At 30.9% G+C, this 72,089-nt stretch overlaps 6 protein-coding genes and 1 long non-coding RNA gene across 9 annotated transcripts; 3 read left to right on the top strand and 4 right to left on the bottom strand.

The window, feature by feature from the left end:
- Positions 1-2,239: 2,239 nt before the first annotated feature.
- On the bottom strand, positions 2,240-3,298 carry LOC130963424 (uncharacterized). Its single transcript, XM_057889544.1, has one exon. It carries the CDS (start codon positions 3,296-3,298, stop codon positions 2,240-2,242), a length of 1,059 nt encoding a protein of 352 aa, XP_057745527.1.
- A 16,682-nt stretch (positions 3,299-19,980) lies between these two features.
- Positions 19,981-23,291, top strand: LOC130962203 (protein GRAVITROPIC IN THE LIGHT 1-like). 3 transcript variants are annotated; one of them, XM_057888344.1, is made up of 3 exons: positions 19,981-20,192; positions 20,493-20,557; positions 21,752-23,291. In XM_057888344.1, the coding sequence occupies exon 3, from the start codon at positions 21,754-21,756 to the stop codon at positions 23,011-23,013; it is 1,260 nt and encodes a 419-aa protein (XP_057744327.1). In that variant the 5' UTR covers positions 19,981-20,192; positions 20,493-20,557; positions 21,752-21,753; the 3' UTR covers positions 23,014-23,291. The 3 variants fall into 3 exon arrangements, with proteins under 3 accessions (XP_057744327.1, XP_057744326.1, XP_057744325.1); XM_057888343.1 differs by having other exon boundaries at positions 21,687-23,291; XM_057888342.1 differs by having other exon boundaries at positions 21,680-23,291.
- A 4,192-nt stretch (positions 23,292-27,483) lies between these two features.
- Positions 27,484-28,421, top strand: LOC130962205 (pectinesterase inhibitor 9-like). The gene has a single exon (XM_057888346.1). The coding sequence runs from the start codon at positions 27,567-27,569 to the stop codon at positions 28,245-28,247; it is 681 nt and encodes a 226-aa protein (XP_057744329.1). The 5' UTR covers positions 27,484-27,566; the 3' UTR covers positions 28,248-28,421.
- Positions 28,422-29,294: 873 nt separating this feature from the next.
- Positions 29,295-35,670, bottom strand: LOC130962204 (methionine aminopeptidase 1A-like). Its single transcript, XM_057888345.1, has 16 exons — positions 35,473-35,670; positions 34,909-34,959; positions 34,150-34,335; positions 33,765-33,840; positions 33,581-33,628; positions 33,430-33,474; positions 33,219-33,318; positions 32,983-33,034; positions 32,856-32,897; positions 32,422-32,483; positions 32,233-32,331; positions 31,853-31,926; positions 31,686-31,755; positions 31,447-31,512; positions 31,284-31,372; positions 29,295-29,670 (listed from the first exon to the last, which is right to left on the bottom strand). Exons 1-16 carry the CDS (start codon positions 35,541-35,543, stop codon positions 29,593-29,595), a joined length of 1,209 nt encoding a protein of 402 aa, XP_057744328.1. The 5' UTR covers positions 35,544-35,670; the 3' UTR covers positions 29,295-29,592.
- A 4,721-nt stretch (positions 35,671-40,391) lies between these two features.
- LOC130960581 (uncharacterized) lies at positions 40,392-43,278 on the top strand. Its single transcript, XR_009079164.1, has 3 exons — positions 40,392-41,069; positions 41,175-41,366; positions 43,069-43,278. It is a non-coding gene; the product is annotated as an uncharacterized LOC130960581 (long non-coding RNA).
- A 5,655-nt stretch (positions 43,279-48,933) lies between these two features.
- LOC130962302 (pectinesterase-like) lies at positions 48,934-54,100 on the bottom strand. Its single transcript, XM_057888513.1, has 3 exons — positions 53,431-54,100; positions 50,148-50,486; positions 48,934-49,625 (listed from the first exon to the last, which is right to left on the bottom strand). The coding sequence occupies exons 1-3, from the start codon at positions 53,909-53,911 to the stop codon at positions 48,934-48,936; spliced, it is 1,512 nt and encodes a 503-aa protein (XP_057744496.1). The 5' UTR covers positions 53,912-54,100.
- Positions 54,101-60,619: 6,519 nt separating this feature from the next.
- On the bottom strand, positions 60,620-62,647 carry LOC130961762 (pectinesterase 2-like). Its single transcript, XM_057887762.1, has 2 exons — positions 61,685-62,647; positions 60,620-61,397 (listed from the first exon to the last, which is right to left on the bottom strand). The coding sequence occupies exons 1-2, from the start codon at positions 62,553-62,555 to the stop codon at positions 60,709-60,711; spliced, it is 1,560 nt and encodes a 519-aa protein (XP_057743745.1). The 5' UTR covers positions 62,556-62,647; the 3' UTR covers positions 60,620-60,708.
- Positions 62,648-72,089: the final 9,442 nt, after the last annotated feature.

The following is a 72,089-nucleotide window of genomic DNA, read 5'->3' as shown; positions in this document are numbered from 1 at the left end:
TTACCCTTAATCGTTAACTTGGCTCTGATACCAATTTTCTTTATTTTTTGAAATATCTTTCTTGAGTTGGGTTTGCATTATTAAAATCTTCTATTTCTTTTAATAACTTTTCTATTTCTTTTGTTATGCATTCTATACAATTTTTACAGAATTATTCTACTTCTTCTCTATTTCTTGTGTAAATGTTACTATTCTGTAATCTTACTTCATAATATCTTTTTTGACTTTTTTGAAGATCTAGATCATTTTTTAAATCTTGTATCGTTTGATTTGCTAAATCAGGCATTTTATATGCTTTTTAGATTATAGAATTTTGTAAAGGTACTTGTAATTCTTGTTCAGATTCAATTTGTTCTTGTTCTAGATGTTCAACCTGTAGAGGTTGCATTACTTGAATATTTTGAACATGTATTCTTGATTCAAAAGCTTGTAATGCAATCATATTTTGTATGTGGAGATAATGCAATCTACGAGCACGATAAATCTGTTTATTTTTAATATTTTCTTTTAAACTTTTGACTGATTTTTTAGTTTTAAAACATTGTATTAATTTTCTTGTTCTGATTATTTTCTTATTTACCTTTTTGATTTCTGCTTCTAAATCCGAAGATTCAGTTGCCAAATTTCTTATTTTTATAGCTATAGCCATTATTCTTGTTTTCATATTTCTTTTAATTGTTTTTAAAGAGATAAGACTTTTTTGAAAATATTTCATATTAAAATTTTCGCATCTTCTGCTATAGCTTCATTGTTATTTTCTAAAGATTCTATTATTTTTTCTAATTCTTCGACTTCTTTTTTCAGATTGTTATAAGATAATACTAAAGCTTTGAAAGCTCTTTGATTTATTTTAGAAAACCTTAAATATTTCAAATGATTTTCTCTTTCAAAGAGTTCTTGTTTCTTATTTTGATAGGACACATATATTTCTTCTTTATTTATTGTCATAGCTTGTTTTTTAAGGTTTCATTTAGTGTTTCAATCTTTTTTGTCAAAACTCTTATTTCAGAATCTTTTTCATCTTCTTTTAAATGGGATAAACTTAAAGGACTATTGATTTTAGATTCTCTTATTCGAAAACTAGAGGAACACGATTTTCTTGATGGTTCCCTTAATAATAAAACTGGTTTTTCAATAGGTTTGCGACTTGGTGTTTCAGTTTTAACAACCTTCTGGAATAAATCATCAATATAAATTCCTTCTTTGTTTTTAAATTCTATGCTATGATGACTATTGGTTAATGCATAGTTTATTGCATATGTAATTGAAAAAGGTTCGTCATTTTGTTCCATTAAACTTTGTCTATGAAACTTATAAGCTAAGCTTATGGATCTATCAAAATTCTTTGTAGATAATGGGATAGCATATCCAATATGGGTATTAAATTTAACATTTACATTTGCTAAATTTCCATGAATAATTCCAATTATTTGATCTGTGGGATCAATAATTCTTTTATCACAGATTGCTAAACTTATTGGTGAATTAATTCCTTTCATATATGTTGATTTTACTAAAACTTGGATAGCACTAATATGAATCCATCCGATCTTAGATCTTTTTTGTTGATCTTTAATTTTCTTTATTTGTTCGTTTATTTGTTCTTCATCTATTAGAGCTATTTCAAGTTCTCCATTAGCAGATTCTATTTTTACAGGTGCTTCAAACTGCATTTTTCCATAATATATTATGTTCTTTCTATTAAAAATTTCTTTTAAAAAGCTTTGTTTAAAATTCTCATTTGCTTTGAGATCTAGTTCTGATTTTAAAATAGCTTGTTTTTCATTATCAAGTAAAGCAGTTATTTTATAATAATCAGATTCTTCAGTTATTTCCAAATTTTCTAAGTAATTCATAATATAAAAAGATTAAGATGAAGATGTACCTTTCTGGAGATGAACTTTTATTTAATGTTATTTTACACTAGGTGGTTTTCTCCAGAGGGGAGATTTTACAAATTAACTCCAGAGGGGAGTTTCTTAGAATTATTTTTCTAATGGATCAGACTCCAGAATCGCCTCAGCTACTTCCTCTTTGCCCTCCCGGCCTGTGAGTACTCTAAGCTTCCTGCTTTCTGATTTCTGATGCCCTTTCAAATGACTTAGCACTCTATTTATAATGGTTGGGCCTGATGGACAAATCCCATCCTTACCCTTCTTGTGACGTCATTGCATGCGTCACTGAGCACTAAGTTCGCACCAACTACATTATTGGTGCTTTTGTGATGTAAGCTCTTACGTCATTCCACAATAATGTTGATAGATGACTCAGATGTCTCATCCACTTCTTTTCCCATGTGGGTGGGGTCTTTGGCATTATTACTTTCTTCGGACATTTCTGAGGCGCACAGCTGGCACCTATGGTCTTCTTTGTCCTTTAGTAAACGGCATAGATTCCTCCTTATCCCGTCAGGAAGCTTTTCCAATAATCCAGAAAAGTTGTAAAATGCTGATTCAAAATCTACTAGGAGTCTCATTTCTCTTGATTCAATTTGGTTTTTCTTACTAGAAACAATTAGAGTGTTCCTGCTTTTGTAGTTTATTCTTGTTCTGGATTCTTTGTTTATTTTTTGGGCTCTTTCGAAAACCCTTGCTAATGTGCTGGCCAATCTTCCTTCGTTGCTATAAATTGATAGATCTTGAACTTGTTCTATTGGTTGAAAGTCTCCTGGGAAGACTGACATAAAAACTACTTGAAATGCTGGGATCAGACATTCTCCTTCTTCATTGAAAATTGGCTGACTACTTGTAAATTTTAGGGATATATCCCTGGGTTCTCTTGTATCGATCATATTTTTAAACTTTTTCACTGCATCTATAAAACCTGCAGGAAATTCTTTAATAATATTTAAATTGTCAAAAATTAAGATTGTATCGATTAATCCGTATTGGAAAAACTGATATGTATCAGAGGGTGAAGCCTCTGGGAAGATTACCAGCTTTGTTAGCTGTTCTTTGTTAATGGGATAATATCCCAATATTGCTCTTTTGTCTAGAGACCAGTTTAGAATCAGGTTAAGGGTTTCTCTACAGTTTGATCTGCAGACCTTTTTCTTGTCATTTATTTCGGCCTTTGTGGGAATATTTTTTAGTATTCCTGTTCGAACTTGGACTGGAGTCCTTTGGGCTTGGGCTGGAGCTTTGTCAGCTCTTTTTAGAATTTGCTCTGGGTGGAGCACTTCATATTCTCTGAGGGATTCTTTTGCTTCTTCTATTGTCAAGAATCCTCCTTTGTGAATAGTTCTGGGTTGGTGAGTAAATGGGGCTGCTTTGGCCCAATCATCATAGACTCCTTTCATTGGGCCATTATAAATGACATAATATTTTTTGTCCTGAGTCGATTTTTTAATTATTTCTGCCAAAGTTTTATTTTCAGAAATTTTTTCAATTTGTGGTTGGTCCACCACGCTTAGCTGGCTGAACTCTGATGGTGTTGCCAACATTGGTATTGAAGCAGGTAATGTTGCCTGCTGGGTTACTTTCATGGCTTCCATGGCCTTCTTGATGGATTGAATTTGAGCTCTTAGCTGCTGACAGTGATTGCACCTTTCAAGCTCTTGTTCAAGCTTCTGGATTTCTTGATTCATTGTGTTGACAATGAACTCCATTCTCTTGTCAATGTATCTGCAATAGTATTTTTATTTCCTTTAATGTACTCGATTTTTATCGGATATTGTAATAAAAACATTTGCCATCTTACCAGACGACCCTGATTATAATCAGATTGTAAATTATATCTAATAAAACCTGTTAAGTAACTTGAGTCTGTTCGTAATGTAAATTCCTTTGGAAGTAGATCAATTCTCCATTTCTTAATAGTTTTTATTGCTGCTAGAGTTTCTTTTTCATGGGTAGTATACCTCTGTTCTGTTGGTGTAAATGTTCCAGAAATATATCTGCATAGTAATTCCTTTGAAGAATGTTTAGAATCTAGTGATTCTTTTTCTTTGTTCAAGCTTTTTTCAGCTTTTTTAGCTTTTAGACAACCTGACCAGGTTTTGTCTGAAGCATCTGTTTCTACTATTAAATAGTCATCTTCTTCTGGAATATAAAGTTCTGGAAGACTTTTACAAAGTTCTTTAATTTTTTGAATCTGCAGGCTATCCTTTTCTTCCCATTTCCAACTCTTTTTTATACTTATTTTTGAAAATAAGTTTTTAGTATAATCTGTTATATTCTTTAAAAATCATTGATCAGAAATATAATTTATGCATCCTAAAAATCTTTGTAATTGTTTTCTATCTTCCATTTTATCAGGAAATAAATCTACTTTTTCTAATACATTTGGTTGAAGCTTTAACTTCCCTTCAGTGGATAGAATTAATCCAAGAAATTCTATTTCTTGTTTTGCTAGCTTAGCTTTCTTTTTACTAAGGACTAACCCTTTTTCCTTGCATCTTTCTAAGACAATTAGTAATTTTTGAAGATGATCATCTTTATCTTGTTTTGTAAAAATTAGTATATCATCAATGTAAACTAGAACAAATTCATTTAAATCTTTTAAATTTTCCTCCATAAATCTCTGATAAATACCTGGAGCTTGTTTTAGTCCAAATGGTAGGACATTCCATTCGTAGAGTAATACTCCTGTTGATTCTTTTGTTGGACAAGTAAAGGCAGTTAATTTCTTTGTTTCTTCGTCTAAACGAAGTTGCCAATATCCTGATTTTGCATCAAGCGATGAAAACCAAGTTACTCCTTTGATTTTTTCTAGAATGGAATCCTTTCTTGGGAGCTTATGAGCATCACCTATGGTTGCTTCATTCATTTTTTTATAATTAATAACCATTCTTCGTTTTCCTCTTTTAATTTCGTTATTGTTTTCAACATAGAAGGCTGGGGCCGCATGAGGGCTTTTACTTAGTCTTATAATTCCTTTATCCAAAAGATCCTTACATTCAGATGAAAATTCTTCCTTATCTCGAGCTGAATAGGGAATTCTATTTGGAATATTTATTTCCCTTGTAGGGACTTTTAGCTTAATACTTATTAATTCTTTGTTTGTATTTTTAATATCTAAAGGATTTTCAGCACAAACTTCATTTAAAAGTTCTTCTATTTTAATTTCAAGGTCATTTTTTGGAGTTTTTATCTGAAAATATATGTTCAAATAACATTCTTCTAGAATTGAAAATATTTTGAATTTTAGAATTTCGTTTATAGTAGTAGTTGGGATTTTTATTAATTTTGCCCTTTGATTTAGAGAGGAATCATATGGGGCTTTTAGAACTATATATGTTAATTCTTGGATAAAAGGGTGATATAGTTTAAGGAAATTATTTCCTATAATTAAATCTATTCCAGATTCTAATTTATATATAGATGGAACGATGAATCTGTAATTTTGAATGAAGACTTCAATCATTTCTGCTTTAAAATTAATTTTGTGTATAGATTTATCGGCTATTCTAATTCTTAGTGGATTTTTTAACTTTTTCCAGTTAAGTCTTATATTTGAACTTGCAAAACATTTTGTTGCCCCTGTGTCTATGAAGGCATTAATAAATTTTTCTGTAATTTTTACAGTAATAAACGTAGCGCTATTACTCAGTTCCTGAGTTTCTCTCTGAGTCCGTTTCTGAGACATATTCAAAAATATATTTTAGTTCATTATCAGATTCTTCTAGAGGTTCCATAAAACAAGTTTTTGCGACTTCCAGTTGTTTAGTTAGGTCTTTTTTATCCTTCTTCTTTGGACATTCATTTGCATAATGTCCTTCTTCTTGACAATACCAACATTTACAGTTTTCTTTTTTATTTGGGCAATAGTTCTTTTGTTTTTTATTGATACTTCTTTCCCTAAAATATCTCTTTTTCTCCAATTTGGATAATATTTTCTTTTTTAAAGTGATATTTTCTTTTCTTTGGATATTTTTATAAGGATGGTATTTTCGAATATTTTTATTAGAACCATATTTTTGAGGAATTTCTTCGTTATCTTGACAACAAATTCTAATTATATTATTAAATCTTTTTTGAGTAGCTTCTTGCATACAGCGTTCTTTTATTTCCTCTCTTATAGCAAATGTTGCTCCTCCGAAATTATTTTCAATTGTTTTATTATTTATTTCTCTTATAAACCTTCCCATAATAATTTCATTAGCAGGATATGGAAGTTTTGTAATATACATGCTAAGATAATGATTTTTATCTTCTTCTTTTAATTTATAATAATATATTCTATATTCACAGATATAGGATTCTATATAGCAAAGATCGAATATCTGAATATTTGCCAAATGATTTTTTGCTTCTAAATACTCTTTTTCAGAAATTTCTTTTCTATGATTTATGACATTTTTTCCAAAAAATTCTTTGTATAGAACCCTCATTATGTGTGCTATTCTATCATAAGCTGTTGTTTTTTCAGCTAATTCTTCTATTATTTTATTATCTATTGATAACATATAATTTCTTATGGTTCCTTTAGTGTGGAAACCTATGAAGTTCCAGATATCCATTTCAGATAATTCATTTAATTTTGGGTTTGTATAAGCTTCTAATAGAAAAGAGTTCATCCAATCTTCGAAAATTTCTTTTTCGTTCTTTTTGCAATCTAGATCAAGCATTTTTTCTCCTTCTAGTTCTTGAATTTTAGGAATGTATTTAGATGGTATTTTAGTATATTTCGAATTTTTGCTTATAAAACCTTTTTTGAAAGCATAATTTTCAAAACCTGTTTCCCATTTAAATTGGGTTTGATTACTATTCCCAGATGTTCCAGCTTCATCCTTTACTTGTACTGGATGTACTGGTTCTTCATCACTTGAATAGTCTAAAACATATTCTTCTCTTTCAGAATTTTCTGGTTCTTCTTTAATCTGAAAACCTTGTTCCATAAGATTGTCTTCTTGAGCCATTTTTAATTGTTTAAAAAGCATTGTAACTTCTTCTAATTTTTCATCAATATTCATAATTTTAGAGGTGGTCTAATCTTTAGATTTGTTGTATCAATTTTATTTTGGACATCTTCTTTCTTAGGAATTTCTTTTTGGAAATGTTTATCAAGAATCTGTTCAATTTTATTTATCATATTAGGCTCTTCCTTTTCTTTATTTTTCTGAAATTTTAGAGAAACTAATATTTCTTCAAGCATATCTATTATAGAATTTAATTGTGGATTAAAAGTATGATGAAGATGGGGATAATTGTCTCCCTGATAACATTTTTTAGGAACTCCATGTGAAATATAAGTTTTTTCGGGCTTTTGAAGTCCTTCAATAAAACTTATAGTAAAATAAAGATTTTGAGAAAAATCATTTTGTATTGATTTTAAGAATTCGGTGTCATTACAATTGACATTAGTTAAAATCATTAATTTTTGGTCTATTAATTTTGATAGATTAATTATTTCTTCTCTTAAATCCTCTAATTTACTTTTTTCCATTAGGTGACGCTTTTTTTTGTGAAAGGTTACGCTTTTAAGTGTAACCTTAGCCACTACTAGCCACTATAGCCATAGTCACCAGAGACTTGGCCTTATATGTTTTCTTTAGAATATACTCTTATTTTATAAATTTAATTTTCACGGAATGTCATCTAAAAGAATTCTTTTATACAGATAATTAATCATAATATTATCATAAAATAATTATTTTTTAAAATTTATTATTTAAAAATTATCTAAACTGATGAATCTAATTTAATATTATATAAAATTATTTATATTATTATTGTATCAAAAATAAATTTTTAAATTCATTGTTAAAAAAGATCATTTTAATATAAAATTATTAAAGTTTGAAGATGAAATAATTTATTTTTTAAATATATTTGTAAAAAAATGGTGTCGAAATCTAACTTTTAAAAAAATTTGTGAATAAATATCTTTATCTTTGAAGTTAGAGACCAATGAGATTTTTTTATACTAGTTTAAATATATTTTATTTATCAGATAACAAAAAAAACATATTTTATTTCTTATAAAATATAAATAAACAAAGATTTTTTTAATAAATACAGCTATATAAATAAGTACAGATATATTTTTTTATATCATAAAAAATTTAATAAATATATAATATATAATTTTAAATTTTAAGTATATAATAAATATATTAGTTTTGAACATAAATTAAAATAACAAAGAAGAATTAAACTTTAAAGTTTGTGCCTTTGGATTTGTAAAAAATACACTTATTTAGTTTTTCATTTTATTTCTGACTAATTTATTGTTATTCTTCTTCTCTTTCTTCACCAACATCCTTCTTCTTGTTTGATTTTATTTAAAACTGAAAGTAGAATTATGATTAGATATGCAAGTCAGATCATGAAAACTCTATGCAATCAACAACAAGAATTCTAAATAGCCATCGCATTCTTATATATAACAATAGACCATGGCACTCACACATGAGATAAGCCTCAATATAATCCCTGAATTTGCATTCCGAGATTCAGAGTTGTCCTTCTGACACATTCTGTCCATCTGGCGCTACCGAAAAGCTAAGTTGGCATCCTTCGTGACACGTGGGCATTACAACGGCTAGCTAATGTGGCAGAGTAAACTGTTCCGAATCAATTTGGTCCCTCAATTCAAGTTAAAAACCTAATCCCAATTTTGAAGCCCACAGTGCTCTCTTTTCTCTTCTCTTCGGTTCTCTGTTCTTGTCTTCTCCATCATTGAAGCCCGACGGTTATGGCAAACGCGAGCAACGCAGCTGGGAGCTTGAACAACCTATGATCATTTGGAAGGATCATGAGGAGGATGAATAGAAATAAAGAATCGCGTTTGCTAGAATGGTGTGGCTGCGGGTCGAGACCAGTGTTGCGGTGGTCAGGGACGGATTCTAATCCAGGGAGACCATTCCTGGGTTGTCCAAACTATAACGTAAGTATTATTGTTGTTGATTGCTATATTTATGAATATAAAATTTGCTAATTGAATTTTCTTGGCTGTGCAGACTGTGGGTAAGAAATAGTATGAATTGTTTTTATGAGTTGATAAAGTTTTGGAAGATGTCATAGCATGTGATGATAGAACAAGGCATTCAGTTGATAATGAAGAATGGAAGATGAAGATTGCTTGAAAATTTGGTAGATTAGAGGGCTGAAATTAGGATTCTAAAAATGGGAGAATTTTGATGTTTGTGTTCATGCTGCTGATTGTAGTTGGTGTTCTTGTATTAAAGTTGGATAGACAACAAGGTCAATTGTATCTAGCCAAAAAAAATGACATGCATATTATATGCCTATGTTGTTCATGTACTTGTTCCTGTCCTTTTGTTTGAAAGAAATGCAAATTAAAGTGTTTGATTATATGCATACTTCTTTTCTTGCACTTCTATTCAACGAAATGGAAATGGACAGGGTCTAAATTACTCGTAATTCTGTAACAGAGGACAAAATATAACAAAAAAGTTGACAAAACTCAATTCAAGAAAGTTATAATTCATATTGGTAATGTTTCGTCTAAAAAAGGCATTATAGAGCCAAAACACCAAGTATATCAAAGTTGTTAACATGTTGACCTCATAAGTTTCAAATACTAAAATCCCCAACACTAGGACAACGTTTAAGAAAGCATACATTGTGGAAGATGTCATAGCATGTGTCCCTAAACATAATCATTCTAATCTTCATTTTTTGTTTCTGGGTGCCTTGAATCCAGAGGTGGGCACAAACTTCTTGAAGTTTGCAAGCCTTGTAGCATTCCCCTGTGTTGCACCTTGCATAGGGTTAGTTAGGGAATTCCTTGCTGGTTGACTGCTTCCTGGTGGATTGCTACTCCCTGAAGCTATTTTTTCATGATGCTTGGAAAACTTTCTTTTTAGAGGGAGCTTTGGTGGCCTAACTGGTGAGAGTAAAACCTATTAGCGAAAACATGTAAAATAGTTAGTAAACTAGGTAAGGATATGAATATAATAAATTCAAAGTCATCTAAGTTTGTGAACCTGTTCAGAGTCATCAGTTGTTGACAAGGGTGGTTCACTTAGGTCAAGATTGATTTCAGTTGAGGCTTGTGGGACAGGGGCAGCAGAGTTAGCCTGACCTTCACCACCATTAGCACCAGTAGGTTGTGCAGCAGTAGCCTCTGCAGCTGCAGCAGCCTCTTCATCAGCATCTCTCTTTGAACAGTTTCTTTTGGTGTGTCCTGTTTCGCCACAATAACGACATCGACCTTTTTTATAAATTATTTTCATCGTGGTCTTCTACTTCTTACTCCCATTTTGCTCCTCATCTGCATCATTTCTTCTTTTTTTCTTAAGTGGTCCTGGCTTTTTTCTAAATTTTGGTGCTTGTAGTCTGTTATATGGTGAATTTTCCTATAGTGCTTGACCTGGAATTGGATTGATATAGAAGGCATATGTGTTATTATATGCTTCCATGGTCAACCACTCATGACAAAACTCCTCCGGTCTCTTACCAGCCCTTGCCAGTGTAGCACACACATGCACACATGGCATCCTTAAACAGCATTCACACAACAACAAAGACAATTACAGTAAGCCAACAACAAAGGCTGATAATGATAATAAGATTAAAATAAAGAATTTAAAAAGCATTACCACTCAATTTCCAAAAACCACATGTGCAGAGTTTCTTTCCCAAGTCTACAACCATGTTGGTTGGCCAGCCATAAACTTCGAACTTCTGAAAAAACCTCCTTAACTGCATTTATAAGGCCCTGTTTGAGGTAAAAAAAAAGTTGTCAAACACTTGTTTTCGAGCACCAAAATAGTCCCTACACTTTTATAAGTGACATCAAACTAGTCCCTAAACTTATGTAAGTGACATCAAACTAGTTCCTAAACAGCATTATTACATACAAACAGGACATTATGCAGCATGTATAAACATCAGCCCAGGACATTATTCGGCATGTATAAACAGCAGCCCAGATTATAAACAACATGTTCAAGCACAACCAATAGGTAACAACTAATAAGCAATAATAGATTCACACTTAATAAGTAACAACCAATAAAGACAACAAATATTGCATACCTTCTCCGTATCAGAGATAAAACACAGCTTGTTCTTCTTATAATGCCTCAAGTCTTGATGAAGTAATTCCAAGAACCACCTTCAATTCTCAGTGTTCTCAATAGGGACAGTGGAGCCTGGATTGCTCTTCAACAGTGTCAGCCCATAATCCCTCACCATGCCATATTGGGTAGCAGCATCACCGTACATAATAGATCTAGCATCTCCTAAGGCCTTAGTCAGTGAAGACTTGTTTAGATCCAAATCATATTTTGTTTTAAAATATTGTGCAGTCTCGGAGTGTATCAGATTCGGATATTTTCTTAGCTTCTTCACTAATTTGCAGGCTAGCCACTTCCTATTAGCTAGTCTGTTTTTTGTCTCTCTTGCACAGGTGTGGTCATCCACAAATGTCTTGATCTGCCAGCAATTGTTCTCAGTATTATTAGAAGCATACACAAGTCAGCCACAGCTCTTATCCTTACACACAGCTCTCATCCTCACGTTATCATTCTTCTTAAACCAAATCCTTCTACCCTCTAGTATACAGTACTCACGCACAGCCTCTTTGAACTCCATCTTTGTAGTGAATGTCATTTCAACCTCAAGCCTAAGCTCTCCAAACCTCCCTCCTTCTCTGAATGTAGGGAAGACGTCATCTAAATAAACTTCCTCCAACTCATCCTCAGAGTTCGGAGGAGTCTTCATTTCTTCCGAGTGCCATGAGTCTCCACCATCAGAATCATTATAAGCTTCATCCTGCACATCATGATAAGGAGCAACTGATGATCCAAACTTAGGAATTGGTCCAAAAATAATTTTATCATCCTCAGAATCTGAGTCTGCACAAACAGGACCATCATCTTCAACCATAACAGCCTTCTTTAGTTTTGTAGGTTTCTTGTCTGTCCTAGTTCTCAGTTTCACATTAGTCTTTGCTGCTAATCTATCCAGAGGCAACTCTTCTTCACTGGACACCTCATCAACACTAGGCCTATGCGGTTCATCCTCTGCACTATCATCACTGTCATGGCTGTCTGAGGATTCATTTGAGCTAGACAAAGCAACAAAGGCTGTTTTGGGCTGTTTTTCCTTACGAATTGTTCTTGTAATATTTCCAGTAGTAGCAGCTCTTGTCAGTGGCCTCCTTCCATATGCTACTGCTATTTTTACATTCTTACAGCCTCTCTTTAGTACAGCCTTCTTAGTTTATTTCACTTTCAATCATGGTTTAGAAATTGCAGTGGGTTGGGCCATTTTTTTGTGGGATTTTGGGCTTGGTTTTACTGGGTTGGACCATTGTTTTGGTGGTGGATTGGGTTTAGATCCAAGACTTGCAGTCAGTTGGGGAGAATTTTTTCTGGTATGTTTCGGTTACCAGCAGAAACTAAAGAAGGTGGCTCCTTTGGTTTTGTTGTATCAGTAGGCTTTTTTGGTTCAAAAGTTGGAGTGCATGGTGTTGTGGTGAGAATTGGTTCGGTTGTGGCATTGGTGGTGGGGTTTGGGGTGGGAAAAATGGTTGATATCACCATTAGCTCCTTGCCTTTAGATGCCATTGGTTCTGCTTCCTCAATATACACAGGTTCAGATACTCCATGTTCGTAGTACACATGAATAACCCCCTTGTTCTCCTGAGCCAGGTAACACATCTCCATGAGCTCCTTATCATCTGTTATTGCTCTTAAACCAGTTTGCAAAGGCTTATTAGGCACCAGCCACCAAGTTTGACTAACTTTGTCATACCTAATATTCTTGTGATAGTCTCGGAAGAAAAATACATCCAGTGTATCTGTATCAACGTCCGGTAACTCACAAATCTCTCCACCGTTGTAAGACATAATTCCATTAGCCTCTGTGATAAACGACCCTCCATGGTGAAATATGATGGTAATCAATGGATCACCCATCTACAATTTAAAGGAAAAAAAGTTTCATTGATCATAGTCATTGTCCTGAAACACATTAACAATTTCGAAAATCCACAACTAACTGCAGTAAACCCTAACACATAAAGAACAAGTTTTCATGTCAACAAAACACAAGAAACACTCCCGGTCTATAACTTTGTTGGCCAAACCACTAAGAAACCTAGTTCTGATCAAACCCTAGCATAGAGCACAAAACAGATGCATTCATACCCATAGATTACAATCGAAAAAAACAGACTGAACTTTTGTGAATATTAAATTAACAACAATATAAAAAAATAGAGAAATCACATATGTTTTTTCATTTTTGGCTTACCTGTTTCAGAGAAACCAACCTTCATAACTCTGTGTATGAAGGAGATGATAAAAGCGATGCTCCAGAGCCTCAGTTTTCCACTGAAATCGGTGCTGTTAATGCAATTACATAGACACCTTTGGTGAGTGTATCGGGGAAGATGAAACCTCAGTTTGTGTTGTGTTTGTTTTGTGTTTTGAGAGGGGGGAGACAATACGTTAGTGTAATGTTAAGGGAGGGAGGCTTTCAGCGTGAAACAACATCGTTTCATGTCATTTTGGCGCCATAGCCAATACGGCGTCGTTTCTATAATGCCCACGTGTCATGACAGATGCCAACTCAGCTTTCCGGTAGCGCCAGGTAGACAAAATGTGCCGGAAGGACAAGTCTGAGTCCCGGAGTGCAACTTCAGGGATGAATATGGATAATTTTTAAGTTCAGGGAATACTATGAGGCTTGAGTGCAATTTCAGGGACTACATTGAGGCTTAACTCCTCACACACAAACAAAAATTTCAGAAATAGCCATCAACCAATTCAAAATAAAATTGCATTGAAGAAAATATCCATCTTTCCTATGTGAAAACAGAACATAAAAAAATTTCTCTATTACCCACAAAACACACATAAACCCGACTAGATAATGAATAGTAAAAAATTTTTTATCAACCTACACAAAATTTTGACCAAATACACACAATGATGTATACCTAAATAGAAAGACTGTAACTTTTTTTTTAATCCAGTACAGACTTACCTCAGTGTTTCGCAAAGAACTCTTTTTCCTTTCCTCGCTCAACGAATATGATTGCGGACAAAGATCAGAGTGTGAGCAAATTCTACCAAGTCAGATAATTTCACCGTTCAAACCTTAGGTAACAGTTATAGGCACGAAGATTTTATAGTGCTGAATGTTTGAGTTCAAAAGAAGAAGAAGAAGATGAAGTGATTAGCAACGTTGGGGGTTTAATTCTTTAAATTTTCAAACGACGTCGTTTCAATGCATTTTATCGCCAAAAAACCATACTACGTCCTTTTATGGTGTACAATATGACACTCATTTATCATATCAATGCTATATTACTAGCTGACGACAGACTAATTAACTGGAAATAGGATGAGTGATCAATTAGGTGCAATTTTTTACAAATTTAAAAATACAAACAATATAATCGATAAATCAAGAATTAAATTAGTATAGTATGTAAATTTCAGAATCCACGTTAAAGTTTAACTCAACAAATACTTATTTATATACAAAACTCATTAAAAAGTGATCACCAAAATGAGAGCGATGCATAGAATTAATGAAAAAAGGTTTTACCCCCTAAGTTTTATAACTGTATGAACCTTAGCTTCTTGTCTTTGACATAACTCTTTCTTTTTGTTTTTGGATGGTTAAACTCACTAGCATATTAATTAATCAAACTGCATTTATATGTTAATTTGTGGCATTTTCTAATAACCTTCACTAGCTCTAAGTATTGGACATATGAGCAACAGTTTGTCAAACTATTAGTTAGCTATAACTGATTTAGTTAGAGGTTGTTAGCTTTTTAGAGACAAGGTCCTCTAACCAACTCTGCTGCATAAATAGAAGGTTATGATTCTGTTGTAAAAGAACTAAAAATAGCACAATAGTTATTCTATTTCAATTTTCAATTCAAATCTCTCGCCAATCTCTCTCTTCTCTGTATTCTTCCATTTCTATCATGGTATCATAAGCAGCAATTATCCTACACTTTTCTTTTTCACATTCTTCTACAAATTCAACTACTTTTTCTGCACCTATGATAGATAAACTCAATGAAAACTCTTTCAAGACCTGGCAGCACTTGGCTCTTCATGTCATCGATACTAATGAATTGGTGGATCATCTTAATCCAGAAAAAATTCCAACTAAATTTGATAACAAAGTAGCTCGAATTGCAGGAACAGAATCAGAATCCTACAAGAAATGGAAGACTAAAGATCACTACCTCACGACCTGGCTTCTTTCATCAATTGATGATAGTTTCAAGAACAGGATTTTAGATTGTGCGTTTGCATACCAGGTTTGGGCAAAAATTCAATATTATTTCTCTTAAACTTCAAAAATCAAGAAAACAATTAAAATTTGAACTTAAGTCAATTAGGAAAGGTGGAACTTCTGCTATTGAATATCTCGTCAAGATAAGAAAGATTATGGATTCTCTAGAAGCAAGTGGTTATATTCCTCTCCCTTGATGATCATATTACCGCCATTACTGAAGACTTGTCTGAGGATTATGCATTGTATATCTCTATTGTAATGACAAACATTGAGTAAATTTCTCTAATAGAAGCTGAATCCCTCCTTCTAGCTCATGAATATATGTTCGATCGTTTTTGAAAACCTGATTTTGGATTAGTTTCTGCCAATTACACACAAACAACTCTTCCGTATGCAAGACCACTTTCAAGAGCAAATTTCTATGGACTTCGTGGAAGGGGTGGTAGATTTTCTCGCTGTGGCAGATACTCTTCTTTGGACTCTAGGCCTCAGTGTCAAGTATGTAGGAGACTTGGACATGTGGCCTTTTCTTGCTTCCATCGCTTCGATCACAACTTTCATCATTCTTCTTAAAATTCCACAAATCAGCAAATAAATACACCTTTGGCTCTTCTACATCCATCATTATTTCATGCTCCTCGTGCTTATCTTGCAACTCCTTCCGCCTTGTCAGATTCTTCCTGGCTTCCTGATACAGGTGCCAATCATCATGTTACATCTGATCCAAACAATCTAGTTTGCTCATCTGATTACAATGATTCTGAACAGATTATGCTAGGTAATGATACAGGTAGTAGTATTACTCAATATGGTCACTCATATCTTATTAATCTTGATACAAAACAAAAGTTTCTGCTTGATAACAAGTGTTTCTTTGGGTTTCATGCTAACTACTGTTGTGTTAAATCCCATATTACAAAGGAGATTCTTCTTTAAGGAATTCTTAAGAATCGCATTTATCATTTTGATAGAGTGGCTGTTACTCAAACTAAATCTGACAATGCTGATAAGAATTTAATGCAAATTGACATCTTTTATCATAAGGTTTTTCATGCTAATTTGAACTCATGAATTGTGGCATGATGGACTTGCCCACTATGGCACAAATACTATTCTAAATGTAATGAGACATTGTAATTTGAATGTTCAATCAAATAAAGCCACTTCTCATGTTTGTGAATTCTGTTGTATGGCAAAAATGCACCTTCTTCTTTTTTCTCTAGATAAATTTAACTTTAATGCTCCTCTTGAAATGGTGTATTCAAATTTATGGACCTGTTCTTATTACTTCATATCATGGATTCAATTATTATATCTCATTTGTTGATGCTTTTACTAGATATACATGTGTTTATATTCTTCATTCTAAATCTCAGGCATTTCATACTTTTTTACAATTCAAAGCTAATCTTGAAATTCACACAAGTCTAAAGATTAAAGCTTTACAAACTAACCATGATCGTGAATACCTATCTACACAAATCACTAAATTTTTTGCTACTCACGGTATCACTCATCATTTCTCTTGTCCATACACTCATTAACAAAATGGACGGGCCGAAAGGAAGCATCGTCACATTGTTGGAACTGGTCTTGCAATGCTTGCAAGAGATTCTCTTCCTTTGATACATTGGGACGATGCCTGCCTTTTGGCAACCTATATCATCAATAGACTACCCTCTCCAAATACTCAAAATATCACTCTTTATGAACTCCTTCACCTCATAAACCAGACTATTATTTTCTTAGAATCTTTGGGTGTGCTTGCTATCCTTGTCTTAAACCATATTCTACTAATAAATTTGACTACAAATCTCAATTATCCATCTTCTTAGGTTATGCTCCTAATCATAAGAGATATAAATGTCTCACTAAAACTGAAAAAAATATTATTACTCGTCATGTTATATTTAATGAATCTAAGTTTTCATATTCTATTCTTTTTCCATCCTCACCTCTTGCTTTGCCTAAGCAACAATTTCCTCATACATCCTTGGTACTGTCTATTATAACTCATACTTCTTCAAATTCACATTTTAATAATGAGTCTAGTTCTACTCTTCATTTATCCTACCAACCAGTTCTATCTAGTTCTAATTCTGACCATCTTCCTCACTCTTCCTTAGATGCATCATCACCTAAGCAAGCTTTTAACCAAAAACCAAATGAGCTAATTCATCCCTCTAAAGCCAATACAGCTCAACACCACTCAGATAGTGTCCCTATTTCAGGGTTAGAAATACAATTTGGAATTCTCCAAAATAAAAAATTTCAACTAATACTCACTCAACGCAAACCGGATCCAATTCTGGTATTGCAAAACCAAAACTATTCTCATCTACTACTTCTTCCAATCTTGATCTTTATAATAATGTTTCTATCACCACTGCACAGGCTTTACAGTCACCTTATTGGCATCAAGCCATGTTGGAGGAGCTGCAAGCTTTATATAAGAATCAAACATGGAGTTTAGAAACTCCTCCCCCTACTGCCAAGGTGATCGGTACCAGGTGAATTTATGCTATTAAAAGAAAATCAACTGGAGATATTGCTAAGTATAAAGCTAGATTGGTTGTAAAGGGTAATCACCAAGTTGAAGGGGTTGATTATGAACAGGTTTTGCCCCCTGTAATCAAACCTTCATCCATAAGAATTGTTCTCACCATTGCGTTAAAGTATCATTGACAGATTCGGTAGTTCGATTTCAATAATGAATTTTTTAATAGAAATTTAAATGAAGTGGTATTTATGAAACAACTTCTAGGATTTTCTCAAGGTGATATTGGACAGGTTTGTGGATTGAAAAAATTCTTGTATAGCTTAAAACAAGTCCCAAGAACATGGTTTGTTAATCTACTTTAACTTCATTTGGTTCATCAAAACTAGGTCAGATCACTCTTTATTTGTCAAGTATGATCCTACTATCACTATATATATATATATATATATATATATATATATATATATTCTAGTATATGTAGATGATAAACTTATTACTAGGAATAATACAATCGCCATTCAAAATACTATAGACTAGCTTCACAATATTTTTTTCTTAAAAAATCTAGGTAAATTTAGTTATTTTCTTGGAATAGAAGCATGTAAGATTGATTCGGGAACTTATCATTTTATCCAAACAAAATACATCTTTGACCTATTGAAGAAAGTTGGCATGGCAGAATTGAAAGGAGTTCCAACTCCTATGATCGCAAGTGTTAAACTATTTAAAGAAGAAAATGATATCTTTGATGATGCAACATTATATAGATCTGTTATAGGGTCTCTACAATATGCTACCTTAACAAGGCCAGAAATCTCTTATTGTGTTAACAAATTAAGTCAATATATGCAAAGACCTTTGATTAATCATTGGAAATCTGTGAAGAGATTGTTACGGTATCTTGCTAGGATCATAGAACAAGGTCTTTTGTTTAATTCCAGCACTGACTTAAGAATTTATGCTTTTTGTGATTCAGATTGGGGATCAGATGTTGATGACAGAAAATTCACTTATGGTTATGGACTTTATCTTGGTGCAAACCTGGTATCTTGGTGTAGCTGGAAACAGCCCTTTATCAGCAGATCCAACACAGAAGCTGAGTATAGGGGACTAGTCGAAGCAGATTCCCAAATAGTTTGGCTTCAAAATATTCTCAAGGAACTTAACATCCAAGTTGACACTGTTTTCACTCTATATTGCGATAACATGAGTGTAGTTTTGCTGGCAGCTAATCCCATTTTGCACAGCAAAACTAAACACTTTGAGTTAGATTTATATTTTGTTAGAGAAAGAATAAATCAGAATCAGCTAAGTGTTGTTCATATTAGTGTAGTGGATCAAGTGGCTGACATTTTTACTAAATTCCTATCAGCAAAACCTTTTAACAAGTGTAAAGATAAACTTAAAATTACTGCAAGAATATCTTCAAGTTTGAGAGGGGATATTGAAGATATGAGCAACTGTTAGTTAGCTATAACTGATTTAGTTAGAGGTTGTTAACTTTCTACAGATAAGGTCTTCTAACCAATTCTGCTGCATAAATAGAAGGTTATGATTCTATTGTAAAGAACTGAAAAATAGCACGATAGTTATTCTATTTCAATTTTCAATTCAAATCTCTCGTCAATATCTCTTTTCTCTGTATTCTTCCATTTCTATCACTAAATAATATAAATGATTTTGCAAATAAAGACATTCGATAAAATTTTAAAAATAATTAAAAAATTTGAGTTTTGCTCTTAAGATTCTTAATATATAAAGTTTTTTTTATTGAAAAGACAAAAAATTAATTTTAAATATTTTTGTAATATATTTATCAATTTAAAAAAAAATGATTATCATTAAATAATCTTAATAAAAAAACTTGTTTAAAGACCGAAAAGTTTTTATTAAATAAATTATCTTTTAAGTTTTTCATGAAAATAAACACATAAATTTATTGAATTTCATAAACTAATTTAAGCAAAACTCTATTTTAAACTTTTTATTTTTTATTCCATAAATACTTTGAAAACTTGAAAATTTAATTTTCTAATATAAAATTTATTTTATATTTAAAACCTTAACTAACATTTTAAAATTTAAAATACTTATTAGCTAATTTTTTTTAAAAAAATTAGATATTTCAAAAATATCATTATTCCAATAATTTTAACTATTAATTTTAATGATCATATATATATATATATATAAATTAAAATCATCTGTTAAAACGACCGGTATTTTTAGAAATATTTAAAAAAAGTTTCATTTCTTTATATGAACTTGAAACGTGAACCATCCTTTCGGGAAAAAAAAAATATTATTAACCCTGCTTAGAATAGGGTGCTTAAGAGGAAGAAAATAAAAATGAAATAAAAGAGTGTAATAAGAAAACATAAAACGACAAGTTGCTTCGAATTTCCGTATGGTTGGTATAGGGTTTTGATTCCTCTGATGTTGTCACCTCCTCCCAACTCGAACACCCCACCTCCAACTTGCTCTTCACACACTCTTCCATTCTCCCACCAAAGGTAACCACAGATCTCTCTCTCTCTCTCTCTCTCTCTCTCTCTCTCTCTCTCTGTGTGTGTGTGTGTGTGTGTGTTTATGAATTCGCTACATTAAGATTGTTTTTTTTATGCTGCCCATCATTTCTTTATAATAAAAATCATCCCTTTCTATTGATTGAGATTTTGGGTTGTGTTTTCTGAAACCAGATTAATGCAAAATATCTGTTGAATTTTGATTCGGAATTTGGAGTTGAGTGTACAAAGCAATAATTGCAGCTATTTCTTCTCATATTATGCCTTAACTTTTTTATTTTTTTTCAGCTTTTTAGGTTCAAGGATGTTATGCTTGCTGGATGCATTCTCTTCCTGAAATGCAGTCTTTCTAGGTAGAAAAATCTCACTCCCACATTTTTCTTTTCTATACCTAATTTTGAGTTATTTCTTATTTTTGCGTTTTACGAAGTGTATTAATATGATATTTTGAGTACTTTGAACATTCACAATTTGATGTCGTGGAACACCTGAACTTTTCTGACTGATCAACCTTTTTGGCTCATGGGTCACCCTTGTATTTTTGCATATATAGCAATCTCTATTGTATTTGTAGTAATATTAACTGCATAATTAGATGTTAGATTAAAGACTGGATTATTCTGATATTCTTGTTGCGGTTTCCTAGACTCAATATAGAAGAGATTCCAGATTTGTTGGGATCACATCATAGCAAATTTGATGTACAGGTTGTAGTTGCCACTTTGTAGTTAGGTGAAGGAGAGACATGATCTGGTGAGCTTTCCTTATGTAACAAATTAATATCCATGATCCCTGAGGTGATTTAACTGAAATCGAGTACCTTTGTTTACTAGGTTGTTTTAATCGGTCACTATTTTATATTCTGAGAACTAACTATCATGAGCCATTACATACTATTTGGTTTTACCTTTTAAGATAAATCATAAGAGGAATTAGAAATCAGTTCCGGAGACACTAGGTAAAGAGTGGACAGAATGCTTGTAGACTTGTGGTGTTTTCTAGGTATTGATTTTGTATCCGGAAAGAAAGTGACTTAGAGAAAAGAGTGACTTGGAGCCTTAGATGGAATTAGAAGATTAAATCAATAAACATTGGGCTTGTGATTGGCAGAATGGAATTCACTTATTTTTTGTATTCATGAGTTGTTATATTACTTACACTTCCCGAATGATTGAATAATTACTCGCTTTCTATGTTTACATCTTCATCATATTGCCACTTTCTTATGGTGCCTTACTTTCCATGCATATTTTTGTATATATTTTATTTGAAATTGAAAAATATTTAACTTGTAAAATACCTTAAGAGTTAACACTACTCGGCAGAAAAGTTCCCCTTGCGAGAAACAGCATCTGACATGAAATAAGTTCAATTTAATCTATTTATATTCTTGTCGAGCTTAAGCACTTTATTTGTGAAATGTGAAAAATAAATAATTTTTTGCACTTATCTCCTCGATTGAACTTCTTCGGAAGCTTGCAGGTTGTGTCTTAATTTTGATTCTGTTGACTGCAAGCTTTGTTAAACTGCCCCTTTGTTGGTGTTAGCTATGCTACCCACTGGAGCGAAAGACACTCAATTACGCGAGAGCAACAGTCAGAAGGTCCACCCTCAACCAATGGAAGAGGCCATGAATCAGAATCCAGAAGCTATGGAAACCCTTATCTCTAAAATCTTTACAAATATCTCTTCCCTGAAGTCGGCTTATATCCAGCTGCAATCCGCTCATACCCCCTATGACCCTGATAAAATCCAAAATGCCGACAAACTTGTTATCAGCGAGCTGAAAACTTTGTCTGAGCTCAAGCATTTCTACAGGGAAAACAACCCAAAACCGGTGTGTGTTTCTCCCCAAGACTCCCGTTTAGCCGCAGAAATTCAAGAACAGCAGAGCCTCCTGAAAACCTATGAGGTCATGGTGAAGAAATTCCAGTCTGAAATCCAGAATAAAGATTCAGAGATCCATCAATTACAGCAGCAGATTGAGGAAGCTAGCCAGAAAAGAGCCAAACTAGAGAAAAATCTGAAGCTTAGAGGTTTGTCAACCAAGGAATCAGAGAATGAAAATGGATTTTTCCCTGTTGATCTAACTCCAGATCTCTTTACCTCTTCCGTGGATGCAGCCGCGAAAGCCATTCACGATTTTTCTAAACCTTTGATCAACATGATGAAAGCTGCTGGGTGGGACCTTGATGCAGCTGCAAACTCAATAGAACCTGATGTCGTTTATGCAAAGAGAGCTCACAAGAAATATGCCTTCGAGTCTTACATATGCCAAAGAATGTTCAGCGGCTTTGAGCAAGAAAGCTTCTCTGTCAATTCAGAAAATATTACGGTCACCAAAGAGAGCTTCTTCCACCAATTTCTTGCTTTAAGGGAGATGGATCCCTTAGACATGCTAGGACAAAATCCAGATTCCATTTTTGGGAAATTTTGCAGGAGCAAATACCTTGTGGTGGTTCATCCAAAGATGGAAGCATCATTCTTTGGAAATTTAGATCAACGAAATTACGTAATGGGTGGAGGGCACCCAAGGACTCCATTTTACCAAGCTTTTCTAAAATTGGCAAAGTCAATTTGGCTTTTGCACAGACTGGCCTATTCTTTCGAGCCGAATGTCAAGGTCTTTCAGGTTAAAGGTGGGAGCGAGTTCTCCGATGTTTACATGGAAAGCGTGGTCAAGAATCTGATAATGGAAGACAACGATGAAAAACCGAAGGTTGGTTTGATGGTTATGCCTGGATTCTGGATTGGTGGAAGCGTGATTCAGAGCAAAGTCTATCTATCTGGTATGAAAGTTGCTGAATGATCCTAAATTTGGCAGGGCAAACCTTTCAGAAGATTCATATGTTTCTATGTGGTTTATTTGGACTTCACTTTTCCTTAACCTGTAAGATAATGTTGTGTCTGTAACTGTTAAGATCCCCTTTAGTTGTTGTTGAGGTTAATTGAGTCTCGTAATCAAGGTTGTCAAACTCTCAAGCTAAACTCGTCGTACGAGTAAGCTTTTACGAGCTTATGAGTTTGAGTTTTTCGGTTCAAGCCTACCTAAACTTGATGGATTTAGATAAACTCTCGAGTTTGATAGCCATGTTCTTAATTATCCTTGTTTATTGTCAAGTGCCTTGTTGTATCGTGGAAACATGTTGCACTCAAAATTGTAGTGTTTGTAGGAAGGGGATTGTAAGGTATATACAAGTTTTCCACTTTACATTATATTTTGGAGTATCATTGGCTTTGGACTTTTGGTGGGAAGGGACATGTGGAACTTATGGTGAGACAAGGCTAAAATGAAAAAAAAAAATAAACAAATAAACAACCATGCTATATATACTTATCAATTAACATAGAAATATAAAATATGTATTTGATAAATTATAAAAAAATATTATATTATTGTAATTAAATTTGAGTATTAGTCTATTATATATTTAATTATTTTGTTTTAATAAGTTTTATTATTTTGGTAGTTAATTATTTAGTTGAAAAAATGTGGGAGTCATTATATATGTGTGTGTATATATATATATAATTTTTGGTAATTGGGTATTTGTTGACATGACTAATTCCGACCAAACACAAAATGCTCAAGCTTTATTAGTATTAGGCCCATTAAGCAACTAATAAAGGATTAGCTAGGAGAAATGGAGAATATAAAAAAAAAAAAAGATGGAGAATTAAGATATAAATAAGGGATTTTATCTTTTGTAACTCAGATTGAAAATAATTGAATAGCGAATTTTAGAAATTTCTTGTAGAATTAGCAATTAATTTGAAGATGGGGCATATCTTAAAGCTCTATCAAATCAAGTGTTGTATGAGTGAGAATCTCTTCAAACATAATTGTATGTAGGCTATTTTATTTTTATTTTCGAATTCACTCTTCATACATATTTATTTATTTATTTTATTCTAATTTGAATATTTCTAATTGTCTACTAACAACTTCACAAAAATATAAATGTAATTTCCTGAAATATTTGGCTGTCCACTTTAAGAACAACAACCTTCTCCAAGAGGCTTCATTCTCCTCGGTCCTTTCATATCTCCACTTTTTTTAATTTTTATTTTTCGTTAATACAACAATCAGTGGATTGGTAATCAGAATTCTTCAACCACAGTTAGCCAAGTAATAATTCAATAAATTATTAAATCAAATTATTATCTATAAAAAAGAGCTTAGAGTAACGATTGAGTTGTCTTCATGTGACTCTAAAGCTATATTTGGTTATGAAAACACAATTCATTAAGAACAAGTTATGAAGGACAGAGATAAAAAAATTAGTGTTTTTGTATTTTATTTGGTGATAAACTAAAATAAATTGTGAAAGTTTAATTTACTTTTTTTTTTCATACAAAAAATTTGAAAAACAAATATAGTGATAAAAAATATAATTATAAAAAATTAATGAGAATAATTAAAAAAATAACAAATATTTTTTTTTTGTTAGTATCTCTGTATTAAGGAAAAAACCATACATTAATTTAATATCTCTAAATATAATGTTTCTATATTTATCTCATATACCAAACATAATTTTGTTCCTTTATATCCTTATTTTAGTGACTTATACCTGTAAACAAACACAGCTTAAAATCACGGATTCAAACCTTAAAATCAGCCATTATTATTAAGTTAAACGGTCTACATTAATATTACACCATTTAAATGCAAATCATGTCTTAAAATTCTATGCAAAATACTTGTACACCAAATAGTCCTTTAGTCACATTAATATCTAGAAATGATTTTATTTAAGCATCTAAAAATTAATGTCTAATTAACATCTTTAACATCCAAGTACAATTACTTAGACGTTCAAATATTTTCCACCTATTAATAAAGACGTTCAAATATTTTCCACCTATTAATAAAGAAAATAACACCTTATAATTTTAATTTTTCTTGTTTATAATGTCTTTCAGGTACTTAACTTATAGAATAACAGACAAGTTTCAAAGACAAGAAAACAAGATAAAATTTAAAATCTCAGTTGTGATTTCCAAGTGATTGAACCAGAGCCCATGGTTTTCAAATTTCAATATGTTGCTTTCTTCCTTCCCAAGTCACGAGTTAGGTAAAAAATGTTAGATTTTTATTTCAGGGTGAGTTTTGCAATCAATTTATATGTTTTTAAGAAGAAAAAAAAGTATTAAGATTATTGTGTTGGATTTATACGCCTTTAAGAAAAACAAATGTACCAAGTAAGTTCTTGAAAAATTATAAAGAATTATAAGTCTTCAGTTCAATGTTACAATTCTTTGAGGATTCACTTAGCAATTTTATTTTCTTAATAATCTATATTCTATAAGTCCATTACAAAATTTTCTCAAAAACATACTTGGTACTTGTTTTTTTTTTTTTTAAGAATTTATAAATCCATCACAAAATTATTCAATTCTTCAAGAACTTACTTGTCCTTGATTTTTTCTATTTTATGATAGTAAAATTAAGGGGGTTTATATTGAATCATAATTATTAAATGTAAATTGCAAGTTTTTAATATATCATAGTTAAGAAACTTCGATTGAATTGGATTATATAGTATTTGTTGTTGCTGTAACATTACAATATCTTACTGTCTCACTCCACTTGCAAAATCCAGCAACCAATAATAATTAATTAAACATAATATTGTTTAATTAAAGAAAATTACGCCTACCTGTAATCTTCTAATCTTGTTGGCGGTGTTGGTATTATTATTTTGCCAACCAATTAATTAGCTACACGCATGTGTGTTGTAATAATTTTTGAGACATAAATCCGTTGGTATCGCCTAAAAAGCTCCATGTTGCACCATGCTTCAGCCTACATTATCATTAACAATATCTTATTAAATTATTCCTAATTATTCAAGTCACTTTCATGCTCTTTTCCTTCCTAAGCATTGCATCCCTTTTTTAACTCCGCACTTAATTAGTCGGAATTTATTTTTATATTAAGGTGATAAGGTCAAGGTCTAATTAACCCTTTAAACCGGGCGACACTAATTTATTATAAGTTTTGAGCCATAATTGTCTAATTGATGAATACTTCATATTACATATACTAGTTAATTTTACCATGATTTTAAATTGTGGTTTGCAACCTTAATTAGCCATACAACAATTGAGGTTTGCGTCAAAATCATAACGCATCGCATCAAGTTGCAACGTGTCATAATATATATAGACTAATAATAATTTAGTTGTAAACACAAATCTTATAAGTAAAAACTCAGATGTAGTCAACTTCACATGAAGTTGATAATTGAGAGCTGTTAAATGATTTGATTGATTTGACTAAATTTTTATCTAATAACTTTTAATTATCAACTTCACGTGAAGTTGACTGTACCTGAGTTTTTATCAATTTTACATCGCAATCATTGCTACAATAATATACATAATATATACATGGTACATGCTATGATCCATATTATTATTATGTTACTAAAACTAAAATATTTTTTTTTATTATTTGAGAACCATTTTAAAGTTAAAAAATAAAAATAAATAATATAACTTTAATTTTGATAAACTATTAATATAAAATAATTTTTATCTCTAATTATATAATACTATATCACTAAAAATAGTTATTTTTTACATTGATCGTGTGATTGTGTAAATAATTATTATTTAAAAAAAATATAATTAAATAATTATATAAAATATTTATATTATTAATATATTAAAATTAAACTAAATATATTATTAAAATATAAAAAATATCATTTTAATTTTAATAATATTTTTTAAGTGTGATTAAAATTGTATAATTATAGTAACCATTCCAATAATAACAACTATAGAGTCCACCAATATATAATACTCATAATCACAACAATTATATATTCACGAATACAACTACAAAATTTAAAAGACTTGTGGCAACCTTGGTCAAATAAGGAGAAACAATTAAACAACCTTCTTCCACATAGGGTTGCACTAGGTATAGGTTTTTTCTTTGATTACATAGAGTGAGAATACCTTTGACTTGAATTAACTATTAATTGCACATGTAATGACAATAATAATGTAATGTAATAATGCTTAATTGAATAACAAACGGTAATGCTAATCTTCAATTTTAATTATGTCTATTATTTTGACCGACCAATTGCTATTAAAATTTTATAATATATGCCCTATTGTTCTTCCTTAGCGCAACTCATTGCATGCATAGTGGACATAAAATCACGTAACATGCAACTTATCATGTGATAGTGATTTGAACACTCTATATAATCACCAAACTCATTCCCATTTTCCCAAACTCAAATCAAAGCATTTTGAGAACTTCAATTCTCTTCTTCTATCATCACAATTTAAAAAAAGTCTCATCAATCTTCAATCTTCAATTGCCCAAATCCTAAAAAAATGTCACCTTTCAATATCACATTTCTAGTCACAATTTTCCTCTCTCTTTTCTTCCCAACCCTTGGTAAAGTTGATCCAACATTGTCAAGGCCTAAATCCCAAACATTATCATACATAGAGTCCTCTTGCAATGGCACTCTCTACCGTGAACTATGTATCCGTTCCCTTTCGAAATTCGCCAGCACCAATGAAATCGACGGTCCACAACACTTAGCACATGTTGCCTTGTCAATTAGCCTTGCTAGGGCAATCCACACAAAGAACTTCTTGGTGGGAGTTTCCAAGGAACTCGACGCGATTAACAACCTCAACAACAATAACAATAACAATAACGACAGAAAGAAGAGAAGGGAGTACCAAACAATTCAAGATTGTGTGAATCAACTAAGTGATAGTGTTGACCAACTTAGTCAATCAATCAAGGAGCTAAGAAGGATGAACAACAAAAGTAGATCAACAATAAATGATGATTTCTTGTGGCATATTAACAATGTTGAGACATGGGTTAGCACTGCCTTAACAGATGCTAGTAGTTGTGTTTATGCATTCCCTGGCCATAGAATGAGTAAGAGAACAGCTTCAATTAGGGGTAAGGCCATGAATGTTGCACAAGTTACTAGCAATGCATTAGCCTTCATTCATAAGTACATGGAAGCAGCAACAAGGAACACCAAGCCTTGAAATTATTATTAAAAAGGGATCATCAAAATTAAAGCTAGCTTAATTAGCTTTAATTAAGTAATTAACCACCCTTTGTTAATTTGTTCATGTATGTATTTAGATTGATCTATTATAATTAAGGTACATGTTTTTTCTTTGGGTGGGTAGTTATTATCTTTTAATAATCAAGTGTAATTTGGATGAATAATGTTATTCATAGTTATTTATTTTGTATTAAAAAGAAGTGATTTTTTATTGTATTTTGTTATTCAATTGCATTTTTCTTTTAATTATTATTATTTTCCTTCCTTATTGGTAATAGTTTTTTGATCCGTTGACTGAGACTCTCTTAATTGGCAAAGCCAGCTGAAGTCACGTGGAAGAAGATTGAAGAAGTAAACTAAGCAAAAGTGACAAAATATATAAATAAAAGGAAAATAATTCTATAACCTAAAACGAAGGAGGATGATTCTTAATGTAAGATTTAAGACAAAGGCAGCAAAAAATTGAAATTAAAGGAATAAAGACACAAGTTAGAATTTGAAGCCCTATACTTTGAATTGATGAAGCATTTATGTTACTAAGCCAAAATTTGTGATTAATGTTAATGATCCAACTTTCTGAAAATTTTGATATATTATTTTATTTTATTGTCAGAGATATGTTATGTAATAGCATGTTTGTTGTACATTTGAATAGGCTTTGTTGGAATCAAGTCAAAGGCTTTCCTCTGAGAAAAACTGCTTCAAATGATATATGAACTTCAGTCTTAGAAGGGAGGAGAGAGATTCAACTTCCAAGTTTTTAGCATTTTTGAAAGAAATAAACAAATAAAATAATTTCTGATTGAAATTAATTTTTCATTATTTTTTTCAACTAATCATTTCTTTTTATAAGAAAAAGAAACAAAGCACAATTACTGTTATATGTATATTGATCACTACATATCTGTTTATTTTTATTGTCTTGATTATACAAAACAATAAATAACATGAATTAAATAAGCTGAAAAATATATTACTTGTGGACTTGATACAAATACCACCAAAAATTAAATAACATGAATCATGCAGTAGAATATATTATTTATTAAGACTACTTATGATCTAATTATTTTGTTGATTACAACAAATAAGCTGAAGAAAAGAACATAGGACAAGATTATTAAAAATGACTAACATTTAATTATACAAAACAAACATTATATTGTCACAAAGGGGTTTCGAAGAATTCAATCTATGTTGAACTTTATGATGAGTTACAAAACATGATCCACCAAAGAGGCAAGAAGTGAAAGGGCAATGAAATGTTGTCTAATGTTCTATTCATTCTATGTATTTTTTTTTTCAGAAAACTGCCACAAATTTCATGATTTCAACCATGGAAAAACATTGGGTGATGTCTGCAACCTCCCTGTTAGGACCTCAACACCAGTGTCTGTCACCTGAAAAAAAAAAGGGTTAAAAAATGGTTAATTTAACTACAAAATACATAGCCTAAGGTACTTAGGAAATATGATACAAAAGTACCATAAAGCCATAAATTCACCAACATAACAAATTATAGATAAGTGGCCATGGATTTAAAGCACTAACATATCATTGTATTGTGTACTCTGATATCCAATACCATATAAGAGTTTGCAAAGATTTAGTCAAGGTCATGTAAATCTTCGAAGGAGGTAAGTACAAAGAGAAAGGAACTGCTATTGTCTTTCTAGAAAATTTCTTTAAAAATTTAGAGCCCAAGTAGCAGAAGCTACTTTTTTTAACTTTTGGATTATAAAAAGTCACAATCTATGTGTTTGGCACTATTTTAAAAAAAGCTTTTAACTTCTCGAAAAGTTAATTTGCAGCTTTTTGAAGAAGTAGAAATATGACTTCTTGCTTCTCGAGAAGTCATTCTACCACTTACTTAAAAAAAATTAATTTTAAAACAAAAAAAATATGCTTTCCTTCTTGACTCTATGAAAAATACTGACCCTTCGTCACCATTTTCACACAAGGTCTGCTAGAAGCACTGACCTTCCACCATCGTTCTCACGCAATGTTCCAAGTCTCACCATTTTTACGTAATGAAACATCTGATGGAAGTATTGATCCTCCACCACATTTTCCGACAATATTACATCTGAACAACTTACTGCATATATTCCTTCTAAGTATTTTTTTTATCATTTTATCACTATTTTTTATTATTAAATTTGTATTCAAGTGTGGTATGAAATTTCAGTTTTAATTTTATTTTTTTCATATGTAATTTTATAGCTTATTATTATTTTCATAGTTAATTATAACAAGTTCTTGACCTCAATAGAAGAGAAGAGAGTTCTAATAGGAGTAAAAATAAAAAATAAAAAACAGCAATAAAATATACATTGACACACATTTTATATTTATTTTTTATTTTCACCTACCATATCATACACAATATTAGTGATTAGGTTATGTAAAATCAACATTCAATATTGGAAAATATTTGTTATCATGGTTATTTTAATATTCATTCTCTTTTATAAAAAAATTTATCTTTTGCGTTATTTATCCAAACGCTACAACTTTAAAATAAGTACTTTTATAACTAAAAAACCAAACACAAAATAACTTATTTATAAGCTGCTTTTATTAAAAGTCCTTATGTTTTAAGCTCCTTTTCTAAAAGAACTTATTTAAGTTATTTACCCAAACTGGGCATTAATGATAAATTACATTAACTTCCCCTAAGGTTAGACAATACTGCACATATATTTGTTCATTTGTAAAGTATACACTATCTCCCCTAGGGATTCGATGATACTCGGTATGTTCATGTATTTTGCGAAAAGGGACAATGACTTCCTTAGATCACTTTTAAGCATAATAAATCAAAAGGTATGGAGAAATCAATGTAATTTACCCAAAATTTGAAACAATGAAGATTTTTTTTTTTTCAGTTGGTCACTTCCAGCACTTGTAAGACCATTTTCTTTCAGGGTGGAAAAGAACAAAAATACTCAAACTGTGTGGCTTTTATATGCATCTATCATTAGAATCCAGGACTAAAGAAAGATGCACTTACCAAAAGAGTGTGCTCAAATTGAGCACTTCGTTTACCATCTGCGGTGACAGCAGTCCATCCATCTGGCCACATTCGATCACGCCAGATACCTAATGAAAAAACCAAATCAGAAATATGACGTGTATCCATGTAAGTAATCAACTTAAACCTTTTAGAAACATACCTGCGTTGATCATTGGTTCAATTGTGAAGGTTTGTCCAGCCTTCATAATACCAACTGCTTTATTTCCTGCAAGTGGTTAAGGTTCACTGCATTTGATTTCATTGCAATCATGGTTAGTTTTTAACAAACAAATTGGAGGGATAGGGGGAGAAGCTAGAAACCAAGACATGCAGTGTTAAAAAACAGCTTTTGTTAAATCACTTTTTTCTTGCAGTGCATTTAAACCATGAAAAGGATACTTCCATAATGAGGAATGTTTGGTGCACAATGAAAGAGCTCTCCAATTCCATGACCACAGTATGATTTTACCTAGAGGGGCAAGGGAGAATATCAGTAACTAACAAACTAGTAAACAAATCTGTTGTGCAAGAAAGAAAATTAATTGTAAAGGAACAGAATGCAATACCACTGAAAAGCCTGACATAGTTGCATGACGGTTGATAACTTCACCAATTTCCCGGAATCGTACTCCGGGTTTTACTGAAATTGATAGAAAAGGAAGAATCAGAATATATATATATATATTACTCACTAAATATCAATAAGCAGCTAATATGATATTATTTGATATCATTCATTAAAACATATCCTTCTGAGTTCTGACTTTAACTGAAATTTATCATTGAACTGAATTTACAGTTAGTGTATGAATTGACAATGAAGCTTCGAGGTACATGTCAAAACATAAAAACAATGGAATCCAAGGCACCTATAATACTTTTAAAAATTCAATTACGTTCTAAATGGAGATGATCAAACTTGAGTAGAAATACACTGGTAATATACCAATAGCTATTGCCTTTTCAAGGCACTCATATGTGCATTTGACCAGCTTCTGAGAGTCTTCATCAACATTTCCCACGAAGTACGTTTCGTTGAGATCACCTGCATTAACTCAACACAGAAAGACAAGTGTCATGTATAAACTTCAACTCAATAGTGTACACATATATCAATATACATTAATCCACTCACCATGTACACCTTTATAGTACACAGTGACATCAATATTTACAATGTCTCCATCTTCAAGCTTCCTGTAAAATGACATTATCAAAAGAAATTCTCAAGTTGAAATAATTGTCAAAATAGCTACACCTGCACTACTTGTAAATTACCGATACGGCATTTCAAGAGAAATATTTTCCATTGGATTATAATAAACTCTTTCAAAACAAATGTTACTTTTGACCTTTTTTCCGGTACATTGAAAAAATCAATGTATATGTGTATCCAGATACATTGACATTTCAATGTATCCAGATACATTATCAAAAAAGTGATAGTGACGTTTATGTTAAAATGAAGGCAGACGTCAGAAGATCTATTACTACAATCCGGTACTGGTAAGTGGTAACAAAGAAAAACTGTAAAAAGGATAAATAAGAGAAAATCACAGAACAGTCTACCTTGCATCAGGAATTCCATGACAGATTACTTCATTAACTGACCTGTTAAACAGAGCAGATTTCATGGTTAACAAATACCTGGGTCAATCTGAGAAGAATAGAATATGAACAGAAGGAAAATACCTACGTGCAGCAAGATTTAGGGAAGAAATGATAATTGAGAGGTGATGGATATCCTCCTGCATAAGTGGAAAATCGGTGGAAAACATCCATCAACGCTAATTATTTAGTGTAGTTGGCAATAGCAACAACATCAATAAATGAAAAAGTGTCTCTAGAGCATGTGATTATAATGCCTATAATAATAAGTAATAACAGTAACAGAAGATTTTGAAAATGGAACTTGGCAAACAAAAGTAATACCTGCAGCAATAGTTGTGTCGTGAACAACTTTGTCAATCTCATCAGTTGTCACACCAGGCCGAACAATACGAGCAGCCGCATCCAAAACCTCCCTTGCAATCTACAAATTAATATGATCAAGAATAAATAAGATAGCAGAGGGGCCAAATAAAACTCCAGTACCACAAAAATCTATGAAAACTAAATGCCATAGAAAACTTGAAGAATTTACCCGACATGTTTCTCTCATTTTCGCAATTAGATCTGGAGATTTAATCTACATATTAAAATCAGTTAGAAGAGAGACTAAATAGAAAAATATAAATAATCTCCAACTTTATCCTACATTGATTTCCTACATGAAAAACTAAAAAACTACCCACCTCAACAGTATGCTGGAAGTCACTATTAGGCTCAATTTTGGGAATTCCCTGGAAATAGAAGATAGGAACAATTTAGAAACAAATAAACCCTGCTATCAAATTATTGGCTATCACATAAACTGTAGTAAAATGAGTCAAATAAAAAAATGCAAGAAATTAAATAGGAAGAACTCAGGTAACTCACATCATCTGCCCAGTCTGGTTTATCAATATTAGCTGGAACAATGCGTTTAACAGATATGGGATATGGCCGCAACGTCCTTACAAAAGCATAAATGAAATTTTGCTTTCAACAAAAATTGAGTTCATTACAAACATAAGATAAAGTGCTGAAAAGAAAATGTATGTTAGCTGTAAACTGCTGCATACATCTACAATGCCAAAAATACATAAGAAAAATGAAAAAGAAGGTGAACATGGGAAAAACAAAAAAAAGGATTTGAAAAATGCTTAAACAGCATCATATCCTTGCAAATAAGTAACAATGAACATAAGTTTCTGATCAATCATCATTAAATTAAGATGCATACATTCCACAATATGAAGCGATTCAGTGTCCTAGAAATTACCCAGTCCAATCAAAGTGAGGCATCTTTGGAGTTCGTGACTGCCCTCTCTTCAAGCAGTATAACCAACTTTCACCAGGTGAGCTCGAGTCCTGCTCACCTGGAGTGCCCATGCCAGGTGAGGATAGCTTCGCCTTCACATGCACCGACTTGTGCGAGCTCCACGAAGACTTGAAACAATCCTGGGAGCTGTCAAGAGATATCAAAATAGGCTCCAATATGAACAATATAAAAAGGACATCGATACATCAATTAGTAAAGTTTTATGTGATGCAACCATTGTACTTTGTAAATGTAACCTATAAGCTCTAAAGCATGGCCCTCCTAAATGGTTGCTGTATCTGTAAACTCGTTTGATACTTGTGTACTCATTCGTCTAACTCTAAATATTACTATTGTAACAAAAACAACATATATCTAACTACAAACTATTCCTGAAAAAAGTCAAAACCTTGTACCTAAACCATTGATAATCGATATAGTTTTACCTCATATCATTTGATATGATTTTGCTAAAAAATTATGTTTATTTTATAATTTAATTACTTTTCCTTCTCACACTCATAGCCTATTTTTTGTAAAATTTTGTAACTCATACTCATATTGTATCACGTGGTGTTACCTATGCAAAATAGTCCATAAAGATTCCAACTCTATACTTGGTTTTAGTCTTCATATCATTTTATAATTGTGCACAGATATTTAGTGGATAATAAAATGGACATCAAATCATTGACAAAAATGGAAAAAAAAATCACAGACCAGAAAGCAGAACCTTCACGAGGAAGCTTCAATTCAATGCACTTTGGACACCTGAGCAAAAAGAATAAAAATAAAATAAAATACAATAAAAATTACAAATTTTACATAAACATCTATGCATAAGGGCATCCCTATCTGGTTACAACATGATCATCCCAAACCTCCTAAACCAAATTGCAAGACTGAAAAAAAAAAATCTGTAACTTTCACCACCCAATTGATCAAAAACTCTACCTTCCACAGTTTTTCAACATCATACCACAGTAAACATAACAAATTAGGCACCACTAAAAAATTTCCCAAACTACTCTAATAATCCAAAAACTACCCAAAATCAATGCTGTCATCAGCAACAGCAGCTACAGCTGAAAACTTCAAAAATCCACTTTGATCAAACCCAAAAACTAAGCCTTTCCGCATATATCAAAAGTTATTCAATGCGAAAACAGCATACCTCAATCCAAACAAGATTAAATTTTCAAAAGTGCATGCAAAATATATGAACAAGTACACAGTAAAATTATATATATAGAGAGAGAGAGAGAGAGAGAAGAGTTTAAGTACTGAAGATTTGCGGGTTTTCCACAGTTAGCACAAGAAAGTGCATTTTCAGAGACATCAGATTCACCAGCCATTTTGATTTCACCAACACAAAGAAGAAGAAGGAGGTTCAATCTGTTTTCTGATGCTGAAGGCTATGTCTTTTGCTAATTGCTACTTTGCTAGGGTTCAAGAAAATCAAGAAATGGTAAAACCTTGGACCAAAAGGAAGAAAAATTACAAGAAAAGTATTATAATAACTTCGCGTGTAAGAAAATGGTGCCTTTGGATTTGGGCTTGTTTGGTTCATTTTTATGGGCTCACCCGTTTTTTATTTGGTATTGTAGGCCCATCAAATGAAGCATTCGGCCCAAAATATTGGTAAACCACCAATCTTTTGCTTCCAAATTATTAAAACGCTTATAAAAATTACCACACTTTTCTTAACCATAAAAATATACTCTTTTTAAAATTTGATAAAAATATATAATATTAAATACGTTATCAAAAAGTGGTTTAAATATTAAATTTTAATTATTTTTTTCAAACATAATTAAAAACATAATTTTATCTTTAAAATTTAGTAATTTTATGTCAAGTATATTTTATTTACAATTTTTTAATCAACGACCACAAATAATTTTAAAAAATAAAAACTTTCTAGAAGTTAAATTTTTCTCCAATTTTTTTAATATAATTTTTAAATAATTATCTAAATATTCTTACAAATTTTTGGATCAAATGTATAACCAATTTTGTCAAATACAAAATTTGTTTTTTATTTATAAAAAAATAATATTATTTTGATTATTTTAGTTGTATTTTATAATATTTTGAGGATATTTTTATTGTTATAAGAAATAAATGTTATTTTTGTCGGTGCATTCAAAAATAAGGTGCGATTTTAATTTACTCTTTATTTTATGGTGAAAACTCAAATGTAGTTATTTTTATGTAAAATTAATAATTGAAAATTATTAGATGATTTAACAGATTTGACTAAATTATCATATAACAACTCTAAACTATCAATTTTATATAGTCACAAAAAAACTATTAATTTTATATAAAAATATACAACTATATGTAAATTTTTATCTTATTTTATTAAATGATATTGTTACATATTCTTTTGTTTCTCAAGAATATCTTTCATATAATCAAGTCAAAGTCAAAGTTTAATCCGCCACAAAATTTAAATTTTATTTAAAAATGTAATATTGGTAAATGAACTATTGCATACATAGAAGTAGGATATCTTTGAAACATTCAATAATTAATGTTATATATTCAATTCAATTCAAAGACAATTAATTAAGTCTTCCTTCCGTTTCAAGTGATTGCACCTTATTTACTTCTCAAAGGGGATGATGCCAATTCGGTCACTGGCCACTTTGATTCATGCATGAGGCATTAAATATTATTATTTGTTAGCTATCTCTGAAGCATATCATTTTAGGAGCTATCTATCTAATTAAATGCAGAAGTTTGACGATCTAAACTACGTGCAAGGAAGGTAAAGTAGGTGAAAGAGTGATTTGGCAATTGGTAAGGTTATGTACGTGTTTATACTATAGCAAGTTACAGACAAAATGGTGAACAAAATGTCTTGTTTTTATAGTTTTGGATTTCATTGGCATATTGAATCATAAGCCATTGGGGAAATGCTAATAAGGATGGTTCATTCATTTTGGAAGAAACTTCCAAAAGTAACCGCTAAATGATTCTTCACTACTGACAATTAATTTTCACCACCTTGTTCATGCTTTTATAAATTTGAAAAACATTTGATAACTTAACTATCAAGGTGTTGAATAGTACTTTGTTTTAATTTCCTTTATTTATAGACAGAAAATATGTGACAAAAATAAAAAGTTTGGGTATGTTAGAGAATCATTAGAATCAATTTAGATCAATTAGTATCATCTATATTTATATAGTATATCTGTATATTAATTATAGAATTTTATACCTTTATTACTCTGATTTATTTAGCACCTATAAATACCATCTGTATATTGTACTTTTGATCACACTTAATAATACACTTTTCAGATTACTCTCTCAGCCTCTTGTTTCTAACATGATATCAGAGCCATGGTATCATCCTTGAAGAGGATATGTTGTTTTCCTTGTGGTGAAATCACCGTAATTTTTATATTTTTTTCTACGCCTTTTTTCTTTCCCTTTTGTCACTCTGCTTTTTCACCTCACCGACTAGCCTATTTTTCTATCTTGTATTTTTTTTCAAGTTGAATGATCAAACACCATTGTCATCTGCTACTTACCTATTCTCATGAAGAAATCATATAGTTTTCGATCTCTTTCGGCAGTTCCGTCTGCGTTCTCTCGTGGCAGTTCCGTCTGTGTTCTCTCGTGGCAATTCCATCTACGTTCTCTCATGGCAATTCCATTTGTGCTCTCTCGTGGCAGTTCCATCTGCGTTTTCTCGTGGCAGTTCCGTCTGTGTTTCCTTGTGGCAGTTTTGTCTGCGTTTTTTTCCCGAAAGTTCCGTCTGCACTTCCTTCAGACAGCGGCATTTCCATCTGCACTTCCTTCAGACTAGCGACAGTTTCATCTGTACTTCCTTCCGGCAGTTCCGTCTGCACTTCCTTCAGACAGCGGCAGTTCCGTCTGTGCTTCCTTCAGACTAGCGGTAGTTCCGTTGCGCTTCCTTCAGACTAGCGGCAGTTTCGTCTGTGCTTCCTTCAGACTAGCGGCAGTTCCGTCTGCGCTTCCTTCAGACAAGCGGCAGTTCCATCTGCGCTTCCTTTCGGCAGTTCCATCTGCACCCGTTTTATCAGTTTATGCAATTTTATTTTCTCTTTATTTCGTTGTTTTAAATAAGTTTCAAACTCAAGTTGTCACTTGAATTTTAGGGGGTATGTTAGAGAATCATTAGAATCAATTTAGATCAATTAGTATCGTCTATATTTATATAGTATATCTGTATATTAATTGTAGGATTCTATGCCTTTATTACTCTAATTCATTTAGTACCTATAAATACCATTTGTATATTGTACCTTTGATCACACTCAATAATACACTTTTCAAATTACTCTCTCAGCCTCTTGTTTCTAACAGGGTACTTTAATATGTTTATGTTGTCTAACAATATAATGTATATATGTATAAGTATGTAGTAGTATAATGTTGGGTTTTCTTTATTAAAACTCTTCGATTATTAATAAGATTTGGATATTAGAATATCTATAAGAATGGAAAATGGGCCGAAACTTGTCGGACATACTAATCCTCTTAATTTGCTAAAAGAAGTGGGTCGAGTTAAAATTTTAAAAATATCATAATTAAAAAGTCTGTCTAATCCGATTCGCATCGTCTGATCCGCAAATTTTGACGGCTTTTGGGGCGGGAGATTTTTTCGGTAGATCTGTCGTTTTTTTTTTGTAATTGAAGATATTTTAAGTTATAATTTGAATTAGGTTTTATGTTTAATTGATTAGAAACTTGAAGATATTTAATTATATGTTTTGAAAAATGTTTATTTTATATTTTACAATGTTAGTTTTATTATTTTGTTTCAAAAAACTTAGTTGATAATTATGTTTATCATATATTCAAAATTATAAAGATTTTAATATTTGTGAATTTAAAAATTATAATTTTTTATATCTTTAAAAATTATAGATTTATTAAAATAATTGTAAAATTATATATATTATTTAATATTTAATGGTTTATTAATTAAAAAATTGGCTTGCACCTGACAGACTTACTAATCCGCCAATTCACTGTTAGACAAGATAGAAGAGAAATTCGAAATTGCCTCACTAGACGAAACAAGATAAGTCAACCCATCAAATAATGAACTTTTAGCGAGACGGGACAGAACAAACTAACCCGTTTGCCACCCCTTAACAGTACAATAGCAATACATGAATTATATTTAGAGAAAAACTCACGTTTTAAAAGTCACTATATATGTAATTTTTCTTTTTTATTCTAACGTTAGCTGAAATAATAATTATACTTTAATTGAAACTCTCTTTGATTCAGACTGATATTGCTTATAATTAAATTCAGAAGATCAGGTCAAACGATTACTTAGTTTATCCACTTTAATTTCATTATGTCATTCATGCTCGAACTCCATTTAATATAGAATATTTATCCATTTTGATTCTCAAAATTTTTTAAATTAGACACTTTAATTCTCAACAAAAATTAATTATTTTATTGGTTTTTAACTGCTAATTCCATAAGTCATTTAGGTCCATAGTCTATTTCACTCCGTCAACTTCTAAAGGAGTTGTCGTACATGTCGCGTTAACTCGCCACATCACACGTTAAGTGATACATAGATAAAACGGACAAAATAATCCATGACTCCCTTTATAGAGAAATGACATTATTTTGGAGGAATATCCTATGCTGCATGCATTTTGGAAATTGATTAGATGTAAAACCCAGAAATTTCAGAAAAATCTTTTTAAGAGTTAATTTTGATTTATTTATTCATTAAGTACCTTAACTTCAGAAATTATTTTATTAAAGATAAATTAAAGCAAATTTTGATTTAATTGAGTTTAAAGTAATTTAAGATTTTATCTGATTTTATAATTATTGAATTATTTTTTTATATTTAAATAATAAAATTTAGCAAATATAAAATAATAAAAATTTTATATGATCTAATTTAAATAATTGAGATTTTAAAATTTAATACTTTAATTTTTATAAATAGAAAGTAAATTATATTATTTCTAATTTCAAATTAAAATACTTGATTAAAAGTTGATTAGTAAATTGATAATTAAGTAGTATTTTTAGAGTAATTTTAAGAGATTAAATTAGATTTCAAATTTATACAATATACTTTAATTTTATTAAAATTTACCAAACTCCAATATACCAAAAATCCCTAATTTTACTTTTGTCCCAAATTAAACCCCAACAACCATAACCCCTTCTAACTTAACCATAGCCACCGCCAAGGTTTCCTTCTCTAACCTAAACCCAGCAGCAATAGAAAAGAAAGAAAGAAACAGTGAGGGTAGAGAAGGGAGAACGGGAGAGCAGAGGAAGAGGGGAAGAAGGGGAGACCATATGCAGTCATCACCGCCGCGCCGCATCGCTGCTCCGCTTCATCGCCACCCCGTCCTGGAGCCCAAGTCCGCATCACTATCATTCCTCCGCGTTTTTCTGAGCTGCCGTGGACAAGGAACCCCGCGCGAAAGAGAGAGTTGGCAACGGAGAAGCAGATCGCGCGGAGGAGGGAGGCGTGGTTGCCTGTGTCGCCGCCTTGCTTCCATCACCGTTGGAGCTTTGTTGCTGCTGCCTTTGGTTTGCTGTGACCGTAGAGGTCGCTGGAGGAATAGCGAGAGTCAGAGGAGAGAGAGAGTGACGCACAGAGGAGAGGCCATTCCTCTTCCGCCGCCGGTCGCTGCCATCATTAATGGTGAGTCAGTTAAGCCCTAGCCATGAGAACCACCATCTCTGAACCCTTATTGCTCTGTAAAATACCCTGTATTGGCCTCTGATGTTCTTGTCTATATTGTGTTTGTTGGGGTTTGTCTCAATTGGAGTCACTGGTGAAGGTGTTGCCGCTGCTGGAAGCTAACGTCGTGGCTGTTGCTAGTTCTGATTCTATTATCTTGGTACTGGTCTAATCCTTCCCTTGGGCCTGATCCATTTGCATGTTCTGTTTTGTCATATTCTTGTTTTAATTCAATTTTAGTTTTTGCTTTGTCTTGGATTCTTAGGACTGTTTCTGCCCTTGGATCATATTAGATTCAAAATTCTTATCCTGCCACAACCATCATCACCGCGAAACTAACATTGTTGCTGTTGCAATGGGTGCGGTGTTCTTGATTTCATTGGAATTATCACTGTTGCTGCGAATTTAAAATAAACGGATTTATCACGGTTAATTTCTACGGATTCGACTTTCCGAGGTAGGGGCACGTTTCCTTAAACTTGTTTTATTCTCCAGAGTTGTTATAAATCGATATTAATGCGTATAATATATTTCTTGTAATTTCGTAAGTCTTATGAATTGAATTGAGATGTTTTGGATGAATGAGATCATTAGTTCAGTTGATAGGTTGATCGATTGAGAAAGTTGGATATTCTGATTAGTTGATTGACGTTGTTAAAGTGGTTTTCCTTGAATTATTGGAAGAGAGTTACTATTGGCATGTAGTTTAATTTTGGAAACGGTTTGATTTTAGACAAAGATTTAATATTGAAATTTGATTTGATATTGAACTCGAATTGATTTCAGGATTTGATTTTAAAACGAACTTGGAAAGGACTCGATTTTTTGAAAATGGTTTGTTTATTAAGAATGATTTATTATTTTGGAAATGGTTTGAACAGGGTTTGAGGAATGGTTCGGTTTGAAACTATTTGAGAAAACCGAGAATCCTTAATTATTGATTGACGCTGTTGAATGAAGTTGGTTTATATTGCGACTTATAGGATTGGTTGATTAAATGCTGGATTTTTTGTAATTTCTTTGGGTTGAGTATCGTTGTTGTGATAATGGTTATTGGAAGTGTTTTGAATGATTGACAGGTGTTTGGTTTGGTTTGGTTGGGACCCGAAAAGGGTGGCAGTGTTCGAGTTTTAGAGGAGATGCTGGCAAAATTTTATAAAATTGGAAGTTTTATTTGAATTAATTAATTAAAAAGATTTGCTCTTAAACATTATATATTTTAAGATTGATTGATTTATTAGAGAAAGAACTATATTTTGAATTGGGATTGTTAATGGAGGGAATGAAAATAAGAATGATGAGGATTTTCTTTGAAATATGGTATTTGAAAGAATTTAGAAATGGGATTTGGATTGATGAATGATTATGATGTTGAGAATGTTGAGATATGAACTTTGAATTATTCGCATGGCTTATGATCTTTGAATTATCTGAGATACGGGGTTCCCTGGATAAAGTACCATGGCTTGCCACCACGTGTACCAGGTTGAAAACTCGATACTCTGTTGACCCTACAACGTAAGTGTGACCGGGCACTATATAAATTCCCGGGAATGTTACCCCCATTGAGCAATATTGATTATTTGAGAAAAGCTATGCATAGACTCTTGGGGATGCACGTCGGGGGACAGTCTAAGGACAATTCAGACTTGTCGGGTTGGCTGGATAATCGACAGATGAGCCTCATCAGCCATAGGACAGGCATGCATCATATGCATTTGTATGCTTTGCTTGGGTTTGAACTTGTTTTGGTTTGCCTAATTGCTAAACTGTTTTTAACTGCTACTTGAACTATTTGCTGTAGCTGCTACCTACTTGTGCTTTCCTTGTCTGACTTGCCTGTGTTTGTCCTGGCGTGCTACATTTGAGAATGAATTTTGGTGCTGAATTAATGATTGTGTTGTTTGATTGCGTGGTCGGTTTCTGATTGAGATTTTTCTTATAAGAAAGGAAATGTTTCGGATTTCTGAAAGATTAACCATTGTATCTTTGAAAATGTATTGAACGATTACCTATTGATTTTTAAAAGATTCATAAGACAATGATAATTACTAAGCTTGAAAACAATTTTCTTATTAAATATCTTCTTATGACAACTTTGAAACTCCGTGGTGAGACCGTGTGGTTAGGTTCTCACCCCTACAGCTTTACCTTTTCAGGAACCAGATGGAGAGGCATTAAGAAGAGTTATACTGTGTTTGGTTTATATGTTATTGTATTGATTAGATTATTTTCTTCCATCGTCTCTGTTATTATAATTTTTGTAAGAGGGATAGGAGTTGTATGTTTTATATGTATATAATGTTATAAAATATTATATAAGATGTCTTGTATATGAATTTATGTCGGTTTTTTTTAAGATAAAGTATTTATTTCCGATTTATCAGAGAAATCAGCGATACGGTGTTGAGTCACAGGCTCCTATTTTAATATTAAATATATAAAGTAGTCGTAATACTTCTTACTATCAGAATGGCACAGCCGGAAGCGTGATTTTCTGGTAGTGAGGGTGTTACATTAGACTACACCATTTTCAACCACCTTGATCATAAAATCGGACACTTCGCGTGAGAGACTCCTCACATTCACTTTCAAAATGAAAGAGTATTTATCTATTTTGATTCCCAACAAATTTCAGACCATACACTTTAGTCTCCAAGTAATTAATTTACACCTATCAATACTCAATTCCATCTGCTAAAGTGACCTAAACCCTTCTTATTCCTACCCACAACATTAATACAACAGCAGCCACGAACAAAAACCCTAAAAAACTACAAACTAAATCTTCCAACTGTTTGATTATGTCTTCACATTTTTCAATCTTTTTCTTTTCAATAGCAGTATCATATTCAAACACATGATCAAACTATTAGAAAAAGTCACAATATTCCATTTTTAGTAGGGAAAAGAACACCATCAACATAACATCTCCAAGCATTCAACATCATAACAATTCAACAAACGAAACAACAACACAATCAACATTATTATTATCTTGAAGTAAGAACAACTGAAGAATGACTTTTTTTTTTAGATTTTTTGTTATGCTAGACTCCACTACAATGGCATAAGCTCCGCATTGATACTTTAGATTTTCACCTTTAGCCGTTCGCTTCCTCTCTCCACTGGATGCGCTTCCAATGCTTTGATCAACGGTAACACTTTTCCTTCTCAAGCGACATGGAGCTGATGAGCTTCCAAAGATTGCCATGCTAGGAGAACACATGTTTCAATGTATTGAGTTTGGAAAACTAATATTAAAATGATTATCAAATATTATTAAAATGTTAATTAGATATTTATTAAATTATTACAAGTTTGTTTGTTTAATAAATTTTGTTTAGTGTATAGGAAAGCAATCTAAGCCCCATATTGGCCCAATATCCATTAATTCGAATTCAGCTTGATCTAAAATTTAATGGCTGAACCTTGAAATAAGAAAGAAAAGACAAGTTCAATCATAAGCCCATAAACCAAGTATGATGAATAAAAGAAAGAAACTTAAAAGACCATAAGCCTCATACGGTTACTCTCACTCTTGGTAACTAGAATTTCAAATTCAATTCAATTAAGTTCCTTGAAACTTTTACCGAAAGCCATCACTTCTCTCTTCTCTCTCTTAGTTCGGTCACATCACTCAATTAAAGAAGAAGAAAGAAAAAAATGGAAAACACAAAAGATAAGTTTTGAAGAAAGGCAAAAAGATTGTTGCCATATCAAAGCAAAAAGGAAGAGTTTCGGTCAAGTAGCAAATCTCATTCGGTCAAAGCACATCAAAAGTTTCTTCCCTCTTTTGTGCTACACTAAGAAACCAAGAAGAAAGCTACAAGGTCTCAAGCATAGAAGAAGCAACAATGGAGAATGTGAAGTCAACTTGGTTCAGAAGCTCATCAACGCTCAAAATCAAAACTTGGAGCCAAAGTCAAGGTCAATGGTCAAGATTGAAAAAGTTTGAAGAAAAAGGATGAGAGAGAATAGGTGAGTTGCATGCAACAGATTTGGTCTTCTCTCTCCTCTCTAATGAAGTTGCTGCTAGTCTCTGAGGTTGGAGAAGAAGACAGTATTAAGGTTGAACACGATTCAATCTTGGAAGCTTCATTTTTTTATATTAAGGATGAACAGCCAATGGTTGAAGGCAAGGAGAGTAAGTAAAAAGCACAGAGTTCACTCTCATAGCTACCTAAGCTGTTTGAGTCCTTCTCCTTCATGTAGTTCATTTAGTATTTTCTTTTTCTTAGTTTAATCTGTTTGAGTCTCATTATAAAAAGCAAACATAGTGAGATTTGTAAGAAAAAGCCAATGAGAGAAAAAAGGTAGTGAGTTAAAACTAGGAGAAAAAATCATAAAATGTCTCAATTTGCTTTGTACATCTTTCTGTTTTGTGTCATGATCCTGTAAGAATTCCTTTGTAAGTTAGGTTAGTACTTTGTTGTTGAAAGTTCGATTGAGGTCTAATCATATTCGGATTGGGTTTAAAATCTGGATTTGTCCCAAATAGGATTGGGTAGATCCTAAGGAAGAGTTGGTAATTGTAATTTGTTGAAGATAGTGAAAATTCTGTCATTATTGTGATGGAGACTGAATATAAGCTACATTGCACTAAGTAGCTGAACCATAATATATTTGGGTGTTATTTCTTCTTCTCTATTTCGATTCTGTTTCTGTTACTTAGGAGACAAAATGAAAATGTCTTTCAACTCAGTACGAGACAAAAGTAAAAATATCTCTTAAATTTCTATGAAAAAATAAAAATATTATACAATAGAAAAATAAGCTAAGATTTAACCCTAATTCTTTTAGCCTCTGATAACCATCACAATGTAATTGGGTTAGGATTATAGAGGATACAAAAAAAATTTGGAAAAAACGGTATCGTTTTTGCGGAGAGGGAGTTAAGAATTATTTTGTCCTCTTCATTCATGTGTCACTTAAAGTGTGATGTGGCAAATTAACACCATGTAAGACAATTTTGTTAAAAATTAATGGAGCGAAGTGGGTCAGGGATTTAACTGTTTTACGAAATTAACAGTTAACAAAATAATTAATTTTTGTTAAAGACTATAATGTCTACTAAAATTTTTTAAAACTAAATTAAATAAATACTCGTATATGATTTTTTGGTTATTTCAAGTTCCATATTTTTTAAAAATAAAATGTTTAAAAGTTTATAAGTATAAGATTTTTTTATTTTATAAACTAATTTTTCAAATCGAGTTAAATTTACTTAAACTCAATTCTATTAAAGCGGGGTAAGTAGAGTTAGTAACACAATTATTTGACCAAAATTAACTAATTTAATTTAATCAATTATAGTGTTTGACAGATAATCGATGATAATCAAATAAAATTTAATTAGACCTGCTCTTATTTGGATATGATTGAATATCGAATTCAATCCTATCCACATATTTAATATAAAAAAACATATTTTGTAGGATTAATTTTTAATGTTAATGTGTAGTTTTAATATGTTATAATGTTTATTTGTAATTCCAATTAATGAAACCAAACCCCAGTCTAATAAACAGACTCATTCTATCTTAATTGATTCAGATACATACATTCCACTCAATCCAAACCAACTTAACCCGATTACATTCTTATTGATGTACATACCATATAGTTTTTGCTTCTAACACCTTTAATATCCATATAAAAATGTAATTATTATTAATTAATTTTATATTTAAATGACTTTTTTAATTAAAAAATTCATTGTTAAAAAAATATTGATATCAAAATAATATCTATTATAAAAAATATATATGCATAAAAAAATCGTAAAATAAAAGATAATGATAAAAAATCCATATTGTTACGCGTCTACTTCGAACTCTAGTTCTCTTCTAACACTAAAAAAATTAAAATTAAATTAAAAAAATTAAAATTAAAATACATTATTACTATATATAGAAAATAATAATAGATAATAGATATTGTAATCTAACTCAAAATAAAAGATTAATAGAGTAGAAAAATAGTACAATAAAATATAGGAAGCCTCGCGTTAATAATGTACAAAATATGCATATTCCATTATTTAACCAATTAAGCTATATATATACCAATATACTCATCAATAACCAAGCTATATAGCCACAACACCATCTCCTACTATTAGTAGTAACACATAGTCATTATAATTGCTATAACAATTAACATAACATCACATGCATGCTAATTAATTATATATCCACTAATTAACATCATTATCTTCTAATAAATTTCATCAACTAATTAATTATATATCTTTTATTTGTACTCTTTTTGACCCTTAATCATTTGTCCGAAAAATAAAATACTCTTTCACAATTCGAAAATTTTTAACTAATTTTTAATCATTTAAATAATTAATCTAATCAATTTTAAATCATTCAAGTAATTAATTTAAACAATTCCTGTAAACGATAACTTACTCATATGTTAAGAATTATTTAAACTAATGACTTAAATAGTTAAGTAATGCATGAGCATTTTTTTTAGTAAATTTGCATGTGAAATTATTGAATTAAATCAAGATTTAGATGTTTTAAGTTACAGGTGGCATTCAGACAAGTTTGACAGAATTTGTGTAAAAGAAAAAGAAGAAAGAAGATGATGTTGTCAATTCTGACCTCTTCTCATTCTAACGAGCATAACTTGAATTACAGAGGTCTAATTGACGCGGTTTTAACAACATTAAAAACTAACGTCCAAAACTTTCCAACGATATATAATAGTTTATAATTACTCTCTAGATTTAGAGTAAAAAGTGGCGCTTCACAAGGAGTTCACAGTGGTATATGACCATATATAGTGACACCAAACTCCAGTTGCCTCAAGTTTGGCGCCAGAATCTCATACAACCTTCATTAGATATGGCCATAGTGGCGCCAAACTTGACCCAACTCAAGTTTGACGCCAGAATCATCATGTTCTCCCATTTGTTTTGGCCACAGTGGAGCCAAATTTGGCCCAGCTTGGTCCCCACCTTTTCTAAGAGCAAGCAACGTGGTTTTTCCTTTCTCTTGATTTAAATTTTATTCTATTCCCAATTATAAAAGATATTAATTAGTTTTTAGAAAATATATTTTACATTAATTAGAGTTAGATATAAAAGGAAAGATATTTCTTCTTCTCCTTCTTCTTTTCCTCCTTTTTTTTCGCACTTTTTACAACTTTTCTCTACTAGAATTTATTTTCACTATGAGGAACTAAACCTCCTTTGTTAAAGATAGGAGTTCTGTTTATTTTATGGATTAATACTATTATTCTTCTATTTTAATTAATGTATTAATTTTATTTTCAATAATTTGTTTACGTTCTTCATCTTAAGGATTTAGATAGATCGGAAGAATAACTCTCATTCTAATTGTGTTCTTGTTAAATATTGAAAAAATAATTTACTTGAATAACAGTTTGAAAAATTTTTTTCTGAATCACTAATTATCTGGACTAGGGATACGTGACATATAATTCTCTTATATTTGGATAATTAGGGTTTTGTGGTTAATAAACTAGAATTGGACTTATATATAACCCTCTAATTAAAATTAAGTGACTAAGAAATTGACATTTAACTAGGTTATAGGAGACTAAATTATTAAGAAATTAGGGTTTAGTCAAATATAATTTGTTATGAATTGAATATTGTATGATTAAAATAGTTGGTAAGAAATAGAAATAAGAAAATAAACAACTTTAAAATCTTAACTGTTTTCTCTAATAGTTTTCACACAAAGTTTATTGTTTGCTTTCAAATTTTTTGAATTTACGATTTAACGCAATTAAACTCTCAAAACACCATTTCTATTAATCTGACTAAGTAAATCATTCAACTTTTGTTGTTTAGTCCATTAATTCTCATGGAATCGACCCTCATTCACTTGAGGTATTACTTGGTACGACCCGACACACTTACCGGTTAGGTTGTAAATTTTTGATTCCGCACCATTAAGAACCAAAGAAAAATTTTCAAATTATAGAATATTATTATATGTTTTGGATAAATATATAGTAAAATACATTTACTTTTATTATTATTAGATCCCAGAGGAAAATGGAACCCCAGAAGCTGGAATCCACCTACCACCTTGCAAGAACTCACCAACACTAAAAGGAGAAGCCTCATTAGCACTATTCAAAACATGAAAGCCAGGCCAATTAACCCTATTCCTTAAAGAAGCACCACTCCCATAATTCATATACTCACCATAATACAAAGTCCTAATTGCAAATTCACCGTCCCATGGCCCCCACCCTTTCGGATCAATCAAACCATCCAAATCACTCTTCATCACCACAGTCCTAGAATACTTCTTCCAAGGCCTACCCAAGAATGTCTTGATTGAACTCTCAGATGTAACAAAATCACTTGTTGGCCTAACCTTACAATTGATTATTGAAATCCCAGTTGGTTTTTTAGGATTTTCTCTCCCTTGTGCTGTTATATAGTTTGATTGGGACGACATTGGTTTTCTCACATAGATGTCACTGTTTTGAATGACAACTGTGGCATCTCCGAAGATGAAGTCTATGGTTCCATAGATTTGGCAATCTCGGTAGAATTGGCGGTTAGCATAGACATAGAGTGTGTCTTGGTATGCTCTGAATCTGCATCTGTAGAAAACTGAAAAGTCTGAACCTGATTTTAGTGCTACTGCTTGGTGCTTCCTTGGTCCTGCTGTGTTTTCAAATGTCATGTCTCTTGCCCAAAATCCATCTCCAGATATATCTATTTTTGTACAAAATTTGCTTAATTAGCTTCATCGGTAAAGAGTAATGCTAAGAAATTAATTTAATTACGTGAATAATTATTAAAAAAAATAACGGATGTGATTGTACGATTATGTAAAACATTTTATACTGTCAGTATATCAAATTTAAACCCATATTTTATTTATATTAAATTTAAAATCTTAAATAATAAATTCTCTTAACTTTAGATTTTAAATTACTTAACGTTGACTAATATTTTCTAATTAAAAGTTAGTTTTTTATATTTTTTCATTAGAAAAATGTAACGTGTTTATATTGCAAAAATCATTCTTAAAAAATATATGTTATGAAAATATTTCAGTGTCGAGTGGTTTAAGACAATAATTGTTTGAGTGATAGATAAAATTGTTCAGATAAATGATTTAAAATAAAGGCACTCATTGCTTGAGAACTAAAATAAAGTTGTACAATTTTTTTTATCCTTTTTTTATTATTAACAAATTTGTGATGAGAATGCAAAAAGTGTTGCTAGTCTTACCAAATGTGGCTGAACCAAGAGTACTAGAACCATCAGCAGCACTTCTGCTTCCAGTGACAATGGTTCTGTCCATGCCATCTCCAACAAACATCACATTCTTCAATTTGGGTCCAATCACAACCTTCTCATGGTACACACCTGCTCTAACATAAATAATTCTTCTTTCTTCATTCTTGCTACCCCTTGAAGCAAGTGCTTCCACTGCATCTCTTATTGTTCTGTGTGTTCCTGACCCATCTTGTGATACTATGAAGTCTGCTTTCGATGTTGATGGATTCCATGATGCTAACATTATTCCACCATTACTTGATGATCTGGAAAATGCTCTCTCTGCTGCTCCTATAAGACAGGATTTTAATTAATTAAGATATTAAATTAATATTATATTGTCATAATAAATAATAAATCAAGTACAATCACATTGATATAATAATATTTAGAAGTAAATGAAAACGAAAATTTGAACATATTTTTACTTTTAATATTTTCTATTTTTTAAGATTTTATAATAAAAAGGAAAAAATAATGAAAATTATAAAAGCTTGTTTTCAGTTTTTATTTTCTATTTTTTTAGAAATACTATATAATTAATAAAATTTATATTTTTATTAAAATTTAATTAAATCTAAATACTAAAAACTAAATTTTAAACTCCTAAACTCTAAATTTTAAGTTTTAATAGTATAAAAATAAAATATTTACTAAAATATTTTCTATCTTTAAAAATTTTATATAAAATTGTCTCATTTAATTAACAACTACTTTTTAATGGAAATATAAAAAAATTACTAAGATACATATATACATATAATGTTTGGATAAAAGAAAAGATAAAAAAGTTTTATCTATATAGACAAGATTTAATCTATCATCTTTCTATTCATTAAGACTTAAAATAGAAAACACAACTACGTAACTTTATTTCCCTTTCTTTTTGTATTTTTTGTTGTTGTATTTTTTAAAACATTAATTAATTGAAAAAAGAAAAAGAAGGTAGCTAGGAGACGCATTTATAAATACCGCGCGCTTCTCATTTTTCTATTTGTTGTTTTCTATTTCTTTTAAAAAATTAAGGCTCATGCCTCAACATCATCCTTTCTCCTTTCTGACTTAACCTCAAAACATGAACAAAAAGTGCTACCTAAATTACCAAATTTATATAAATTTTCATTTAATTTGACCAAGTTATGAGTATGGGGATAACAGAGAATATTATCCTTTTTTCCTTTTACATGGAAGGGACCAAACAGTTACCACCACTTAAATAATATTATATTATTTATTTGGTGTTCAATTTTGGTTACTAATAATTAAGTTACACCAATAATTATGATCTTATTGTTGCATATCCCACTCAGCTTTCTTGATTTCTTTTGTTTGTTTCATGTACTAAAGAACCATATTCCACCCTCTATATATTCATGAATATGTAACAATAATGACCTCTTTTTTTTTTTTCCATAAAAGAGTGAGTCGTAGCTATCCTTTAATAAATGCAGGAAGAGGCAAGTTCAAATTAAATAATATACATAATATAAATTAAATAATAAGATTAAAGGATCACAAAATAAAAGAGAAATGCAATTTGACTACTTGTCTGTATATGTGTGTGTGTAACAGGACACTTCAATTTGTGTAGTATTACACGTATATATATATGCTCAATAATCTTTATAATGTGAAAATAAAACACACATTAATATATATATATATATATATATATATATATATATATATATATATATAATATTATTGGATTAATGTACACTTGATTTGGTCCGTGTAAATATATTTGAGTGGTCTTAGTTTTGATAAATTTTGTAAATCAAAATATATAATTTAAAAGTAATATATATGAATTAACTTAATCTTTTAAAATCTTATAAAATAATAATTTAACTCATGTCAATAAAAAACTCATTTAATTTATATGAGTATCTACAAGACTAATTTTGACCTATAAAAAGATATGAACAATACTAGCTAGGGAGGAAAAAGTAAAAAAAAAAAAAAAGCTCATACTAATTCCAATCGAAAAGTGTTACCACCTATTATTTCTAAAAAATATATATATACCACCAAAATAACTCATATATATACATGAGATCAAAATAAGCATAAATCCAAAATATATATTGTATTTATATCAACATACATGGGTATAAAGAGTAGTAACACACACGTACGTGTAGAGTCTGAAATGCAGCTTGTAATAACATAATATTGAAATATATATTTTTAACGGAAACGCTGCCTTGTTTTGCCACATGTGGAATGGTGAACTACTACAGCTTGAAAAATTTTTTTTAACGGTTATTTATCTTATTTTTAACGCTAATAAAAATAAGTATTAATATATTTATTAGTAATTAAATATTAATTATCTTATATTTTATTATTAAAAAATTTAATAATAATTATGCATTATTCATAAAAAATTTTAATATTAACAAAAAATATATAATAATAATAATAATAATAATAATCATAAAATTATAAATTAAATAAAATATATAATAATAATAATTATTATATTATTAAATCAAGCAAGAGAACATAAGATGAGATGACACCACATCCAACTCAAAACCTTAAGGTATCAAATTAATGGGTCTCTCATCTTATAAACTCCTCACTCTTCCATACTTTCTTTGATGTGAGATTAACTTCAACACTCCTCACACTTGCAACACTAACAATTACTAATAAACATTTGCTAAAAATTGATTTCTTTTTTTTTTATATTGTACGTGGTATATCCATCTCATATACGTAACATTTAGTTTAATATCAGAAGATATAGATTGACTTTTTGGGTTTAATATGTCAATCATGATACAGACATTTATATTACAAATAGAAGATTCTCTAATCCCTACCTGATCAATAAAATCACTTCATGGAAGTGATTGAGAGTGATCATGACAAGAAAGTGCAGAGAAATAAAAGAGATCATCATTTCATATAATATATCATGAGAAATGTATATCTCAAAACATTAATAATAATGTATATTTAGATAAATTAAATTTTTAATGATATGTTACTTTAGTCAAACAAACAATTATTTATAAAAATATATAGTTACGATACAATATTATTTTAAAGTGATATATTATTTATTTACATATATAGAAATATATCTCATATCTGATCCAATAAAATCAAACAATACATATATATCAACATAAAATATAAAAAACAATTATGTTTAAATAATAGTAATTAATAGACAAGAAATTAAAATACTACAAATTAAAGTTAAGTAAATATATACTCTCACCTTTTGGTTTTGCTTTGCCTTTTCTCTTAGCATACAAATCAAGAGCTTGACCAAGCAACATGGTCAAGTTTCCATTTTCCAAAACCTCATCATGAGCACCAACATACCCTTTTTCCTTCAATCCATCCAAACAAGTTTGTTGGTTTGTCATCAAAGCACTAACCCAAGAAAGTGCATCATCATTGTCATAATAATAATAGCTACTATTCATTGAGTAGTTCATCATGTAAGAAAGCCTATACTCACTCTCCTCATAGAGATTAGCACAATCTCTTAGAGCCACACTAGTACTTGAATAATTTTGGTGTGAATGATCATCAACAACTAGCATGGCTTCATTTCCAAGTTTCCCTAACAAATTGTTCATGATTTGTGAAACTTGGGTTTGGGTCATTTTTAGTAGCTCTATTTCTTGTTGGAGGGAGAAAGTGTTGGTGGTGAAGAGAAGAAGGAGAAAGACTAGTATGGAAAAATTGGCCATTTTATTATATTATTGGTTTGTTTTTTAATTTTTTGGGGCAAGAGTAAGAGGGTTTTGGCTTTAGTAGTGTGTTGTGATGAATTTGCATGGGTATGGTGTTGTGGATTGATGATTTATAGCCAGCTGAGGAAGCAAGATACATGTATCATGTTTTCTATCCAGGTGTCAAATTGGAGTGTGTGACCAAACTTTGTGCCATACATGTTTTCTATTACTCCTTTTAGGGCTAATTCTTATATAGGTGGAAGCTAATAATAGTGATAATTTTTTTCTTTACATTATTTATAACCATAAATGTTTAAGAGAAGATAGAGGAGGGAAAAGTATAATTAAGAATATAAATAAATGAATATAAAATGATTATGTGAAAGATTATTTTACCTTATTATAAAGATTTTAGAATATTTTTTTAATGAAATATTAGGACTTCAGAAAATGGGTTGAGTGAGGTTATTTTATTTAACTATTTTAGATGAACGGATTTTTGTCTTAAAAAAATAGGCTTTTGAAAATAAGAAGTTTAATAGGTTCGACCAAATTAATTTGTGAATTAAATAGGTTGGCCGTAAAATAAACCCAGTAGCTTGTTTCGCTCATTAAGATTTTTCTCATATATTTTTTTAATATTTTTTAACAATCCAATCTAATTTTTCAAGTTCTAACCAAAATATCTCAAGTTCCAACTCAATAATTTATTAAAAGGGCAAAAAATTTGGTTGAAAAATGTTGTTTTTTTAAATTAGAATAATCTATTTAGATATATTAAAGATATAATTATTTATATATTTTTTTATCAATTTAAATATTTGTGAAAGAAGTAATTTTATGATATAATATCAGAATTTTTATTAACTAAGATTAAGAGTTAGATTATAAAAAAAATTTACACAAACTCAAAAAACCTCTTATATAAAAGAATATGTTAAAAATATAATTATTTATATTCTTCTCTTATCATGCATACCTTGTTATGTGGGTATATTAAAATAACAATGTTATATATATAATGTATACACTACAACAAAATTATTTTAAATGACAAATTTTAGCGGTAATAATATATTTTTTGTATTACTATATGTTATAATAAAATTATATATTTTTGCTGTCACTAAAAATTTTTTTATCGATAATTAAATAATTGGCACTAAAATCTTTTAGTGACGACAAAGTATAAAAGACTATAATATATTATTGCTGATAAATATATTAGCCACTATTTTTATTAACATTAAAAATAAAATAAATAATTAATAAAAATGATTTTTTTAATATATAGTGATAAACTAAAAAATTGTCTCATACTTACAAGATTTTAATTTTTGAAAAAAAACAAGGAGACTTGTAATATACTATCCGAAGCATTTAGCATATGAGTAGTTGTTGTCTTGTAATACACACGGTACCTAGCTGCTTGCATACATAGTATTGGAAAGAGACATATATCTTATCCATTATTATATTATATCAGCCTATGAGACTCATACAACCCAATTATTATCAGATTGTATCCCCTTAAACTCCACCGCTACGAATGGAATTGCCTCCACCTCAGAAAATATACAAACCAATAATTCAAGTGATAAATAATTTTGGACCACACACTATTCTACTTTTAATTTTACAATCTGAGATCCTGTACTTTTTATACAGTAATTTTTACAACAATACTAGTTTTTGTTGATTAACTGATAGTTATCACATTAATAATCTGTTTAATGTGTATGCTCATCAGCTACATAAAAATTTGAAGGGTGTAAAACTTTAAATGCAGAAAATATATTTTTTCTTTAACTAATATAATTTTTTAAATTGCCAAGAAGAAATTAAACATACTGTATAAGTAACAATGCAAATAAAAAAATAAAAATAAAAGGAATAAACTACCGCCTAATTTATTTATTTTTATCTCACCTTGAATTTTAGCATCATCATCATCACTAAAAGAATAGTTTTGTGGCAAATTTAGTTACATTATGGCTATTATCTTTTTAAGTTAATTTACTTTTTCTTAATAACTATATATTTGTAATTATTATTATTATATATTACAATGACAAGTTATAGAATTTAATGACCATTAAAAAAACTTATCGATAATTGCTATAACTGTCACTAAAATAGTTTGCTAGTAAAGTATAGGATGATTAATGTCTAATTACTAATAAATATGTTAGTGACTATTTTATTTTTTTATTATTATTAAAGGCAAAATAATTATCTCTAAAAATGTTTTTTTTATATATAGTGAATATATATAATACTATATTTTGTTTTTATATAAACAATGTATTATTAAAATTTATCGAAAGAAAATTTAACTGTATTGTATTTATTTGGTAATTGAATTTTAAGACAATTATACAAAAGATATAGATAGGGATGAGTACGGTCGGTTTGGTTTGGGTTCATAATAAAATTAGAATCGAACTAATTAAAATATAATTGGTTCGGTTTGGTTTAGATTTGTGTTTTTTTATATATGTATTCAAATTAAATTAAATCGATTAAGAACGAATTGATTCGGTTCGGGTAATTGGGTACTTGATGACTTTGAAATTCATAAAAAAAAACCAAATTTTTATTTCAAAAATTCAACAAGTATAATAAACATGTAACATCAATAAAAATAATTTAAACATGTTAAATACTAAATATATTAAAAACTAAACTCATTAAAATTCAAAACATATTAATAGTAAATAATTTTTATCTAATGAAAAAATCATATATATATTTTATTTTTTTTATTTAATTAATATATGATCGGGTTCGCAGGTTGGTTCGAGTTCTGCATCTTCAGAACTGATACTCGAACCAATCACTAATAAAGACTATCGATTTGGTTTGAGTTGAACTCGATTATCTATTAGTTACAGAACCAATTTAATTAGTTCGATTCGAATTCGAACGGATAATCAAGTACCCGCTATCCGTATAGAACTTAACTTTTAAGTATAGTCATATTTGTATATATATTGAGATTTAACCGTTTTCTTAAGCAGAAAGAAATATATTTGTATATGTGATAATAAAGAATTTGAATAGACATACATAACTATCAGGTTTAAGTTTTGTGTACTAAAATGATCGGTGCGGTGCTAATGCAGACAAGGGTCGTTCTTGGGGATGACGTTAATAATAATTAATGTTAATATAAAAATAATATAATATATATTGTAAGATTTAATTAGCTAATTTATGCTTTAAAGATATCTTTTAAAATATAATAATAATTTTCTAAATATTTTTAATATATTTAATAATATATTAAAATATAAAAATATTTATTTTTTAATAATTTTTATAAAATATTCTTTTTATATATATTTAGAGTATAAGTTAGAAAAACTCTATATTATAATATATATTATTACAACACTAAGAAAACTAAACATGCAAAGATATAATCCTAGTCTTACAAGGAAAAATAATATGAGTTGGAGTAACTTGACAAGTGGTGTATGAATTGAAGCAATGTACGTGTTTGAATGAGAAGTGGCAGTGAGGTTGATTTGGCAATAATTTGCATTTTGCAATATCGGTTGTTACTTTTTGCATTCCAACTGTAGAATGTGAACATGATTTTTTTTTTTTAATTATTGATATATAAATGGCCAAAGTTATTCCATGGTCTAGATGGCATTTACTCCTACTTGAAATTTAGTAAAGGTTCCAAGTACCAACATTGAATGGCTGCCATGGAAATTGGAAAATGGATTTCTATCTATCATCATCAACTTGTATATTTTCTCTTATTTCATTAAATATGCTATCTATCTTATCAAAATAAAATAAATTGTCTTTTTTTTTTCATTTTGGGTTTTAATTGTTAGAACCATAAAGATAAAATTAAGTTTTATGCCAAATTTTTTTATCCTGAAAATGTCCATAAAAAAAGAAAGTTTAACGCAATACGAAAAGGAAAAGAAAAATAGTTTGGAGTGGAAAGAAAAAGAAAGCAAAGAAACAAGAACAATAATTGGTGCAACAAAACAGTTAATTAGTGACAGGTTTGCTGCTTATAGTAACAACGGTCTTAATCATCGTTAGATCTTTTTGCGAAGCTTATCTTAGTTGCCAAAATATTTCGGAATGGTTTTAGACAACTTTTGGTAAAATGATCAAGTTTCTAAAAACCAAACCACCTGATAGAGTTATATATTTAAAAGTTTAATAAAAAATAATATATTTATATATAAAATATATAATTTTTTTTTTAAATTTGTAGTTTATTATTGTAAAACAATTAACCGCTAAAAAATCGCATTGATTAATAATTTTTTGTCCTTTTTAATTTTTATCCATTTTGTTGCTACCTTAAACTAGATTAGTCTAATGGTTGTTTTTTGATTAATTGAGTTGTGTTCGATTGTTCGTTAGTCTAATGGAGTGTGGATCGTTGGAGGTAAGGGTCGGAACCTGAGCGCGAGAGCTGAGATGAGGTGCAGAATCAAAAGTCGTCAGTGAATCGACAGGTGGAGCTACTTGTAAGACATTCCGATACTAAAGTAAATGTTCGTACAAATAAGTGGCTAATTAAAGTAATATGTGGCGTACTTGGGAGAGGATAAGTCCTTCCCCTTTATTCCTTGTCCTCGAATAAGCCTTTTTACTTAGACCCATTTACTTGAAAGCTTCTGTCAGTTGTCTAGACTTCGCACACAAAATATTATGTCACGCGAAGGACGTGGTGGTTCAGACGGTCATAAGCCATCGGGTGGACCCCTAGTCCTTGTTGAACTAGGCCGGAACAGGTATTCAGTTGGTTCTCGGAACCATAAAAATTATCATTGAAATATTTGTAGCAAATTTAGAACTATATAATTGTTATTAAATTGCAACAGTTCTATAGTAGTTTTTATACGATTTTAAAGTGCCAATATTAAAAATAATTGTTGCTAAATTGTAGCAGTTTTTGTAGTACATTTCTGCTATTCAATGACAGTTTTAAATAACTCTTTTTTTTTTTTAAAATATTGTTTTAAAAGTTTCACACTTTGGTAAAACACTAATTTAAAATAATTTATACAATACAAAGTTTATTTCATTCATTAGTTAAAAGACATACATTAATTAAAACTTTATGCATAAAAAAACTTATATAATAAAAAAAATCTAACCATTCATTATTTATCAAATTTCATAATTCACGTATTTATAAGAAAAAATATTATTAGTTTATTACACATAATATAAGTCTTACATCTATCTAATTAAATTCTAAACAAATATGCAGAAATCTGCCGATAGTTTTCAAATTAAAATTGGGTACCATTGAGCCTTGAACATTTCCTATTAATTTCATGCATGCATGTCCATTCACAGAAACTTTAACCACACACACTATAAACCAAGAATTCATGGCAGCATTTAGTTTAAGCTTTCAACAAACATCCCTATGACATATCAGCAACAAAAAATTATTTCTTCATTCAATATGTGAAGGATACGCACAAAGATAAAATGCAATCAGCAGCAAAGTAATTGAAAATTAGTTAGGATTAGTTACCAATTGCAATTGCAAAAGTTCTATTATTCTGTTATTTAATTTCAGTTTCTGATCAGCTATAGTTTATGTTGCTCTTGTACACTTTGTATATAAGATTTAGACTTCTATGGTCTAAAACATGATTCTGATAAACAATTCAATAGTATGAAAATTTAGCTATTTTTTTCAACTCCTTGTCAATCTAATTCAATACATTCTCACAAATTGCATCACCTATATACACAATCCTTTTATGGTATCCTTGGAAAAAACAATCATCAAACATGCAACAACAAGCTTTGGCAGCCATTAGACATTAGGATCTTGAAGACCATCCCAACAAAGACTCTGTCCCTTGTCAATTGTACCAAGCAGAGTTCATGAATAAGAGATCAGATAATAATTAGAACTGTGATGATCAGGTTGTGCTTACTTTAATTTATGATTAACCAAGTCATGATTTAATACAATATGGTCATATTTGAATTTCTCATGACCACAATTCATCACTTATCTTCACTATTTTAATACATGTTGCTAAGTAGAAAGAAATGTAAAGTGTTAGGCAATTATTTTATGTTACTAACTGCCATGCAAGATCACTACTTCTTGATTTTAGTGTGTTAGTTTGTAGTCTATATGATGTGAGATTTACATCTTTTATTAACACATTTCTTCTCTTTCAAGTTACTACACTTTACAAACTCTGCTTCCCTCTCTGCATCATCTCTTGTTTTTAGTTTAACTTGTTAGAGATATAACCATTCATGTTGCTTTCTTTTATCAGCTTAAACTTTTAGGAGAAGTAGTTTCATGAGATGGTATCAGAGCTCTATGTTCGAAAGATCTAGAATTCGATTCTTGGTGAACCCCAAAAGTGAAAAAATATCATAAGACAAATAAAAAAATAAAAAAAACCCTATGCAAAAATCAAGTAAACCCAAAAAAGTCTCTTACTTAAGGGAATATTAGAAATATAACAAGTTATGTTGTCTCCTCCTATCGGCTTAAATTTTTTGAATGAGTAGTTTCATGACATAATTTGTGTCTAGAAAACTTACAAGAATAATAATGCCATTTGGGACAAAATATGATGCAGCAACAATCAAAAGATTAAAGCAGGTTCAAGTAGCAATCTTCTTCTTATTGTAAAACGAACTTTTGAATGATCTTACAAAAATACAATTCAATAAATTAAATTAAAGAATAAAGCTATTGACAAATTGTAAACGGACTAAAACCAATTAAACTAATTTTAAGACAAATAAAAGAAATAAAAAGAATTAACAATCAAAATGATTACAATTTAAAGATTGGATGTAAAAGGCACACGTGTGGAAGGTAGCCATGCGTTTCCAGCAATGAAATTTGCAACACTGAATTTTGAAGCTTCAGCAGCATTGGTAATAACATGATAACCTCCCCATTTAACTCTGTTTGCGGTCGAAGATCCAAGTCCTGTGTTCATGTACTCTCCATAATACAATGTGGTTAATGCAAAGTTACCATTCCATTCCAACCAACCTGCTGGATCAATCAAGCTATCAAGAGAACTCTTCATGAACACAGTTCTTGAATATTGTTGCCATGGCCTTCCAAGATAAGTTTTAACGGAGCTTTGCACTGCTTTCAAATCTGATGCAGCTGTAACCACACAATTGATAATGGAAATACCAGTGTTTTGGTTTGGATCAGTTCTGCCATGTGCAGTGATGGTGTTGATTTTGTTTGGAGGGTTTCTTGCATATATGTTACAGTTTTGGAACACAACAGCAGCATTACCAAAGATAAAGTCAACAGTGCCATAAATGTCACATTCTCTGTAGAATTGTCTGTCAGAGTAAGCATATAATGTGTCTTGATAACCTTCGAAACTGCATTGATAGAAAACTGATAAGTCTGATCCTGAACGCAGTGCAACAGCTTGATGATTTGCTGCACCTGCTGTGTTTCTAAATGTGATGCCTTGAGCAATAAATCCATCTCCAGTTACAGCTGTAAAAATTATAAAAAAATTCACATGATTAAGTATTTATCATAAAAAATTTATTTATTTTTCTCTACAAAATTTAAATTAATAGTAGAAGACATATTGACGAAAACGGATATGTAGTTCACAGTTGAGAATTATTAGATAATAATTTAATTAAATCTATCAAATCATCTAACAATTCTTAAGTATCAATTTCATGTAAAGACAACTGCATACAAATTTCTAAACTAACTGATTATATATATCTCTCTTACAAGAACCTAAATTATTGCAAAATATTTCTACTTACCAACAGTGGCAGAACGGAAGGTTGTGGTGCCTCCTCCCACACTTTGGGTGCCGGTGATTATGGTTTTTCCAATGCCATCTCCCACCAACATTATATTATTTGCCTTTATCTCTACTTGCTCGTTGTATATCCCACCCTTCACATATATCACATACCTTCCACTGTTACTCTTTGGTGCTGCGTTTATGGCTGCCGCAACTGTTGTGTATTTTCCGGATCCATCTTTGGCCACCACCACATTAGCTTGAGATGCTGGAGAAGATGCTTGCAACAATTTTCTATCACCAGGCTTGACCCATGTTGGAAATCCATTTTTGTAACTTGGCTCTTGATGAAATTCACCATTGTTGTTAAGAGCCAAAGTGTTGCTTAGCAACTGAGTAACATTGTTGGACATTAGAGGAAGGACATAGTCTTGAACACCAAGTTCATAGAAACCAGCTTTGCATGTCTCAAGGTTTGTGAGAGCAGTGCTAAGCCATGTTTGAGCATCAACTTGGGAGCACTTGGTGTTAGGGTCTAGGGTTTTGTTGAGCTTTTCAATAGTTTGTTGATAGAGGTCAACACAATCATTCCATGCAACTCTTTCAAGTTGGTTGCGGCACTTTGAGCCAAGTGAAAGAGTGTTTGCATGGCCTATGAGTGCTCTCTCTTGGGCAAGTTGCAATGAAAGCTTGAGAAAATCAGATTTATGGTTGATGGGTTTGTTTTGGTGATTAGGGTTATTGCTCAAGAAATACTCACATGGTTGAGGATTTGGTGTTTGGCTACACCAATGTTTAATATCATTTGAAGAATATCCATTAACAAAGGTTTGAAGAAGAAGGGATAATGATACAAGTGTTATCACTAATAAGCGAATAGCTTCCATAATAATATGGATGTTTTTCTTTCAAAATTGGATATGATGATGATTTGAGAAGAATGACTTAAGGCTTTTTAAGTAATGCAATAAGTTTTGAATTGCTTTGGAATTTGTTGATGGAGTTTGTTGTCGTAATTTTGGTAGATATATATAGAGGATATGGAAGAAGTGGTTGTTAGCGCTATTTAATTGAATCACTTCATGCAACTTCATGTGAGGCACCCACTTTCTACTTTTCCTAGCACATATTTTCGTTTCTTCAATTAATTAAACATTTAGTTGGCACGTTTTGATTTGTTCCTACTACATTCCTCTCCTGCATGACTTTGACCGTCTCATAGTGCAGCATCACATTTGGGACATTATAAAACGCGTCAATTAATAGGGCATGCTCACGGAGGCTTAGCTTTCATTTTGTTTGACTTTTTGGTCAACCAATAGACAATAATGCTAGCAATCTCCTGAGAAAGATGATGATTTAATTGACGGCATTATGTAAATTTTTTCGATCCAATTTCTATCAAGAAGCACAATTACTATAAGCAAAACACTTCAACACTTTTAACACTCAACACTTTTAAATTCAAATAAATGAATGAAAGCCAAAAATGTTTTGAGTTCTAATCCATTGCATTTCTATTTGGGACTACTTATGCAATTTGGTACCGTATAATAAAATGATGAGGGGCTGAGGCCTGAGGGCCAATCATGTTTGAATTCTGTAAAGGAATATATTTGACTATTAAATTGCCATATGCTGTTTCGAAACCGATGAATCACCCACACTTTTTGCTTTCACTGTTTCCCACTATCAAAACAATCAAATTACAAGGGAGATTCTGGTCTACTCCTTGGGTTTCCTTGGGAAAAAATAGTACTAAGAGTCATAACTCATAAATAAATATAATTTTAATTTTGTTATTGTTTTGATGTTTTTAAAAAATATATATTTGAACTTTTTATTTTTTTAAATACTAGGAAGACAAATTATGAGAATGAATTAGGAATTTATAAATGAATTTATAAATTAATCTTATTACTCTTCCTAGTATAAATGAATTTATAATATAATAATGTTAGAATTTTTTATGATACAAAAAATTTAGAATCTTTTATGATAAAAAAGTTAGATTTTTTTGTTGTCATCATTTCTCGAAATAACAATTCTAGCATAATACTAAATAAATATCTACATTATTCACGTTTCAAATTAAAAAGATATGTGAAAAAAAATATATTAAAAAATTAATTTTAATATATTGTTAGTGTAAAATAATTTTACACACGCATCTAATTATATAATACTATATATTAGTAAAAATAATTATTTTTTACATTGATAGCATAAATAGTAATTCAAAAATAGTATGATTATGTAAAATATTTTATACTGTCAATTCATAGAAACTAAACTTTATTATATATATATATAATCATCTATATATTTTTATATAATATTATAACATTTTTAAATAAATAATTTCATGACAACTATTTCTTTTATGTAAAAATATTATGTACACGCAAAAAATTAATAATTATTATATATGTATATATATATTGTATAATTCATTTTAAATATATACTTATATTTCAATATATAATCGATATCGATACTTGTTTTAGTGGCCGATTAATTGTTCATCTATTTATATTTATGAACCATCTTAATTATGTGAAAACTTCAACGTACGTTTGGCCTATTGATATATGAATAATTTATTTTTAAAAGAGGACTAATCAATTAAAATTTAAGACACGTAATATATATCAAAATATAATTAATTTTTTTAAGGCATCTTGCATTCGATATATTTTATTAATAGAGATCAAAGATGTAATATAACAGATTAAGATTAAATTACAATTATTAAGTGACAGTTAAATTTATCTTGTTTCAATTTTGTTATTCTATTTTTTATTTTAATAGAATTGTGGCAACTTGTTATATATAACAAAGTTACTTCATCTAATGTACACAACATACAATTACTAAAATATAGATCAATAATTTCTTTTATCTTTTTATTTTATTAAAAATTCTTTTACAGTATCAAGAGCATATAGATTTATGACTTCAATCATCTTTCATTAGAATTCAGCCTATTTTTTTTATTTTTTTTTCAACCTTTTACTGCACCTGTTTTTAATAAATTGACTAAAAACACTTTTTAAATTTGGTAAAAATTGCCTTTCACATTATCAATACTAATAGTCTTGTTGATTATTTTTTTGTTGACAAAATTTTATTACGATTTGAATCAGATTCTGCTAAAGAAGTTGGTACAGAATCAAAAGCTTACAAAAATTGAAAGCAAAAAGATAATTACCTTAACTTATGACATGGCTCCTTTTTTCTCTGGATCTCACATTCAAGAATCGAATATTAGATTGCAAGTATGCGCATTAAACTTGGACAACTGAATATTTTGCACAGACTTCTAGAAACAAAATTCAACAATTGAAGAATAAATTGAAATCCATAAAGAAACAAGGTATAACAGCAAATGAGTATCTCAAAAAGATTTGAGCAATTATTAACTCCATGGCATTAATAGGCTACACTCTTTTTCTAGAAGATCATATATCAGCAATTACAGATGATCTTAATGAAGAATATACTTTATATCTCTCAACAATCATGGAAAAATCAGAATCTATTGCTCTTATTGAAGTCGAAGCACTTCTTCTTTTAAAAAATTTTCTTTGAAAATGATACAAGTACATGATACTCAATCATCATCTTCCTTTTCCAGACCATCAGATAACACAAATTATTATCCAAGAAGAGATTGAGGAAGAAGAAATTCTAACAGAGACAGATTTACAAATTCTGATTCTAGATCAATTTGTCAAGTTTGTGGAAAGACAGATCATACTGCATTGTCATGTTTTCACCGTTTTGATTAACAATATCAAGCTTCTTCTTCTAATTCAAGAACTCTAACTCAATTTGGACTGTTACCACCTTCTACTACCTACCACAATTCACAGGTATATATGGCTGCTCCATCCACTTTCTTATATGTAAGTTGGTTTCTTGACAAAAGGGCAAGTAATCATGTCACAAATAATGTACAATCTATTTTGGTGCCCTCTTAATTTTTTGGTACAGACCAACTCCTTCTAGGTAATAGATCAGGTAATAGTATCTCTCATGTTAGACACTCATTTTTGGTTAATTTAGATTCAAAGAAACACTTTCTTTTGAATTAGCTTTTACTTGTTCTTGAAATCACACAAAATTTAGTGAGTGTACACAAGTTTGTCACTGATAATGCATGTTTTTTTGAGCTTCATCCTGATGTTTGTCATGTGAAATCTTAAGACACCCAGAAGATTCTTTTACAAGGAACTCCATATAATAGGGTGTACAAATTTAATAATATTGTTGTCACAAAATTTGCACCTAAGACTAGTTATATATCTCCATCAAATTCTATCTCTTGTTATTTTTTACCTACTGTTTATGCTTCACAATTAGATACTTACAATTTATGGTACAAACGTTTAGGTCATTGTGCATCCAAGACTGCTGTATTTGTAATGAACAAGTATAATCTACCCATTTCCTTCAATCCAATAAAATCTGGTGTTTGTCAATATTGTTGTCAGGCTAAAATGCACTTGTTACCTTTTTAATTAGATGAATTCAATTTTTTATACCCTTTTAGAAATGGTTTACAGTGACATTTGAGACCTGCACCATATACATCTTATCATGATTTCACATATTATATTTCTTTTGTGGGTGCTTACATTTGGTATACTTGCATTTATTTACTCCATACCAAATCACAAACTTTCTAGGCCTTCCTACACTGGTTTAAAATTGAAACAACTGCAGACAGATCATGGCACGGAGTATTTCTCCAATGCCTTCACTCAATATCTAGCTCAAGAAGGTATATCTCATTATTTCTTCTACCCTTATAGTCATCAACAAAATGGGAGGACAGAGAGAAAGCATAGACATATGACTGAAGTAGGCTTGACACCTTTAGCCACTGTCTCAGTCCCTTTAATTCACTAGGATGATGTATTTATTTCTACAACATATATTATTAATAGACTCCCTTCCTCTAACACTAATAATCTTTCTACACTTGAACTTTTACATCATCATCCACCTGATTACTCTTTTTTAAAGATTTTCGGTTGTGTTGCATTCTCTTGTATGAAATCTTATGATACTCATAAATTAGACATTAAATCACAATTCTCAGTATTGTTGAGTTATGCTTCTCATCATAAAACAACAAATGCCTGACTAGAGAAGGTAAGGTTATCATTACAACACATGTCTTGTTTGATGAAAACAGATTTCCTTATGCTGAATTCTTTTCACTTTAGAAACCCCTTCATCATCTGGTTGGTTTTCTCATACAACTCTCCCTTTACACTACAAGGTTTTTGTTTATTTGTGGCAGTTTTTTTTCTTATTTGTGGAGGTTTATAACCCCCACCAAATAGTTTGTGGGGGTTTCTAAAACCCCCAAAATTTGAGGTGCCACGAGGTCTTTTGTAGGGGTTTTTAAAAACCTCCACAATCTATTTAGTGGAGGTTTTGTATGTGTTTAGTGGAGGTTTTATATTGGATTTTTGTGGCAATTTTAAATCACTTTTGTGGCATTTTAAAACCTCCACAAATTAATTTTTTAATTTAACAAAAATAAATTATTTTTTGAGATTTTTAAACCTCCACAGACCTTATAATTATTTATTTATTTTTAATTTTAAATTATTCATTAATCTCATCTCATTTACATACTCTCAAATTAGAAATTTATATTTTAATATAAAAATTTAAAAACTAAATCTTTTATAACACAATTCCTCAATATAAGACATAATTCTATATATAAAAAAATTCTCAATGTCAATAATTCCAAATATAATTGCATACGGTATTATTCTACATAACTATTATTGTTTTTTTAAAAAGTAAAATAAAACAACAATTTTAATATTTCAATATCATCTAATTACATAAAAGTCTCAAATATTTGTCCTTGGATGTCCGTTGCTATCACCAATTGATCTCCTAGCATCAAAGGGGGTAGTAGGCTCGCTTTTAGCATTATTAGCCTATATGTAAATATAAGATATTATTAGTAATTTCAGTAAAGTTAAGCATCAAGATGATTCAATATAAGTTTAACAACTCAATTTTAAAGAGCATCTAAACACAAAAAGTAAAAGTGTTACCTCTTCCAACACTTCCAGGTTCTGGATGATTTCAGAAACAAAGAATTCCTGTGTTTTCTGTGTAAAAGTCATTAACTCTGGAAGCAAAGTTATTTTAAAGGAAAAGAAAGTCACACTCATTAAAAAGAGAGAATAGAAGCAAATATGACAGTGCCAATAATAATTTAGACAACCTTAAACCTCTTTTATATTACAATCATGTAACTGCGTCTAGTTAATACCTTAGCTCTAGAAAAAAGCAACACTAAGCTGTATGTATGAGCAATGGCTTCATAATTTTCAGGCAAATTTGTAGGAGAGATAGACTGAATCCAAATTAATGATAGCAATTGATTTATCTGAAGACTACTTAACTTGAGAGCTGCAATTTCCTGCATTCAGGTGAAAAGAAGATCACCAAGTAACCATGATTATAAACCAGATTATAGCTAACATACTCGAGATACTTTAAGTTTGTTTAAAATGCAGGACTAAATTCAAACACACATACTCATCAATGCAAGACTCACCAAATTCCCATTGTCATCATCTGTACTATTTTCATCCACTGTAGCTAGCTGACTCCCACTCCCACTCCCATTCCCATGATGCACACGATTATTAGTCGACTTCAATCTGTTTAGGAACCCGCCAACCATTAGTTGGTTCAGTCTCTCCAGCATTATTTTCCTTGTTATATTGACTTAAATTTTCATTTGAAGAACGTTTCTCTGATTTTAGCTTCTCAAACAAGGCAGCTGAAGAAGAAAAGACAGAGACTGTTCTAGAGAATGTTCTTGGAACATCCGATGCCTTATTGGAAGCAAGCATGCTTGCCCGAGGGAAACTGAGGTTGGCACAAGAACTACCGAAAAGACACGGTGAGCCGTTACTTGTGTCTCATGATCTTGATGGACCATAGCCAGGAGTAGCTGATGAAATGATGATTCAGGGAATGTCTGAGGATCAAAAAAGATTATTTTAGTATCAAATTTATTCACAGAACTCAAAGTAGCATACCAACATGATATAGATAGACTACTCCTTACCTTATTTTGAAAGGATAAACTTGGTAAGGAGGCAACAATTTGAGCAGTCCGGTATACAGCAGCGACTGTGGTTCTGGATATTGCTGTAATATTTGAGATATTCTCTAACATCACAGCCATAACATCTAGAATAGGGCCTGGTTCTCCAACCTATTCATGTACGGCAGCTTAGTTCCTTTGTGATAAGTCCAATAATGCAAATAAAGTTTAAAAGACCAAATAAAACTACCAGCTTAGTTCCTTTGTTCTTCCATCTTCTATAACCATAAGAATATCTTAACTCTGATGTGCTTTAAAATTGGCATGAATGATGAATAATTTTATCATGTTGGAAGTGCCAATCAATACCATGTGATACTCTTTCTTTTTGAAAAAGAAAAATTATAGAATTGACAATAACATTGCTAAGAGCTAGATATCTGTGCTACCTGAAATCTGGATTACTTACAAGTGCTACCTGAAAAAAAGTTAGCACTAGAAATAATAGAAAAGAATGAATCAAGGGAATTGAAAAGATCCTCCAATATCAGAGCTACCTGAAAAGAATGAACCAAGGAAATTGAAACCTCTTCAGCGAGTAGAAGCCATGCATATGAAAAGGAAATAGTAAAAATAAGGTAAACCTGAGGATGAGCTAGAGTTCCTTTGGTGTCATAGGCTACCTCAAGTGGGATATCAAAGGTTGTGCAGCCACGCGAATACACCACCACGCTCTCTAGAGGCTCCAGAAAGCCGCAGTTTTTAGCAAACATGGTTGAGCACACGAAATCCAGCACGCAGATATCTGTGCATACGCCTACAACCAGCAGCTTCCCAATCCAAGCAACAAAAGAAAATGCATTACATTAGTGGTTATAACTTGTAATGATATTTTACTTTGCTAGAAACAATCACAAATTACTCACTGTGTTGATATTATTCTTCTTCACCCAATCTATAAAAACATTGGAACCGTCTTCTTCTATTGACCCCAAGTATCCATCAAAACAATCCTTTGTCTAATTGTAACGTTGCTTTCATTCTCTAACTATCTTAAAGCTGCAATTCAATGCAAAACTATATAGATCATGCCATGTCATGTCATGCCTGAATCATTTGAACTATTGAGAAAAAGCTAAACAAGATTTGACAATTGGTAAACCTGGAACAAGATTTGATTCGTCAGTTCCAACAATACAGTGAGGAGGATAAGGGTCCTCTGACTTGTTAGTGTGGTGAGAATCCAGGAATGCCATGACTGGAAATTTCTTCTCACAGAACAATCTTGCTAGCCTTTCTGATTTATTGATCATCCCTGATATCTCTCTGTTGGCTTCTCTTGGAGCCTGAAAAGCAAGTAAATCAATCACAAACACACATGCAGGGTCTCAAATCTGAATACTAGTTAATAAAGAGTACCAGATTTTCAGAACCAACAGTACAGAATCCATTTATGATGTCCACAAGAACAAGACCATTGACAGTGGCTTCGGTTAATACCACTGACTCCTACTCCAGAGGAATCTCATTCTTGAGGAGCTCAACTGTTTGTGATACCATACTCCCTTTCCCGCACTAGTAAGTAATCTGAATTCTCAGTTAAAATCGATGAGTAACTATTACATGCTCATTTCATAATTATATGATAGTCATAGCAGTGTACCTACATTCACTGAGGCAAATTCACAAACATGTTCTACTCATGGTTCACCATATCTCAAACAAATTATACTGAATTCGAAGACCAATCCTTTTTTTCTCACTTGACCAAAATTAACTACAAAGAATTGTATACTAAATTCCCCACTCTATGTATTATATGCCAACTTTTCTTCAAATAAGATTCAATACTTTACTCAACAAAATTTATAATTTAATTTACTGTTAGGAAGAACATAACCATGTCCTCCATATACATAAATGAATAAATCAATAAAAAGGTTTTCCTAACGAGAAGAGCTGCCAAATTAGCTTAAGCACGAAGATATCACCTACCACTACCAGTCAATGCAAGTCATACGCAGAATCAAACATAGTATATAGATTCAATTTCTCAAGTTTGGCTACTAGGTGAAAATAAACAGCGCTAAAAGCAAAGAACAACGAAAATGTGAGACCAGAGGAGGCGGCAAGCAAATGAGGCAACGGTGAGAAAAGAACGACACGAGGATGAGCAACGACAGATCTGGACGGCGATGCGATGATTTGCGACAAAGGACTGAGCAGAGGAGGCGATGGTGAGAAAAGAATGACACGACGACGAGCAACAGCGGAATGATCGGAGGAAGACGGCGAGCAACGACATTGACATAAAAGCTTGATGGCGGCAACGACGAGGACATGAACGGCGACAGTGACAAGCTTACTCTCCTTCTGATCACGAACACTACAGCGAGCTTAATGGTGATAATGGCGGAGATGCGGCGAGTAGATCTAGGTTCAGATCTCAATTTTTTTTTCCAATTCTAAATGTGTTTGGACAAATTTTTATTTAGAGTTGAATTTATTTGCACTTAATTATAATAATTTAGAATATAAACATTTGTTTAGATGATTGGACTTAGAGATTTTTAAATTTTAACTAGTAATAATTAATGGGAGTTTTATATTATGCCACAAATAAAAATTATTGGGGAGGTTTTAAAAAACCTCCATAAAAAAAGTCCCATAAATAAATAGAAATCTTGTAGTGTTACCTCTTATTTTATTTCATCCATCTTCTTCAAATGTGATAGAATTTTTGTCATCTTCTCCTTCCAATCCTACACCTGTGATTACTACTAATTCCACTCAGAATTCATAATTTATTACTCCTCTTCCAACATCATAAGTCAAATCTACCCAGCCATACCAACATCTACATTATCATAGCATACCAATCAATGGCATTATTATTCAATTTGAAAACTTCCCTCCGACCAGAATTTTTCCTAATACTCACCCTATGCAAATCATATCCAAATTTGGGATAATTAAACCAGAAGCCCTTACTGCCTCACTCTCTACTTCATATGATCTTGTTAATAATATACCGTCATCAATTGCTGCTGCACTAAAATCAGAACATTGAAAGAATGCTATGTTGAAAGAATTACAAGCCTTATACAAGATACATGGACATTAGTCAATTCAACATCATGGACAAGGTTATTGGCTGCCGTTAGATTTTTGCCATCAAAAGACATTCCAATGGCCAAATCATGAAGTATAAGGCTCGTTTGGTGGCCAAAGACAATTCCCAAATTGAAGTAATCGATTATAATCAAACATTTGCTCTTGTAATCAAACCCTCTACAATTTGGGTGGTGCTTTCTTTGGCCTTGAG

The sequence above is a fragment of the Arachis stenosperma genome, chromosome 2 (assembly GCF_014773155.1).
Source record: "Arachis stenosperma cultivar V10309 chromosome 2, arast.V10309.gnm1.PFL2, whole genome shotgun sequence".
In the NCBI taxonomy this organism is placed as follows: domain Eukaryota; kingdom Viridiplantae; phylum Streptophyta; class Magnoliopsida; order Fabales; family Fabaceae; genus Arachis; species Arachis stenosperma.
Note: the sequence above shows the minus strand (reverse complement) of the source record. Positions and strands in the feature narration are given on the sequence as shown.

What these genes read in the sequence shown, in the direction of transcription:
- LOC130963424 (XM_057889544.1), bottom strand. Translation starts at nt 3,298, where the DNA reads ATGAAAGGAGTCTATGATGATTGGGCCAAAGCAGCCCCATTTACTCAC.
- LOC130962204 (XM_057888345.1), bottom strand. Translation starts at nt 35,543, where the DNA reads ATGGCTGGTGAATCTGATGTCTCTGAAAATGCACTTTCTTGTGCTAAC. An exon ending in AACCAGACTGGGCAGATGAT is followed by an intron (nt 33,629 to 33,764) that starts GTGAGTTACCTG and finishes TTCTATTTCCAG; the next exon opens with GGAATTCCCAAAATTGAGCC. An exon ending in ACTTCCAGCATACTGTTGAG is followed by an intron (nt 33,475 to 33,580) that starts GTGGGTAGTTTT and finishes TTTAATATGTAG; the next exon opens with ATTAAATCTCCAGATCTAAT.
- LOC130961762 (XM_057887762.1), bottom strand. Translation starts at nt 62,555, where the DNA reads ATGGAAGCTATTCGCTTATTAGTGATAACACTTGTATCATTATCCCTT. An exon ending in CTTCCGTTCTGCCACTGTTG is followed by an intron (nt 61,398 to 61,684) that starts GTAAGTAGAAAT and finishes TAATTTTTACAG; the next exon opens with CTGTAACTGGAGATGGATTT.
- LOC130962302 (XM_057888513.1), bottom strand. Translation starts at nt 53,911, where the DNA reads ATGGCCAATTTTTCCATACTAGTCTTTCTCCTTCTTCTCTTCACCACC. An exon ending in AGGCAAAGCAAAACCAAAAG is followed by an intron (nt 50,487 to 53,430) that starts GTGAGAGTATAT and finishes CCTGTCTTATAG; the next exon opens with GAGCAGCAGAGAGAGCATTT. An exon ending in TCTTGGTTCAGCCACATTTG is followed by an intron (nt 49,626 to 50,147) that starts GTAAGACTAGCA and finishes GTACAAAAATAG; the next exon opens with ATATATCTGGAGATGGATTT.
- LOC130962203 (XM_057888344.1), top strand. Translation starts at nt 21,754, where the DNA reads ATGCTACCCACTGGAGCGAAAGACACTCAATTACGCGAGAGCAACAGT.
- LOC130962205 (XM_057888346.1), top strand. Translation starts at nt 27,567, where the DNA reads ATGTCACCTTTCAATATCACATTTCTAGTCACAATTTTCCTCTCTCTT.